At 40.1% G+C, this 72089-nt stretch overlaps 1 long non-coding RNA gene across 1 annotated transcript; it reads right to left on the bottom strand.

The window, feature by feature from the left end:
- Window positions 1-43774: 43774 nt before the first annotated feature.
- On the bottom strand, window positions 43775-62038 carry LOC124776436. Its single transcript, XR_007015619.1, has 4 exons — window positions 61882-62038; window positions 60258-60376; window positions 59982-60085; window positions 43775-44732 (listed from the first exon to the last, which is right to left on the bottom strand). It is a non-coding gene; the product is annotated as an uncharacterized LOC124776436 (long non-coding RNA).
- Between the last annotated feature and the right edge of the window lie 10051 nt (window positions 62039-72089).

Genomic DNA, 72089 nt, shown 5'->3' with positions numbered 1-72089 from the left:
GTACATAAAGTTAAAACGTTGTTATTTACGAGATGCGTGGTTAAATCGGTAGTGTCGGAGTATGGTAACTGTGTGTTCTGTGCATCGTTGGTTATCAGTGTAGTCATTCATTTTCCAATCAGTTCGAATTCTTACACCGTCTGTATACAAAAACTCATCAAATGTATGCTGATTAACTAATCGTCTTTTATGAAAATTCGTCTTCTTGTTTCTAATTGTATATCACATGCAAAATTCCAGATTTCGCTGCAAATGCGAATTCTTAGTAATCGATTTTTTTCGTAAAAGACTGTTGATAAAGAGAATGTGAATTAAGAAAACATTACAAATTAAATTATTAGGACACAAATGAAACGTCAAATAGTCTTTATTTGGACTATGTCCATTTGTTTTATACCACCGGCGTGGTATCATACGAGCCAGAGAGACAAGCGTAGAGAAACAAGGGAAATAGTTTTCATGGCATCGAGTATACCGTGCAAATCTGCATTTTTTACGCTTTCTACACCATCATTGCACTGTGAACTCAATATAACTAATTTGGATCCTAGTTAAGCGATTTATCACGAGAAATAACAAGACATTTAAGCTTCGAGACGTGCTGGAGCTATTGTACGAAGCTTTGCCGCACATCAGTGCCGAATGCTGGCGGGATGCAGAATAGCACATCATTAAAAGAAGAGAGGAAAATTTTGCGCATGAGTGTCTTCGTGGGTTCTGTTGTTGGTCGCCTCGTTATCAGCGTAGCAGATCACCAGTTGAACTACTGAAATGTATTCCTCGGATTTGGATATGGAAGAATTTGAGAGATTACCGATGACTAAATGTAAATGATACTTTCAGTGGCTTAACTAAGAACGAGAGCGTGTTATGTTTCCCATCTGGTCCCCTAAGAAGCTTATTGGCGGACTTTATCATATTTATTTAATTCTGTTCACAAATTAAATGACAATCGAAGCTACATTATTTCTCCGTTCTTGATGACTAGCTTAGCACCCGCTGATTCGTTCTCGTAAACTGTATGATCTGCACAATTATTCTACTGTTTCTCTTTAATCGAATTTTTATGTTGTTCACAAACAGCGACACCTTCTGTACTTTTCACGCATAATAACTTCGTAGAAGCATGATTTTTGTGAATAAACTTCTGACAAAAAAGCGATTCTGGTAGCTGGAGTCCCACGTTTTTGTTGATCATGCCTTTTGCGTTCTTATGGTGGTGTTTCCGTAGAAACTTCATCCCCCAACAAATATTTCTTTGTATCTAACCGACAAATGATTTTCATGGATTTACGTTTAAAAAGTTTTGTAATGTAACGAAATATTTTTTAAAAAATTTTCATCGCCATTTTACCCCCTTAGTGGGAGAATTTTCAAAAATGCTGAAACACGTTTTTTTATTTCTGACTGTGAAACTAAATATTAATTTTTGTAGTTCTAGCTTCAAAATTCCCTTACTAGCGATATAATTTCCAAAAGCCTTTCATCCCCTATTTCAGTCCCTTAGGAGGGTAATTTCGAACAATCCCTTCATAAACGACGCCTGCGGTATAAGATCCATACCCTCTCCAAATTTCAAGTTCATATACCCGGTGGTAACATTGGTTCGCGTCGGATCACCGAAATTAAGCGCCGTCGGGCTGGGCTAGCACTTGGAGGGGTGACCATCCGGTCAGCCGAGCGCTGTTGGCAAGCGGGGTGCACTCAGCCCTTGTGAGGCAAACTGAGGAGCTGCTTGACTGAGAAGTAGCGGCTCCGGTCTCGTAAACTAACATACGGCCGGGAGAGCAGTGTGCTGACTACATACCCCTTCATATCCACATCCAGTGACGCCTGTGGTCTGAGGATGACTCGGCGGCCGATTGGCACCGTTGGGCCTTTCAAGGTCTGTTCGGACGGAGTTAGTTATCCTTAGCGGTTCGGGCAGCGCGATAGTGAGTCAGAGTAATGGCCCTATTACACCCCAGTAGGGCGTGAATTCTCAAAAACAGTGAAACACGTATTTTTTCATTTCTAGCCGAGAAATGGAAATGAGCGTTTGGCGTCATTGGCCGGGAGGCCCCTCGCGGGGCAGGTCCGGCCGCCATATCGCAGGTCTTATTACATTCGGCGCCACATTGGGCGACCTGCACGCCGGATGGGGAGGAAATGATGATGAACACAACACAACACCCGGTCCCTGAGCGGAGAAAATCTCCGACCCAGCCGGGAATCGAACCCGGGCCCAGAGGACGGCAATCCGTCACGCTGACCACTCAGCTACTGGGGCGGACTCTAGCCGAGAAGCCAAATACCAATTGTCATAGAGACAGCTTTAAAATATTTTAACAATGAAATATTTTCATTAAACATTTAACCCCTCTATTTCATCCCCTTATGGGTTGACTATCCAGGAACAGCGATATGCGTTTTTTTTTTTTTTTGAATTTATAACAGAGAAGCCAAATACAAATTCTTGAACGTTTATCTTCAAACATGCTTGCATAATGAAATATTTCCATAAAAACTTTCATCCCTCTGTCGTCCCCATAGCTGTACAGTTTCCAAAAACAGTGAAACACATATGTTTTATTTCTAACCAAGAGTCCAAATTCATATTTTCATAGATTTAACTTTAAAATCCTTTTATAATGAAATATTTCATAAAACACCCTTTTAGGAGTTGAATTTCCAAAGTCAAATACTAATTTTCATATATCTAGCTCTAAAAATACTTTAGTAGATCTTTAATAATGATTTATTTTCAAAAAAACGCTCATCCATTATTTGACCCCCATAGGGGCTAAATTAAAAAAAATCTGAATATGTGTTTCTTTATTTCTGATCGAGAAACCAAATACCGATTTTCGTGTGTTAGTTTCAAAACTGCCTTAAAAGCGATATATTTTCGAAAAAACCTTTTATACCCTGTTTCAATCTCTTCTTGAACGACACCTACAGTATAAAATCAACATCCTCTGCAGATTTCAAGTTTCTATCGTTAGTGGTTTGGGCTGGGCGATTAAAACTCTTGGAACGTATTAATACGATGTTAACAACACTTTAATCGGTTATCCACACACGTATTGCAAGTGTAAATATCAGCTTAGAGAATTTATCAAATATTGATGTATTGAGACACTTCACAGCGTGGCCGTAGCCAGAGGGGAGGGCTTTGGGGGTTCAAATTACTCCCGAAATTTTCATAAAGCTAAAAAATGGGATAAGTAATCTTAGAATCCATTGCAGCGTAATATTTATTTCAATATTACCGCGTTTTCAAACCGTGGTTGTTGCCAGCGTGACACAGATCTTGGGCGGAATGCGGCAGCGATGAGCCAGAGCTGGCAACAAAACTGGCACCAATGTGTGGACTGAGCCTCAGTGAAATGTGGTTTGTCCATAGTCCTGGAATGCAGAGGTACTGCTGTTCTGCACGAGAGCTAACTTAATTGTCATGGCTGCTGAGAGCGGGCGCAGTGAGAAGACCTGATTACACGACAGCAGCTTAGAACAATCGTCGTCATCGTGCTTCGTGCAAACCATTGAAATTATTATCATTATCGTGGTAAGGATTTTAGATGTTTATTTTAAGCGATGTTAAGTAGGAGAGAGAAATGGCTAGCATGCACACTAAAATAATCTCTCTTTTTTTGTTATATTTACATGATACGTGCAATATCTGAGCATTGTCCAGTTTGACACAAAACTGTATAAGAGAAAAGTTATAAAATATCAAAGTGAGCTTACAAAAGTCCGCAAAAGTGACGGAAAACCTAGTTGGTGAGTAAATGTCACCATTTATCAACTTAATAGAAATCGCGTGCATCATGATAATACGAGGTGGAAAAAATTTTCGAGACTGGTGCTGCCGTCTGGAAAGTAGGAGTAGTAGATCTCTGCACCACTAGGTGGTGAGAGCTGCATATCTGACGAGTCAGTGTGCGGAGAGGCATTCAGCTGGGAGGATGTGTTGTGTGTCCACAGTGATTTCTGTAATACTCTGTGTTTGGTGTGTGGTGATTTTACGATGGATCCGCGAACAGAACAGCGCGTTTGTATCAAATTCTGTGCGAATCTCGCCGGCCGAAGTGGCCGTGCGGTTAAAGGCGCTGCAGTCTGGAACCGCAAGACCGCTACGGTCGCAGGTTCGAATCCTGCCTCGGGCATGGATGTTTGTGATGTCCTTAGGTTAGTTAGGTTTAACTAGTTCTAAGTTCTAGGGGACTAATGACCTCAGCAGTTGAGTCCCATAGTGCTCAGAGCCATTTGAACCATTTTTTGTGAGAATCTCGGGAAAAGTGCTACGGAGACCCTTGCAATGATTCAGCAAGTGTTTGAGGGACAGAGCATGAGCTGTATGCGTGTGTTTGAGAGGCATGCTCGGTTCAAGCAAGGCCGTACAGACGTCGAAGATGACGCTCACACTGGAAGGCCCGCTAGCCACACAATACCAGACATTGTTGCCAAACTTCAACAGTTGGTTCGTGCAGATCGACGTCGAACCATTCAAGACCTTGCAGATGAAGTGGGCGTTGGTTATGGGATATGTCAACGAATGTTGACTGATGAGTTGGGCATGCATCGTGTAGCTGCAAAATTTATGCCAAGGTTTTGACTGCTGATCAGAAGGCACAGCATGTTGAAGTGTGCAAGGACCTTCGTCAGACCTTATCTGGTGATCCAACCTTCTTGTCATGGGTTATCACTGGCGACAAGAGCTGGGTTTTCGGTTATGAGCCAGAGACAAAGCAACAATCGTCCGAGTGGAAGTGTCTGGGCTCTCCAAGACCCAAAAAAGCGAGGCAGGTGAAGAGCAAAGTGAAGAGCACGATCATCGTTTTCTTTGATGCCAAGGGAATTGTGCACAAAGAATTCGTACCACCCAACCAAACAGTGAATTCCGCATACTACTGTGACTCAGTGAAAACGTGCGGCGACGATGACCCGAACTTTGGCGTCAAGGGAATTGGCTGCTGCATCACGACAATGCGCCCTATCACACATCCTTGCTCACCAGGACTTTTTGGCAAAAAACAACATGGCGGTTGTACCCCACCCACTGTACTCGGCAGATTTGGCACCTTGCGACTTTGCACTATTCCCAAAACCGAAACTCAGGTTGAAAGGCTGTCGGTTCGACACTGTAGAGAGGATTCCAGAAGCAACGCTGGTGGTATTAAACACACTCAAAGAACAGGACTTCCAGAAAACGTTTGACCAGTGGTAGAAGTGCTGGGACCAGTGTGTATGTGCGGATGGGAACTACTTCGAGGGTGATGGTGACCATTAGTCCAAAGGTAAGATTTTCAACAGATGGCAGCACCAGTCCCGAAAATTTTGGATAACACCTCGTATACTAATCACCACAGATGGCGTGTGCAACGTGCTTTCATTCTGGGCACAAGTTTGGCAAAGAGTTCTAGTGGTAAAGCGTTTCATACTCCCCTCAGTGGGGTTGAAAACAGCTGGATGCTCGTTGCTGCATGTGGACTTGCTGTATTACCCCTCCCCAACGGACACTACACGTACTCGATGAGATTTAAGTGGGAGGAATGGGTCCGCAGCTCGTGGTCGTGCGGTAGCGTTCTCGCTTCCCGCGCCCGGGTTCGATTCCCGGCAGAGTCAGGGATTTTCTCTGCCTCGTGATGACTGGGTGTTGTGTGATGTCCTTAGGTTAGTTAGGTTTAAGTAGTTCTACGTTCTAGGGGACTGATGACCATAGATGTTAAGTCCCATAGTGCTCAGAGCTATTTGAACCATTTCGGAGGAATGGGAAAGCCAGTCCATTCGCCAAATATTTTCTCTCCATCTACTTGTGTATTAGTAACTAGAGTTGTGGCGATTCGTGAATGAATCGTTCATTTGAACGACTCTAAATAAAGAATCGAATCGTGATACCGACGAATCGTCGTTCAAAAGAATCGTAAGAACGATTGCATGTTTCCGAGTCGTGACGATTCCAAGTTCCAACGATTCATCGATTCTTAGTTCGCTATGCTTCGAATGCAACTTCCGAATCATGCCGAGTCGTGCCGAATGATTACGACCGCCAGATGGCAGTCAAGTGGAGGATGCGTGTGAACAAAGGAAGCTCGGAACGAACAAACGAAGTTCTTGGGCCGTAATATTACTCGTGAAAACCAAGCTGACACTTGGCGGTGGCTGACGGGAACGAGCGTGAAGGCATTTCCCATTTACTATCGCTACCATCAGCCACCGCGTCGACGTCAGCTTTCACCAACTAAGGCATTACATGTATGAATCGAGAATCACACTTGTAGCGTAATATGCATGTTTACTCATAAATAAACTATTTCTGGCATATCTTATCATGACACAGTTCGATTCTAACCCCATTGACAAATGTGAAAGGCAGTTCATTGTTGTCTTTAGATTTGAACCGTCTTCTTTTCAAATTACTCCCGAAATTTTCATAAAGCTAAAAAATGGGATAAGTAATCTTAGAATCCATTGCAGCGTAATATTTATTTCAATATTACCGCGTTTTCAAACCGTGGTTGTTGCCAGCGTGACACAGATCTTGGGCGGAATGCGGCAGCGATGAGCCAGAGCTGGCAACAAAACTGGCACCAATGTGTGGACTGAGCCTCAGTGAAATGTGGTTTGTCCATAGTCCTGGAATGCAGAGGTACTGCTGTTCTGCACGAGAGCTAACTTAATTGTCATGGCTGCTGAGAGCGGGCGCAGTGAGAAGACCTGATTACACGACAGCAGCTTAGAACAATCGTCGTCATCGTGCTTCGTGCAAACCATTGAAATTATTATCATTATCGTGGTAAGGATTTTAGATGTTTATTTTAAGCGATGTTAAGTAGGAGAGAGAAATGGCTAGCATGCACACTAAAATAATCTCTCTTTTTTTGTTATATTTACATGATACGTGCAATATCTGAGCATTGTCCAGTTTGACACAAAACTGTATAAGAGAAAAGTTATAAAATATCAAAGTGAGCTTACAAAAGTCCGCAAAAGTGACGGAAAACCTAGTTGGTGAGTAAATGTCACCATTTATCAACTTAATAGAAATCGCGTGCATCATGATAATACGAGGTGGAAAAAATTTTCGAGACTGGTGCTGCCGTCTGGAAAGTAGGAGTAGTAGATCTCTGCACCACCAGGTGGTGAGAGCTGCATATCTGACGAGTCAGTGTGCGGAGAGGCATTCAGCTGGGAGGATGTGTTATGTGTCCACAGTGATTTCTGTAATACTCTGTGTTTGGTGTGTGGTGATTTTACGATGGATCCGCGAACAGAACAGCGCGTTTGTATCAAATTCTGTGCGAATCTCGCCGGCCGAAGTGGCCGTGCGGTTAAAGGCGCTGCAGTCTGGAACCGCAAGACCGCTACGGTCGCAGGTTCGAATCCTGCCTCGGGCATGGATGTTTGTGATGTCCTTAGGTTAGTTAGGTTTAACTAGTTCTAAGTTCTAGGGGACTAATGACCTCAGCAGTTGAGTCCAATAGTGCTCAGAGCCATTTGAACCATTTTTTGTGAGAATCTCGGGAAAAGTGCTACGGAGACCCTTGCAATGATTCAACAAGTGTTTGAGGGACAGAGCATGAGCTGTATGCGTGTGTTTGAGAGGCATGCTCGGTTCAAGCAAGGCCGTACAGACGTCGAAGATGACGCTCACACTGGAAGGCCCGCTAGCCACACAATACCAGACATTGTTGCCAAACTTCAACAGTTGGTTCGTGCAGATCGACGTCGAACCATTCAAGACCTTGCAGATGAAGTGGGCATTGGTTATGGGATATGTCAACGAATGTTGACTGATGAGTTGGGCATGCATCGTGTAGCTGCAAAATTTATGCCAAGGTTTTGACTGCTGATCAGAAGGCACAGCATGTTGAAGTGTGCAAGGACCTTCGTCAGACCTTATCTGGTGATCCAACCTTCTTGTCATGGGTTATCACTGGCGACAAGAGCTGGGTTTTCGGTTATGAGCCAGAGACAAAGCAACAATCGTCCGAGTGGAAGTGTCTGGGCTCTCCAAGACCCAAAAAAGCGAGGCAGGTGAAGAGCAAAGTGAAGAGCACGATCATCGTTTTCTTTGATGCCAAGGGAATTGTGCACAAAGAATTCGTACCACCCAACCAAACAGTGAATTCCGCATACTACTGTGACTCAGTGAAAACGTGCGGCGACGATGACCCGAACTTTGGCGTCAAGGGAATTGGCTGCTGCATCACGACAATGCGCCCTATCACACATCCTTGCTCACCAGGACTTTTTGGCAAAAAACAACATGGCGGTTGTACCCCACCCACTGTACTCGGCAGATTTGGCACCTTGCGACTTTGCACTATTCCCAAAACCGAAACTCAGGTTGAAAGGCTGTCGGTTCGACACTGTAGAGAGGATTCCAGAAGCAACGCTGGTGGTATTAAACACACTCAAAGAACAGGACTTCCAGAAAACGTTTGACCAGTGGCAGAAGTGCTGGGACCAGTGTGTATGTGCGGATGGGAACTACTTCGAGGGTGATGGTGACCATTAGTCCAAAGGTAAGATTTTCAACAGATGGCAGCACCAGTCCCGAAAATTTTGGATAACACCTCGTATACTAATCACCACAGATGGCGTGTGCAACGTGCTTTCATTCTGGGCACAAGTTTGGCAAAGAGTTCTAGTGGTAAAGCGTTTCATACTCCCCCCAGTGGGGTTGAAAACAGCTGGATGCTCGTTGCTGCATGTGGACTTGCTGTATTACCCCTCCCCAACGGACACTACACGTACTCGATGAGATTTAAGTGGGAGGAATGGGTCCGCAGCTCGTGGTCGTGCGGTAGCGTTCTCGCTTCCCGCGCCCGGGTTCGATTCCCGGCAGAGTCAGGGATTTTCTCTGCCTCGTGATGACTGGGTGTTGTGTGATGTCCTTAGGTTAGTTAGGTTTAAGTAGTTCTACGTTCTAGGGGACTGATGACCATAGATGTTAAGTCCCATAGTGCTCAGAGCTATTTGAACCATTTCGGAGGAATGGGAAAGCCAGTCCATTCGCCAAATATTTTCTCTCCATCTACTTGTGTATTAGTAACTAGAGTTGTGGCGATTCGTGAATGAATCGTTCATTTGAACGACTCTAAATAAAGAATCGAATCGTGATACCGACGAATCGTCGTTCAAAAGAATCGTAAGAACGATTGCATGTTTCCGAGTCGTGACGATTCCAAGTTCCAACGATTCATCGATTCTTAGTTCGCTATGCTTCGAATGCAACTTCCGAATCATGCCGAGTCGTGCCGAATGATTACGACCGCCAGATGGCAGTCAAGTGGAGGATGCGTGTGAACAAAGGAAGCTCGGAACGAACAAACGAAGTTCTTGGGCCGTAATATTACTCGTGAAAACCAAGCTGACACTTGGCGGTGGCTGACGGGAACGAGCGTGAAGGCATTTCCCATTTACTATCGCTACCATCAGCCACCGCGTCGACGTCAGCTTTCACCAACTAAGGCATTACATGTATGAATCGAGAATCACACTTGTAGCGTAATATGCATGTTTACTCATAAATAAACTATTTCTGGCATATCTTATCATGACACAGTTCGATTCTAACCCCATTGACAAATGTGAAAGGCAGTTCATTGTTGTCTTTAGATTTGAACCGTCTTCTTTCTTTTCCGGACAACTGGTCACTCTAAGAAGTAATTTCTCTGACTCTGGCTGTCGTGTGCAAGTTTATCCGAGAACATGTCTAAAGTGATGATGTATTTTTCGAACGAATAACAAATCTTCATATAATCTTTAGAACCGCCATCTTTGCTTCGTGTCGGTCGTCGGAAAGTACTGATTATATTTCTTCAGAACGTCTTAGAATGTGAACTGTTATTCATCTTCATTTGGAATGATACCTCATCACCATTTTATCGTTCTACACAACTCTAAACTGCAACATCAGATTTGAAAAACCTTTTCGCTCAGTTACCATGGTCTCTACCTTCAACAAGAGGAAGATCTTCTATGTGCCTTCTGGGAGTTTTACTTGAGTACCCCGGCCATTATTCCATTTTGTCACCATTTGCGTGACAGATCTTGAAAATATCTTTGTAATGTCACAATCAACATAAAAGAAAATCGGATTCTTCACTTCGTTTTATATGTAATCCTGTGATGCGTCTGTCCCACAAAATAAACAATTTCTTTTAAGCTAAAATTTTTGAACCAACGATCGATAAATGTGGGAATCATTTTCCGCTCCTCCGTACTTGTTCTAGCACAAAATTTCCAGCACTTTTTATGAACAACATCTGTGCAGTTCACCAAAATAACATGTTTACCATTTTTTCTCGTCTTAATCCTTCTTAAAGCCGTGCGGTATGGGGCGCCATGTCACGGATTGCGCGCCCCCTCCTGCCGGAGGTTCGAGTCCTCCCTCGGGCATGTGTGTGTGTGTGTGTGTGTGTGTGTGAATTCCTAACGCACCAAACTGCTGAGGTCATCGGTCCCTAGACTTACACACTACTCACTGCTTTAACTTAAACTAACTTATGCTGAGAACAACATATACACACACACACACACACACACACACACACACATACACACACACACACACAGACACCGCCAATAAAAGTTTTGTATACCATTTTCATTAACTGTGTCCGATCAACCCCGTCCAGATGTCACGCTGACTTCCACAGACGAACGTGACTAAACAATGGTCAGTTGACACTGATGCCTCCTCCATTGTCATATTTGATTACGAGGTCCCATACTCCGAGGAGGGTAGGGGACGATGGTTAGCAGTGGTCAATAAAATATCCCGCAGAAAGCACACGTTCTCGACAGCGGAGCAACAAAATACAAGAGAACGATTCACTGAAACAACAAGAGTGAATACAGAAAAAATGGAATAGGAAGTAAAAAATTGACGGTCATTAACCACGCGATTTCCATAAAACTGATAAACGACGATATTTACTGACCAACTAGGTTTTTTGAAACTTTTTTGACTTTTAGAAAACACATTTTAAGGCTCTACAACTTTTCTCCGAGCAATGTTATCGTCAAATAGGTAAGTTCTCAGATGTTGCACGTTTTACGGCGATGAAACAGATGTTTATCGAACGGTGAAGAACTAGCGTTTACTCATGTACTGTTATGAGGAAGGCGTGGAAATAATAATAATAATATTTAGATATGTTCACGTACAAATGTGGTGCTTATTTGAAGTAGGCCTAATTATCCATCGACTGGTAAGGTTGACAGGGACCGCAAGCAGAACTACGACAGGACGATTTCCGACTTTACCGACAAGTACCGGTCAGAAAAATGGGGTGAAACTGCAGCTTGATGTTAAATGTTATGATTTACTCGTTAATGACTCCAATATCTTAAATTTTATACAGTGCCGTTTTGTGTTCTGTTACAAGCCCACTTTATAATGATGACCGTATGTTGAACCCCCCCCCCCCCCCCCCCTTTCTCCACCACGGATATCAAATACTGGATACGCATATGCTTCACAGTAATTACTAGTTTTATTTATACGGAATGTAATGAGTTAAGAAACTGTTGTTCTGTATGTTGTGCTGCGTACCAGACATACTTGATAAATCTGTAAAATGTGGAGATGAAAACTGACAATGCAGAAACAACTGAAGTTTAACAACACCGTTCCGCTGATACGCCTGAAATGACAAAGAGCTTTCGGAAATTATATCGTCCAACAATTTTCTTAAAAATGATTTACACCGTTGAAAATTTTTTGATCAAGAGGATGAATTACGCTATTAGTTCTCGATGGAATCAGAATTATGTTAACGGGCTTATTCGTCGGCCTAAAGACAGAGGTGTCGTTATGACTAGGCCAGGAGTGCAACAAAAGTAATGAACTATTTTCTGCAAATGATAAGAATATGTTTCGGTTATAATATTGAAAATTATTCAATTTTTCCGCATTTTTCTACGTGGATTACAAGATTGTTGCAAGTAAACAATGTTTTTTTTTTTTTTTCCTTGAACTTTGTCCTAGTTTATATCTGTGTTTCTGAACACAGCATTTGCCCACAAAAGGCAAAGGTCTCGAGTTCGAGTCTCGGTCCGCCACACGGTTTTAATTTGTCAGGAAGTTTCATATCAGCGCACACTCAACTGCAGTGTGAAGATTTCATTCTGGAAATATCCCCCAGGCTATGCCTAAGCCAGGTCTCCGCAATATGCTTTCTTTCAAGAGTGCTACTTTTGCTAGTTTCGGAGAATAGCTTCTGTAAAGTTTGGAAGGTAGGAGACGAGATACTGGCAGAACTGAAGCTGTGAGGAGGGGTCGTGAGTCGTGCTTCCATAGCTTAGCCGGCAGCCGGCGCGGTAGCTCAGCGTGTTCTGTCATAGAGCTGGTTGCTGGGTAAGGGTTGAACAACAAGTTTCAAAGAACAATATCGAACAAAATTAAAAAACTCGATAGAGCACTTGCCCGCTAAAGGCAAAGGTCACGAGTTCGAGTCTCGGTCCGGCACACAGTTTTAATCAGCCAGGAAGTTTCATATCAGCATCCACTCCGCTGCAGAGTGAAAATTTCATTCCGCAAGAAGCTTCGTTTTCACCTCAGCTACAAATTTCTCTACCGGTTAATGAAATCTCCTCTACACGTTTACTTGAGGTAAGTTTCGCAATGTTGCGCCTTCCATTTCGTATAATTTCCTGAATCTGTTCAACTAGGTCGCTTGTAATTCATAGTCATACAGATCTCCCTCGGTAACAGTGCACTGACTCTCATGAGCAGTTTTAAATTTTTCAAATAGTTTTTCTCGCACGCTTTTGCGAGTTTAATTCTGGAGCCTATTTCGTACTTCATGTAAATCTATCTTCCATTTATATACAATTCATGCTCAGATTTTGCGAAACGAAACCGGCTTTGCACAGTGCTCAAGTTGAAGCGTTTTCTCACGCCTTCGTTTAACCAAAATTCAGCCTTTTCTTTGTCCGTGAAAGCTATTACTGCATATGTTTCATTTGGGCTATGAAAGTAGTCTGTTTTTCTAGTGGACTTTAATTAGCATAACAATCACTGTTCTAACTATGATTCATGGAATCGTCCGAGTTATTTGGTGTTTCTTCTAATACTCGTATTTCTGCAACTTCTAATGAAATGACGGTATCATTCGAATGATTGTCCAAGAAATTCACTAATAAATAACACATATGCAGGTCTTCAGGAGAAGCAGGTGTTTCCGATTGCGCAAAACGTTCTTCATATTTCATCTGTGCAAGGTTGAAAACAGTAATTGGTTTCCACATGACGGTTAAACTTTAGAACCTGCGAAAAGACAGGTTGTTGTTGTTGTTGTTGTTGTTGTTGTTGTTGTTGTGGTCTTCAGTCCTGAAACTGGTTTGATGCAGTTCTCCGTGCTATTCTATCCTGTGCAAGCTTCTTCATCTCCCAGTGCCTACTGCAGCCTACATCCTTCTGAGTCTGCTTAATGTATTCATCTCTTGGTCTCCCTCTACGATTTTTACCCACCACGCTGCCCTCCAATGCTAAATTTGTGATTCCTTGATGCCTCAGAACATGTCCTACCAACCGGTCCCTTCTTCTTGTCAAGTTGTGCCACAAACTCCTCTTCTCCCCAATTCTACTCAATACCTCCTCATTAGTTATGTGATCTACCCATATAATCTTCAGCATTCTTCTGTAGCACCACACTTCGAAAGCTTCTATTCTCTTCTTGTCCAAATTATTTATCGTCCATGTTTCACTTCCATATATGGCTACACTCCATACAAATACTTTCAGAAATGACTTCCTGACACTTCAATCTATACTCGATGTTAACAAATTTCTCTTCTTCAGAAACGCTTTCCTTGCCATTGCCAGTCTACATTTTATATCCTCTCTACTTCGACCATCATCAGTTATTTTGCTCCCCAAAAAGCAAAACTCCTTTACTACTTTAAGTGTCTCATTTCCCAATCTAATTCCCTCAGCATCATCCGACTTCATTCCATTCTCCTCGTTTTGCTTTTTTTGATGTTCATCTTATATCCTCCTTTCAAGACACTGTCCATTCCATTCAACTGCTCTTCCAAGTCCTTTGCTGTCTCTGAAAGAATTACAATGTCATCGGCGAACCTCAAAGATTTTATTCCTTCTCCATGGATTTTAATATCTACTCCGAATTTTTCTTTTGTTTCCTTTACTGCTTGCTCAATATACAGATTGAATAACATCGGGGACAGGCTACAACCCTGTCTCACTCCCTTCCCAACCACAGCTTCCCTTTCATGCCCCTCAACTCTTACAACTGCCATCTGGTTTCTGTACAAATTGTAAATAGCCTTTCGCTCCCTGTATTTTACCACTGCCACCTTTAGAATTTGAAAGAGAGTATTCCAGTCAACATTGTCATAAGCTTTCTCTAAGTCTACAAATGCTAGAAACGTAGGTTTGCCTTTCCTTAATCTTTCTTCTAAGCCAAGTCGTAGGGTCAGTATTTCCTCACGTGTTCCAATATTCCTACGGAATCCAAACTGATCTTCCCCAAGGTTGGCTTCTACTAGTTTTTCCATTCGTCTGTAAAGAATTCGTGTTAGTATTTTGTAGCTGTGGCTTATTAAACTGATTGTTCGGTAATTTTACATCTGTCAACACCTGCTTTCTTTGGGATTGTAATTATTATATTCTTCTTGAAGTCTGAGGGTATTTCGCCTGTCTCATACATCTTGTTCACCAGATGGTAGAGTTTTGTCAGGACTGGTTCTCTCAAGGCCGTCAGTAGTTCCAATGGAATGTTGTCTAATCCGGGGGCCTTGTTTCGACTAGGTCTTTCAGTGCTCTGTCAAACTCTTCACGCAGTATCGTATCTCCCATTTCATCTTCATCTACATGCTCTTCCATTTCCATAATATTGTCCTCAAGTACATCACCGTTGTATAGACCCTCTATATACTCCTTCCACCTTTCTGCTTTCCCTTCTTTGCTTAGAACTGGGTTTCCATCTGAGCTCTTGATGTTCATACAAGTGGTTCTCTTATCTCCAAAGGTCTCTTTAATTTTCCTGTAGGCAGTATCTATCTTACCCCTAGTGAGATAAGCCTCTACATCCTTACATTTGTCCTCTAGCCATCCCTGCTTAGCCATTTTGCACTTCCTGTCGATCTCATTTTTGAGGCGTTTGTATTCCTGTTTGCCTGCTTCATTTACTGCATTTTTATATTTTCTGCTTTCATCAATTAAATTCAATATTTCTTCCGTTACCCAAAGATTTCTATTAGCTCTCGCCTTTTTACCTACTTAATCCTCTGCTGCCTTCATTACTTCATCCCTCAGAACTACCCATTCTTCTTCTACTGTATTTTCCCTCCCCCCATTTCTGTCAATTGTATCCTTATGCTCTCCCTGAAACTCTGTACAACCTCTGGTTTTATCAGTTTGTCCAGGTCCCATCTGCTTAAATTCCCACCTTTCTGCAGTTTCTTCAGTTTTAATCTACCAATAGATTGTGGTCAGAGTCCACATCTGCCCCTGGAAATGTCTTACAATTTGAAACCTGGTTCCTAAATCTCTGTCTTACCATTATATAATCTATCTGATACCTTCTAGTATTTCCAGGATTCTTCCACGTGTACAACCTTCTTTTATGCGTCAGATAATCTATCAATGGCAACTGAAATTCTCTTCTCAAATTACGATCGCGTATTGCGATGTAATCTGTTTACCGATGTGCTGTCAACGAAGGATGTGTGCCCACCGTGTTGCGCGTGTTCTGTCTGCTACAGCCATGGCAGGGGTATACATTTTTCCAGCCACCTGGCTATCCGCGAATCTGGTAATTTTCAACATTTAAACAAAAAAAAAATTCTTGGGGTGTGTTTTAGCAGCTAAAATTTTGGCCCTGTGTTTCTTTCTGTATATAAAATTTCAGATCACCTTTCGTCATGTCGGACTGGACCGTTCCCTTGAAAGAAATGTTTTTTCATATACAGCAAACCTAAACAAAGCAGGGCACAAGGTCAATGTGAACTTGATAAACACTTGCAGTTACACGAAAACAATAAAAACCACTTTTCAGGCAAAGCAGATGAATTCAAGCAAAATAGTTGTTCCAAGAATGACTGTAAAGCCGCGTACACACCTAGCAACAAAAGTCGCGGAACACGTGTCCGGAGACAGGTCTGTGTTGTTCCGGGACATTTTCTCGTGTAGCGAGACTGTCGATATACAAAAGTCTCGAGTCTCAGGTTCCCCGTCAAAACGGGCTACATTTCCCAGTCTGTACGTGTACTTTGACGTGTGTGTCATTTTGTATCTGGCCACAATAGAGACAACAATGAAAATAACTGAAAATTTTGAAGTTTGCCCTTGTCTTTGGGATGTGACATGTGCGGAATATAGAAACAGAAATATGAGGAGGGATGCTATGGCATCTCTAGCTAAAAAATACCAGATGTCACACCATGAAATGAAGAAAAAAATCCACAATTTAAAATCACAGTTTAGGCGCGAGCATAAAAAGTTATCCGAGTCAAAAAAGGTGGTTCGTCCTCCAAAAAGTGCAACTGGTTTGGGTACAAACCATTACTGTTTTGTTACAAGGAACGGAATCCAGAGGAAGCCGGGACACTGATTGTGATGAAGCGGAAGAAGAAACATATACCGTAGTAAGTGAACTTTATTTACTTTAACAATTTACACAGTCATTTTTTACTCTTACCATAGCTCCAGTTTTTCAAGAAGATTCAAAGCTGTAGTAACTCCACCAGAAAATAAATTCCTCGTCCAGTACCGTTTAGGTTTACGCTTTTTGCTTCTTAACAACATTAAATTATTTAAACAGAGACGAACAGCACAAACAGCTATTTCTTGTGACATCGCGTTCTGATTTCTGTATCGCAACTGGCTTCGTACATGTGGACGCGTGACATTGTTTAGCGACAGTCTCGAGACATTGTATCACGACTGTCCCCATACAAAGTCCCGCGACTTTGTTGCTAGATGTGTACGCGGCTTAAGGCAAACTCAGCGCAGCTATGTACGCGGAAATACTGCCAAAATACATTGTCGTCGAAACTTATTTTACCCTTTTGTTTAACATGTGACTGCAGAACTTGATGTTCGTCTTAAACCACATTAAGACTCTTCCGCCTCACTATGTTTACATGAGACACGTCTGCCGGAATACGAAAACCAAATTTCGGTGTACGTTTTTCGCTGTAGTGTTGACATGTTTAAGGCCTGAAGCGAATTTGCTAGCCAGCCAATGTGCGCCTGGAAAACAGTTGGTCCAGTTTCTGATTTAGTCAGCACGATTGCTATTTCTCTTCAGTTAAATATTAGAGGTGTAGACATCTTCATGCTCAGTCTAATATTTCTACTTCTGCTTCACTGTACAAAAAGTAACTCTATCCATATCAGCCTAAATTTTTTAAAGACGTGACGTAGCCTGACAACCCAAGCACGTTTCAAAAACGATTGTGCGTTTACATGAGAGCGAAACTCGACTGTGGAAGAGGAAAACCGGCAGCTAGAGCTGGATTTCCAGAACTGATTTTGGAGTATTTACGCGAGCACCCAGAAGCGGTATTGGGTAGCTGGTTTATGAAATCCAGTTTTGGGAGCCTCATGCAAACATAGTGCGTGAAAAAGCCAGTAATGACTCTATGGCAAAAGAAAGTCTTAAGGGGCTCCGGAACGCCCTATACTTGCAATGTTAAAATAACGCTTATAAATTACATCTTTCCTCACAAAGTATTTGAGGTAGGAAGTTGAACTTTTTACAGATTATTTATTGGAATATGGGCTACAACTTAACACAGGGATTTTACAAAATTTTCGTTCAGTTATTAAAGATGTTTTTTTTCAATTGTAATGAAAATTCACAACATTTTTTTGCAATTTTTTATTTATATATTCAAAAATATACAGTTTTTTGGAAAAAAGGCTGTGTTAAATTATGCAGAAGGTACTGTGTAACATTTACTGAAAGTTTGAAACAAATATGTTTGGAAGATCCTTAGAAAACATGTAATTAGTATGAGAAAATAAAAGTTTTGGGAATCGAGCGACAAAGATTGGATTAACTTTTTAGTGCATTCCAGGTCCATAGGATGGATTATCTTCATCCTCTGCAAACTCCTCCTCCAGCTTCCTCTTGTTCCTCCTCCTGTTTACTCTTGCTTGTATTTCTAGACTCTTTACAGCCCAGTCTGCAGCCCGAAGGTGTTCCTTGTCTAAAGCAAGCATCGCTCGTACCATGTTAGAACCTATCTTTATTCCTATATTTCTAAATACCTTGCACCTTACAATGTTGCCATCATTGAAAGTCGCAACAGCATCATACACACCAAAGTGAAGTGTTTCTATTCCAACAAATACAGTCTTGGGGATTCTCGACCATATAACACTATTTACACTTTCATTGGGGTTTTGAGTTTTTCCGTGAGTACACTTTTTCAACAGTTCAGGTGCTGCTAAGTCTCTGAAAATAGGTTTTATCACCTCCATTATTGCATGAGGCAGACTATGCTTATGAGTGTACACTTCACCAGTTAGAAATCCTTTGTTATATTTACACCAACTGTCTTCTTCTTTGGGACACAAGCTATGTTAGGGATTTTCATCGGTTGAAGAAGTATGAAAAAAAAAAGAGCCCAAACAGCCTTCTTCATTTCGTCGACACTTTGTGTATTTTGCCTAATAGCCATTCCATAATAGTTCTGTATTTTGTCAATTACACTGTCAGTTAACCTTCCCTTCCCATCCAACCCTTTACCATCACTGAGTTTTTGTTTTTTGTACGAAGCTTTCAGTCGCCGAAGTCTTGTTCCCATTCGCTTCTGTACGTGTTCAATACACTCAAATTTCTGCACTACAACATCATCACCATAGGGCTTCAGTCCTTGAACATGTTTGAAACCAAGGTAATTAACATATCGCACTTTATCACATGCCTCAGAACGCTGGAATATACTTGCAACACCAGCCACTTCCATTCCTCCACTACTGCCACTATAGTTAGCTTTGCAATTATTTTCATGTGTACCTTTATATTTTTGTGGACATCTACAATACTTTGATATTACTGCTACATCTAAAACTTTCCCTGTACACATACTGGTGGCAGATACTACACCATGAAGAGATGTGTGTCCCCGTTTATGCCAGGTACCATCGAATGCTGCAGTCAAATCTCTGTTACCATTATTTTCCATTACTGCCTCTTCCACAGCATTCTTCATAGATTCTATACAGACATCTTCTACTTTAGACCCTATTAATTTATTATAGGTCGTGGGGATTTGGAAGATTCATGATGCCACAGAAAATTGCACCTGCAGTAGCACCCTTACCAACTGAACGCAAGGAATAAACAAATCTAATGTTGTGTTCGTAGATTTTGCTACCATTTTCTTCAGTTGCAGTTACTGCAACACTGTTCCAAAAGGTGGTCATGTATGAACACTTATCACATTTCAGTTGTATTTCACTAGCGAGTCCTACGTGCTTTATTATGGAGAGTTCCAGACCAACTTCACTACAATGAATACATCTTACACAGTTTGAAAAAATTCCTTTGAGAACCGACATATCAAATATTTCATTCACATCCGATTCGCCCATAAAACATTCATAGTTTTCACTCATTGAACCAAGCTTCTTCTGTGAAGTATTTTCTTTCCCACTTTGACTGCTATGAGCAGGTGTACTTGAGAGGTTAGGTTCACTCACTTGGTTATCGTCTTTATTGTTTACAGTAATAACACATACCTTTGGCTTTCCAACATTTCTCCTTTTCTTAAAAGCCTTCAGAGGATTTCTAATAACTTTACTTTTACTCATTATTATACTTCAACAAAACAGAGACTCAAGAAACAGAATTAATTACGAATATTTTCGAGATAACGGCAGAGTAAATAAACATGAAACAATCGACAATCACACCAGCGATATATATTGAACCATCACAGGTTAGCCACAACACATACTTTATCTCACATCACTAAAATGTACCTGATGAACACGGACGATAATAATAACACCATTTGACAGCAGTTTAACAGCGCCACAGTGGGTCACGCCCATGTAGAACACATTTCAAAAAAAATTTAAAAATAGTTGTAGTCTTCGGAAACGAATAAATTATATATCTATTAAAAGGTAATAGTCTGCAGATTCAGAAAATGCAAAAAAGTAAAAATTGAACTTTTCATGATTTTGAGCCTTTCCGGAGCCCCTTAAAAAGACAGAAAAAAAATATTTTTTGATGAAAATATAGGCACAGTATTTCTGAGTGACTATGAAATCTTTACAACAGAAACCTGCTACTGCAATAGAAGGTGTCGATCACAGCGATAAACAGTTCTTCCCAAACCTTTTTATCGTTTTAGCCACACCCCCGAAAGATGTTTCACAACTCTAACGAAGCTAAAAACCTACATTAGAAATAAAATGAAAGGAAGATCTGGTTTAAATACCGCTCGACGACGAGGTCATTAGAAATAAACATGGATCTACCTCCCGTTTGATCACATAACTAACAAATACTTTCCTGGAGTAGCAGTAGGTTATTTGATGTAGTTCTGTGGCAACACTAAGTCCTTTTTTTATTTAGTAATATAGAAATTGTCTAATTCCACATAAAAAAATCTTATAACGAGTCTCGCCATGGTTGTGGGTGTGTAGTTTTGGGTGACTGTGTGTGTGAATTTGTGCACTTTCTCTAGATAAAGAGCACAAGCTCCAAAGCTAGTGCGAATATCATTTCTGTTGTGTGTTGCTTGTTTCTATGTGTCACACGTTGGTCAGCTGTAGCTGAGTGCCTGCCTTTCCTTTATTTTTTTTTATTATTTCCTCCAGGTAATAATAAATTTCCAATAGATATAAAGTTTCAGCTGTTTAAATGTTTTGCATGCCATAGTAGAAGCTCACAAAAATAATTAACTGAATGTATGTAACCCACTGAAACAATTTACTAATGGAAAATCATACAAATGATTTGTATCTACTGAAATTAAATTTTCAAAAATTCCACAGATGCCTTTATTGCGTTGTACAGATCTCTTAAATATCAACATTACATGAGAGAATGGCTGAGAACTTCTAGGTATTTTTATGTGGTTAGTACTGTTGACAATGTGAGCATCTAATTAGTCTCTTGTGTTTAATGAGAAATTTCAACACTTGAAATTGTAAATAAATTTTTTTCGAAGATTTCTTGGTTCCTGCAAATGGACTGTCACTGAAATGAGGTAAAACACAGTGCTTTCATCTCTGTACTGTACAAGGTTTGGCCACAACGTTGATAATAATCCACGAGTTTAAATCAATAAACGAAAGAGAATTCTCTAAATTCTTAGGTGATTATATTGATAAGAACCTGGGCTTGGAGTCACATTTTACAAATAATTTGAAGCATCTAAGCTTTGCATCTTTTATATTACAGATAAAATAAGGTTTTGGAAATGGTAATGTTGAACAGCTGGTTTACTGTTCCTGTGTTTATTCGAAAATGTCTTATGGCATGATATTCCAGGGTAACTCATTACTGAGGAAGAAAGTGTTTGTTGCACAGAACTGTGTAAAATATGTGGTGTCCAACAGTTCGACATACAATGGATTGAGGAGAAATTTTCCTAAATGCTAGAGCATTTCCCTATTAGGCAATCAAGCAGAAAGAACTGTGCAACAAAAAGGCATCAGATAACTTCCCGAAAAAAAATATCAAAAATAATGAAGGGACCTAGCCTTCTTACTGCATTTTTCTCGGACACAAAAGGATGTACAGGAAGTCGCACCATGTTTCAAAAAGAATCCTAAATAAGAAGACTATGCAGAAGTCAAACAATAAAAAACAAAGCAATTTGAAAGATAGTGAAACAGAAAATTGATAGCGTAGAGCCAAAACAGACAAACATAGAAATCAGAAATGGATAGTTTAATAGATAACCCCAAGGACCTACCCAAATTTGTAAACAATTACTTTGATAAAACACCAAATTGCAAGAAAAGCTTCCAAAAATAAGTGATACAGCTACAGATAAAAAGGTACTTTACATAATGCTGCTGCTACACACCACCATAGAGGAGATCAGTAGAACCGTGTATAGATTAAAGGGTAAAATGTCCACAGATCTAGACAACGTTCTAATGTGTCTACTGAAAGACTGCATTAGCACCATAAAAGCAATATTTCCAGACACTATAAATGAGTCCTTCGTCTGGTTGCTTCACTGATTACCTAAAGCATGTGCACATTCTTCCCATCCACAAAACAAATGTTGATACAGAAAATATAGATAACTAGCGAACCTGGCAATGCTTCACAATTGCTAAATATGTATGGGAACTGGATAGAAGTCCCAATTTCCTCCTCCACTCTCTCTCCGTCCATCACCTCCTCACCCCTCTTTCTATCCATCTCCTCATTCTCCTGTCTCTCTCCATCTCCTCCTCGCTCCTCTCTCCGTCCATCTCCTCCTCTGCTCTCTCTATATCCATTACTTTCCCCCTTTATGTCCCTCTCCTCTTCCCCCTCTCTCTGATCTTGAGCCTTGGTTATCGTTATTGCCAACAAATCCTCGATTGGAAATTGGAGTTGCTTAAGAAGAAGGGGTAAATTGGTTGGGATCATTGGTAAATGGGGTATGAGAGATCTCTCTGGTTGCTAGATCTTCGAGGATAGTAGTTCATTACAGTATTTTAATCTGAAAACTGGTAGGATTACAGCGTTTCATATGACTCAGATTCTGTAGTAGGATTCTAATCATACGCTGATAATCCGTAAGTAGAACGTTCCTGTTTTCTCTGAAAACCGACTGCTAGGAAGAAAAGAAAAAAACACATAGTCGTATATAAAATTTTTGATTAAAATTATATATAAGGAGAAATAAACAATTTATCTAATGGTTTAAATGCCCCACTATTGTATTTAAAAGTGACAGCAGGAAAGAAAACGGAATGCACATTTTCACAGCACAGTATGTTCTTTCTGGCAGTCTGTTTTAATTAATTTAGTTTGTATTTGTCTGAATATTTATTAGAGCATTATGTAAAAATTTCATGTAAATAGGTCAAAAATTTTTCAAGATATTGTCTTACAGCTTACAATATTTCCCCTTTACATATTATATGCTCGTATGTTGTGCTCCCCTATAGATGGAATATCTAGATAAGCACAGACTTTATTATGACAAGGCAGATGCCATTAACTGAACTGTCTGTCAGAAATTGCTCACACATGATATCAGTCGACTGCCAGCGACATTGTTTATTGTTGGAGAGTTCCCACCACTGTCTAACTTAGAAGTCGCGACATTCCGTCTCGTTTTTGTTGCCGACAATGATAGCAGCGCCCCAACCAGCAAGCAAGCGCGAATTCTGAATACGGTATTGGATGACGGCGAATACTAACGTTTATACCGATTTGCAACATAGTTTTTACAACAAGGAGACTATGTAGAGCCATAACAATCAACAATAACTAAAAAATGACACCACATTTCTCTACCTTTACTTTCCTAAGCACCCTTGGAGGTATGAAACGGTACATTACAGGGCAGTTTATTTGCGAGTCTCTTGTAATGTACAGAAATTTACTGAAAAGTGTTGCTTTCTTTTAATAACAAGAAAGTGCTAGTAAACTTCAGAAAACCTGGTCCTCTGCATAAATATGCCGTATATCTACCCAAAAAATTGCAGTTTTATTTGCTACACTTTCAGTGAAACCAGTGAACGTTGAACGTAGAAAACCTATATGGAATGTAATACCTATATTATTTAACGTACCATATAAGCCACGACACCTATAGCTTAAGGGAAAATCACACAGATGTGATAATAAATTGTCAAATAAATAAAACTGTTTTCTAATACAGAAGAAACCAATTCAACAATTTTTGGCAATAACGGCAGAAATTAAATTTATAAAAATATGCGGGTATTAGAAAGTCGAATGAAGTGTAAGAAACGGCGAAACATTTCACTCCATAATTTTTTTTTTTAAGTGTGATGATAAGTGCCTGTGATAATAACAGAAATATATGCTTCTCACGCATAAAACGTTTTTACATTCTCTTACTTTCAGCGGAGTAAGCTGCAAATACACATATTCGAAAGAAAGTCTTCATGAATAAGTTGTAGCTTATGTCATCGTGGTTTGGCTGTTTTTCGTATGTATTCAATGCTACTAAATATCTGTTGCAAATAATATAATAAAATGTAATAACTATTTCGTTAATTAAATATAAAATAACTAAAAACAAACATTATGCTTACGACGAATGTGAATGTAAATGTCTGCTTTCTCACCACTTAGAACGTTAGTGTCGCTGTAGCTGTCAAATGGTAGCAACTTTCGCATCACAAGTTACACGGTGGTTCCCAACGATACCCCCCCCCCCCCCCCACCCACCCCCGCGGTTGGTGCATAGCACTGTGAGGGAAGATGCATGGAGTGAAAAGGAGATGAGGCAACACGGAGGGGTAACGCTCGTTTCACAACAGTTCCCGCACACGTAACGATATTTTGACATTACATGCAATATCAACGACCACATGATCAGCTATTGACTTTTGTTAGAGTTCAATACGAGCCCCTCACAACATTTCATGCATGCGTCCCGCCGGAGATTAAAAAAAAAGTCATTGTTGGAATGATTTATCATAATTGCTGCTATAATAAAAAGCGACACAATGATTTATCAACGGTTAATGCCCGCATCGTCTCCTACGCTCCTCGGGGTATGGGACCTCAACATCATCATCATCATCAATGCCCTCATACAAGAGTGCTCTTTCAGGAATGAGTTATTATCGTCAATAATTTACAAATTAAGCATGAAATTTTATAGTTTGTAGCATGCCGTTTCAAGGTAACGGAACATTGAAAATCAATCACAAAAAGTCATCATTATCATTAAATGTCACTTACTGATTAGTCAATGATATAAGCCTTCAAGAGATAATATGATAACCCAGACAGGAGACCGACATTATATGATTAAGCGCTAGTGTAGTTTATAACGATGTGGTTTCTCGAGTCAAAAGTTGTGGGTTTGCATCCTATCACACGCAAATATATATTTTTTTCATGTTAGCCCGATTTCCAAGTATGTGGTTAGGAAGGGACCTAAAAGGACAGTTTAAATTGCTGAGACTGAAACAATCAACAACAAAATTTATGTTCTTCCTTGTCACAAATATTGAGCTGTTTATTTACGAATGTGTGGCGAGTTCTGAGTGTGTGGTTAGGTAGGAACCAATCAGTACAGATTTAAATTCTGCGACTAAAACGAGCTGCAATAAAATTCATATTCTGCCTTTACATAAATATTTGGCTCTGTATTTCATACTATGTGGCTACTTCCGAGTGTGTAATTAGATAGGAACCTAAGAGAACAGTTTAAATTGCTGCGAGTGAATCGAGGAGCAATAACATTCATATTTTTCTTCCTCACAAAGTCGATGTTGCTCGTGACAAATGACGTCACGTGTGTGAGAAGTAATGTGAAACGAGCATTATGCAACATGGAGGCGTAGACAGCATCCGGGTGATGTGTGGACGCGACGGGCATGTTGACATTATGAAAATAAATCCATGGAGATTGTGACTGATATAGACTATGAAGCACCCATGAAAGATCACGAAAACGCAAACTTCATGACGACGAAGGAGCGGACTCTGAAGAAGTTTTTCTGACTGGAAGGGAAAAATTTAGTCGATACATTTCTCCCAGTACTCGACAACTTGCTCGCCGAATTAGTGAGAAGGAAGGAAAGCTACAGAACACTGTTGGACTCCTTCACAGTTTTCAGTAACCTTGGGAACAGTTCCAGTTCACCTGACGATATTGCTGAACGTGCAGCCAAACTCCAAGCGTCATATGACACAGATTTAGAGCCTTCCATAGTGAATGTGTACATTTCGCAGAACGTTTGAAATCTTCTGAGGTTAGTGATATACCAGTCGAAATGAGTAAATTATTTGCGAAAAGAGAGGTTAGAGTCCGCGTTTCCGAGTGTTGAAATTGTTCTTAGAATATTTTTATGTATGGCACTTACAAATTGTTCAGCAGAACGCTCGTTTTCGGCTGTTAAAAGACTGCATGCTACCTACATTCTACGTTGTCTGGGGAGAGATTGAACGCCTTGTCCATTATTCACATCGAAGCCGACCTCCTAAGTGATAACCGTCTGAACTATGAAGATATGATAAACGAGTTTCCTGCCCTCAAAGCCAGACACAAACTATGCTGACTGATGAGTTTGTTTATTTATTCAAATTAGTCTTCAAAATTTAAGATTATAATATGATTTTAATTATAACTTAGAGCACATTCATTGGATTTACAAACAACGTATTACCTATTTATTTTACAACTGACGATGGCAGAACGCGAAACTAAACCTCGTATACGTGCAGACGTGACTGAAGGCGCCCGACAATACTAAACAATACCCCAATGACCCAGGCCGCTCGGCGCTGTACAGTCAAGTCGTACTGATACTGTAGTATATTACAGCTGATGCGTATTCTTGGCGCCCGCTGAAATTTATAGCTATCACGTAAATATACGTTATTGGAGAGTACGCTCAGATGAAAAAGTATTAATAAATGACGTGGTTCAGTTCTGTCAATAAATACGTAAAAGCTTTGTTAATACCGTTAGAAAGAACTATGGTGAGAGCAGTACCTGCAGTACAAAACTGTTCAGCCCTCACATGGATTAAAGGTACTGTGTACACTTATTATGCAGCATCTAGCTACACAGACCCTAATGCTTTACACGTTAACTATTACATTATAAAACAAATATGATTTTTCCACACTAGTCTGTAAAATTATGTAATAGCAAATCCAATTCTGTGTTTGCTCGTCTGTGTTTAGTTATTAGTTCGTGCTCCGAAATCTCTATCTCGTTTTCATCTCTTACGCTTTCCTATAGATTCACGTATTCATACCGAACTTGTTTTTTTATCTTCTACACATTCAAGTTATTAGATCGTGAAACGACAGTTTAATTTTAATTTTGCAAACATATCTGTAGAAGTACTTATTAATTTCTAATGTATGACACGTTTTAGGTCATAATATAACTTCTTTATTTTCATTTTGAACGGTTTCGTGTAAAAGAACATATTAAAAGTGAATGTATAACAAAAATCCGTTGTCTCTTACACGCTCTGTTGAAGAATATGTTAACAAAATGCAGTTCTAAGTTTGTTCTATCCACTGCCGTACGCCAAGTACAGTTCAGGAACCATATTACATTTTGATTGAGCGCAACTAGACCGCTGACGCGTCCTTCAGAACAACGAATAGCAGATTACGGAAACAGCTCACAGCGCTCCCACCCAAAACGGCAATTGTGAAATGATCGGGTAATAGTTATTATTTAAAACATGTTTTTATGGGGGGGGGGCACATATAAAATTACTTTATTACTATATTACTATATCTTCGTCGTTTACCAGCCATGGCTGGACAGACTGCGTCACAAATACAATGTTTATCAACTAACATTTATACAACACCATATACAGAATTTGTATTACAAACAAAAGAAAATATTTATGCAGTGCACAAAAACACATAGAACATAGCGGGAATGAAATATAACTAAACAGGAAAGTAAAACTTCATAGGAGCAAATGAAAATACCATAAAGCAAAATGTTTACAAGTCCATGTAGATCACACACACACAAAGTTTCATTTTGGCAAAATATGTACTTTAAGTAAAACACAAAATTAAATGTGCAGTTAACATAAAAAGAAGATTAAATGTAGGCAAAATTATATATAAAACATAACAATATTTATTATTTTGTCCGTTCACTAGAACCGCTGTTGAAAAACTCTTCCAAGGAATATAGTGGATGTTGTTTCAAGTCCTGAGCAATTTTTTTCCGAAATAATCCAGGTAGCAGGGTTTTCACTTCTGGAGGCAGGTGATTGTACATTTTTATGGCGACTGTTGGAAAGCTGTCTTGTGTACTTGATAGGCGACACCTTGGCACTGCAATGTCCCTCTTACAGCGAGTGTCATGATTATGTATTTCTTGTCTTATGCTAAAATTCCCTTGATTTTCTTTTATATACATGAGGCAGAAAAACACATACTGGCTAAAAACAGTCATTATGCCTAGCCTGGTGAAAATAGGCTTACAGTGGTCCAGTCTTTTGCTAGAGGATATGATCCTGATGGCTTTTTTTTGTAATAGCAACACATCTTTGCTGCCTGAGGAGTGTCCCCACAACAACAGACCATAGCTAATGTGGCTGCGGAAGAGTGCATGGTAGACTATTGTGAGAAACTGGTCAGTTATTACCCTCTTCAGCTTCCTCAGGAGGTATATCACACGAAAAAATTTGGTGCATACATATGCAGTGTGATCATTCATGGAGAGTTTGCTGTCAATCTTGAAGGCCAGTAGTGTGACAGTCTCCATGTTTTCTTGGTCTTCAATGTTGGTTAGACTGCATATCAAATGTTGGGTTTTTTCTTCATTGATCTTCGTTTTGTTTATTACAAACCATTCTTTTATTTCTTCAAACATCAAATTTGATGCACCAAGAGCTTCTGCAGCTGTATGTCCTTTGGCAATAAGGGTAGTGTCATCTGCAAACTGCAACATTTGACTATTACAAGTCATATCATTGACATATATGAGGAATAGGAGAGGTCCTAAGACTGATCCTTGGGTCACTCCATGTTCCAGTCTGAGTTCAAGGGAAGTTGCTCCGTGCACTGATACTACCTGCTTTCGGTTTTCCAAATAAGATTGGAGTGTTGATAGAACAACACCTCCTACATCATAGCATCTTAACTTGGCTATTAGTGTTGTGTGTGAGATGCAGTCAAAGGCTTTGCTTAGGTCACAGAGTGTCAGTGCCACACTCTCTCTCTCTTCAATACTCTGTCCAATTGTGTGGCTGTCACTGTTGATCTCCCTTTGCGGAATCCGTGCTGTGTGTTTTGGAATAAGTTGTTTTCCTCAAAGTAATTCAGTACCTGGTGGTGCATCACAGACTCAGTAACTTTGGCTAGTACTGGTACCACTGAGATTGGTCTGAAGCTGGACACCTCACAAGGATCCCCCTTCTTATATATTGGTATTGTGCGCGCCAGTTTAAGGAAGTCTGGGAAGACACCAGAAGATAGACATTTGTTTATTGCTATGGCTAGTGGCTGAGCTAATTCTGCAATAATTTTCTTTGGCAGTGTGCAGGACATGCCATAGATGTCTACACTTTCTGAGTGTTTGTAGGAGTTCACAATTTTTATCATGTCTTCAGGGTGTACTTCCTTCCAGTTTTGAATACTGCAACTGTCTGCATTTCTTATGTTTGCAGTCGGATCTAGGTCAGAGTGTGGAATTTCACTCACTGTCTTTTCCACTATTCTGACAAAATATTCATTGAAGTCATCAGGGCTACACGAATTTAAGCAGGAGGTAGTCTTCTTTCTGTTCTCATTTACAAGATTCCAGGCAGCTTTACAAGGATTTTGGGCCTCTTTAATGTATGTATCATTATATTTCTTTTTTGCTTCCTCTGCTGCCTTCCTATAAACTTTTATGGCTTTTAGGTAGTTGCGGTGATGTAATTCTTTAGCTGGAATGTCTAAAGCTGATTTCATTCGGTCCTTGCACATTGTTACAATAAAAAATTATTAGTATACCGTAATTGTTACAATATACTTCAATTTATTGAGCTCGGCGGTGTACCATTGTTTCACATTGATAACTTTCTGCCTGCCTTGTGATTTGTCCAGAGGATTCTTCACTGGTCTTACCGGAAACATGTCATCAAATATTGCTTTTAAGGTTTGGAACAGACATAAGAAAGAATAACTGCCTACTAACTCTGCAATTTTCTGCTGCCTAGGGGCGCAAAATTTTTCAATCCGCCACTGCACGCTCCAGACCCTAACCACCCCCACAAGTCACACATGAAAACCTAATCAGGAGTACAGCAGATAAAAGAATATGACGACAAACATCAGGTGTCATTTACAAAGTAAAATCTTGAACTACCTAAGGATGCTTTCAGAAGGCTGAAACCGACAAGAATTACAAGCCAATACGGGACTTTGCGTTTTTCTGTTGGAGACTGCTCTTCTGTCCCTGCAGTTAACTGTGGGAAAGACTAAGGTGCATACATCAAGGATTTACGACTGATTAAGTTTCGTCTGGGCACTGATGAAGGGGAACCTCAGGCTTCAGAAGAAGAAACTGAGGATGCTCAACTGCCACCAGTTGAAAATAACAGTAAAGATGCCTCTCGAATGGAGGACCTTGTTAAATTAGTTTCATATGCTTCTTTTAAAAACTGAATACCATTCTTCATTATTTGAATGCTGTAATTCATGAGTATAATTAGCTGTCACCTCATTTATGTCATTTCATTGTAAGCTAGTCATTTATATTACTGGTTTTGAGGAATTAAAAAAAATCAGTGAAGAAAAGGTGGTCAAGCACACTGACTAGCAATTTGTCGGCTCGTGTTCGATTTCTGCTACCACCAACATTTTTTTCGTTTTATTTTATTCCTTGCAATGTCAAACTATTGATTATAAAATATCAGTATATTTAAACAGTTCAATTTAGTTACGATTACTATCCTTGTAAGACAAGACACAGTAGATGGTGGTAAAAAAGCGAGTGTACGAGCCGAGAAAATTTAGTACGAAAGTCTTTTCTGTAGATAATCTGCGAAAGAGACCCTTTCCACTACATCTCTGGAGAGCAAAGTGAGGTTTAAAGAGTCAGGTAGATCTCTACCAAATATGAATCTGACAACAGAAAGATGTGGGATGAGGCTCACGAATTTGGCTCAATGTATGTGTGTAGAAGCAGGCAGACACACCTTTTAAGTTCCTGGAATACTCCTCCTGAGTGTGCCGCAGGAAAGGGTAAAACACTCTCTAAAGATTTGTGCAAAGAGTGTATGAGATACTTCAGCAGCAGTTCATGAAATGGCACAGTAACCTTGTGGTTAAGTGCACCAACTGGCTACTCGTTGGCTCAGGTTCGATTCCCACTGCTACCAAAATCGTATTTTTTAGTTTTATTTTATTCCTCACAATGTTAAACGATTAATTATAAAATTTAAACATAGTTGAACAGTTCAATTTATATACAGAAATTTAATATATTGAAATTAGTTATGATGCCTACTTTTGTAACTCAAAATGCTATAGGCCACCACGCTGTAGCACTTTGGTAAAATTTTCATGACCCGCCACTGATTCTACCCTCCGAGCGACGCCGTCGATCGCCAACAGAATGTATCGACAGTCATCAGAGATGGGTAGTGGGCCCACGAGATCAATGCATACGTGCTGAAAACGATCATTTGGGAATTCAGAGCGACCCAGGGGTGGTTGAGTGTTGTATCATACGTTCCTCCTTTGGCACAGAACATATGCACGAGTCCAGAGCTTACAACTCTTCACATTACGCCATATGAAACGGTCCGTCACCAGGCGTATAGTCGGGTGTACGCTGGGTCGAAGATGACGCAGCAAAATGGCTGTGGAACAAGCGAGCGTGTGCGTTTTGGGAGACGTCACAAAGAATCGGACGGATCGAACTTGGAGTAGGTCTTGCTCTTGCACTTCTGCAAACTGATCTACATCTACATTTACGTCTGATCAGAGTCAACGGGATGACATGGCGCTGGTGCACGACAGGTAATCTGCTACGACGTTTTCCGCGCTTTTCATATGATGGACCTCAGTAGCGAACAGTGCGATGTAGTCTAAGGGCCACAATACTCGGTGCCAGGTGTCCTTGCGATTGTGTGAGAGAAAAAACAGAGAGGCTCTTGAACACACCCCACATCTTGTGGCAGGACAGTACCAATAACGGAGCTGCTCACATCCTCTGTTATGATTGGCTGAGTGTCGCGGAGGAACTGCACCAAAGTAATGGCTTGGACAAGTTAGTCTTTAATGAGCTCCAAAGTGGACTGCATCCCTAAAGTCCACGTGAGTTTACGTTTGCCGGTAGTGTTCTTACCAATGAGAGGGTGGGTGAGTGGCGCCTGAAGAGAAGCTGACTGTGGAAGGTGTCTGCATTAAAAATCTACCATGCCTAGAAACCAACGTAATTCCTCGTAGTCCTGTGGTGGCAAAAGTTGTTGAATCTCTCCATGCTCTGTGATGTAGGGTTAAATTCTGTGGGCATTAGCCATGTGATTGAGGAAAACAAGCATCCCGTGGTCGTGCGGTAGCGTTCTCGATTCCCACGCCCGGGTTCCCGGGTTCGATTCCCGGCGGGGTCAGGGATTTTCTCTGCCTCGTGATGGCTGGGTGTTGTGCGCTGTCCTTAGGTTAGTTAGGTTTAAGTAGTTCTAAGTTCTAGGGGACTGATGACCATAGATGTTAAGTCCCATAGTGCTCAGAGCCATTTTGAGGAAAACAATATCCTTTTGTTGGAGTTGACATTTTCCTTCGTTGGTCAAAACTCCACTGCCAGAGACTGTGTCGAAATCTTGTTTGAGATACGTGTTATGGGAGGCCTTGCCGCAGTGGATACACCGGTTCCCGTGAGATCACCGAAGTTAAGCGCTGTCGGGCAAGGTCGGCACTTGGATGGGTGACCATCCAGGCCGCCATGCGCTGTTGCCATTTTTCGGGGTGCACTCAGCCTCGTGATGCCAACTGAGGAGCTACTCGACCGAGTAGTAGCGGCTCCTGTCACAGAAAACCATCATAACGACCGGGAGAGCGGTGTGCTGAACCTATGCCCCTCCTATCCGCATCCTCCTCTGAGGAGACGGAGTGGTGGTTATGAGAGTCTTCATATGGCGAGAAACTAAAGATATCGCCAAGGTAAGCAAACGGGATATGGACTTGAAACTTCCTGGCAGATTAAAACTGTGTGCCGGACTGAGACTCGAACTCAGAACCTTTGCCTTCCGCGGGCAAGTGCTCTACTAACTGAGCTACCCAAGCATCACTCACGCCCCATCCTCACAGCTTTACTTCTGCCAGTACCTCGTCTTCCAAACTTAACAGAGGCTCTCCTGCAAACCTAGCAGAACTAGCACTCCTGAAACAAAGGATATTGCGGAGACATGGCTTAGCCACAGCATGGGGGATGTTTCCAGAATGAGATTTTCACTCCGCAGCGGAGTAGAGCAGTTGGTAGAGCACTTGCCCGCAAAAGGCAAAGGTCCCGAGTTCAAGTCTCAGTCCGGCACACAGTTTTAATCTGCCAGGAAGTTTCATGTCAGCACACACTCCGCTGCAGAGTGAAAATCTCATTCTGGAAACATCCCCCAGGCTGTGGCTAAGCCATGTCTCCACAATATCCTTTCTTTCAGTAGTGCTAGTTCTGCTAGGTTCACAGGAGAGCTTCTGTTAAGTTTGGAAGGTAGGAGACGAGGTACTGGCAGAAGTAAAGCTGCGAGGACGGGGCGTGAGTCGTGCTTGGGTAGCTCAGATGGTAGAGCACTTGCCCGCAAAAGGCAAAGGTCCCGAGCTCGAGTCCCGGTCCGGCACACAGTTTTAATCTGCCAGGACGTTTCATATCAGCGCACACTCCACTGCAGAGTGAAAATCTCATTCAGGATATGGACTTGAATAGTATACAGTTAATAAAGTGCTCCCATGTTTGAACGGCTGTCTTAAGCCTGTACAGCATAAACTCATGGAAGTCAAATGGCATGATAATAGATGTTTTGTGAATATCGTCCAGGCATATAGTGATTTGCAGGTATGCTTCCTTGCAGTCAGTTACACTAAACACAGAGGCATCTACCGGATAATGACTGAAGTTCTAAACGTTAGGGACCGGGTAGCTGTGCAGTATTGTATGAGCATTGAGAACTCTGTAGTCATCACACGGTGCTACAGACCCATCGTTTTTGGGGACTAGTTTGATGGGTGAAGTGAAGAACTGCTGGGGGGTCCCAAAATGCCAGCCTGTAGGAGATCATCTACTGCTGCCCTAGCGACTTTGAGTGGATCTGGCCATAGTCTATTTGTTCTGCGTCGGTGGCGCACAGCGGTAGAGGGGCAGGTGTACTGTTGATGTTATGAACCAAGACCCATTGCATCTTTAATGCAGCACTGCACAGATCAGGTCTGCAGGGAAGAGCCTGAAGACACAACAGCGTCGGTGGCGCACAGCGGTAGAGGGGCAGGTGTACTGTTGATGTTATGAACCAAGACCCATTGCATCTTTAATGCAGCACTGCACAGATCAGGTCTGCAGGGAAGAGCCTGAAGACACAACAGCAGGAGAATCTAAAAACATGGTACTGACCTTCGTGTTGACGGATGGTGACCATGCTGCAGGTGTATCCACAGATGGTGAAAGAGTTGTAGATTCAGGTTGGTGTGATGAGACAGAGGGTACACTAGGATTGAGCATAGGCAGTCGACGAAGCTTGTCAAGACGACGCCATGCCACAATGAGTCCTCATCCGCTTCGTTACTTCTGTGCTCGGTGGCATCATTTTCATGTTGCAGATGGATGTTATGTTCATCGCACATGTGTTGAAACAGAGCTGCTGTAGTTTCTGAATGTGATCGATGGCATGAAAGCAGTCCTGAAAGTACTGCTGGTTGATGGGCGTTCTGCTAGGTGGCAGAAGCTCATGCTTAAAGTGGGCGGCTCCGTTGTGCTGAGCCACCGTGGCTGACGAACACCACTCCAGCTGCTAGCAGTGTATTTCAAAATGCCACCATACAGATCAGAAACCAATGAAAGTTTTGAAGGAAGTCTGTGCAGAGTACTGGAAGACACAGTGGATCAATGCAAGTGTGCATCTATTCTCAGGGACTGTGTTCAGGCTTTTGACAGGTCACATTAATGTGACTGTACAGTGTATATGCCAGATGTATTAAAAATGTTGCCTATGACCATCTGAACGTTTATTAGAGTATTGGGTAAAAATTTGAAGTGAGTGGTAAAGAGCTCTTCAAGATTTTTGCTAATAACTTTTCCCTGTTATACAGTACATAGTTATTTCAGACAGAACTTTTATTAGAGTATCATGTACAAATTTGAAGTGAATCAGTCTCAAACTTTTCAAGATTTTTGGTAACAACATTAAACAATGACTAGTCTTTGTTCAGTAGTATAGATTACTGAATTCCCACTACTTTATTTTTCAAAAATATTAGAAACTGTTATAAAAAACACGTATGGATTATCTAAACAAATACCTGCTTCTGTGCACAGAATAGTTTGGTTTCAGTTCTAGAAAGGGAACAGAGGCTGTGTAGCAAAATTTACAAAGGTAATTTTAGAAGCCTTGGATGAAGGAGATCATGTACTAAGGATTTTGCTATTGTAAATAAATAGTTTATGTCTTACCTATGAAACAAAGTGCAGAAGGCAGAGATCTCCCAAAATCCAAGTGGTTCAAAACATATAGTGAAACACCTTTCAGATCCAGAAAATGTGAATCTTGGAGTGACTAAAGGTACTGTGTTAGGTCTAATATAGTTTCTTATATGCATTCCGACTTAACATGCTGGAGTTGGTGGTGATGTGTGCACAAGGTGTGCTTGCTTGTGTGTATCAATAGTGTATGTCTCTCTTTTACTGATGAATGCTGGGCTGAAAGCTTTATGTAAGCGTCTTTTAATTGTGCCTGTGTGCAAGTTAATGTGTCTCCCTTATGGTAAATAGCAATCTGTCTTTTCCTACATTGTTGATACTGCACACTATGGGGCACATATGATGAAATGGTGCTATTTACTGATGACATCAACATAATATTTGCAGACAGGAGACCAAAAATGTTAAGAGTAAAAACTGACAATATACTTATGGTGATTCACAAACAATAAGGTAACTCTTAACATAAAAAACTTCTGTATAAGTATAAAAGATCTAATACAAAATAACTTGAAGTCCACAATGACACTATAGAATTCATAACTAGCACAAAAATTTTGGGTACCTATTGATCAGCAATGAAAATCAGATGAACATATCAGAGTAGCTGGCAAAATAATTAGAACATCATGCTATGCCCTACAAATACTAACCACCATGTGTAATAGCTCACACTGAAGAAAAACATACTTTGCACATATGCATTCTATTATTAGTTAATGGCATAATATTCTGGAGTGCAAAAACTGATAGTATGGAAAATGTGTTCAGACTACAATAATGGACAATCAGAATAGACCAAAAGTCACAAAAGCTATTTAAAAAGTGCTGACAGTTCCATGTGAATACATCTTTCAGGCAACAGTATTTTACCCAGAAAAACATTAAGCAATATGTGGCAAACAGCTGCCACACAGATACAATCGTTGATTGAACATAGACTGAAAGGATAAAGTTAAGAATGAATCGCCATGTTTTAGCAAAGAGTCAAGCTACATAATAAATGAAAGATGTAAACGAATTGAGTAAACATATATGTGGTGTTGCTGCAACTGCATGGACTACCCTAGCTCACTTCTCGTCAGACCCAAATTTTCGACTTGTACCACACACGACTGATAGTGTCCATGCTCAGTAGCCTCATTACTCACAGAATGTTGTTGATTCCCACACAGTTTGCTCAAACAGAATAGACATTACATATACAATTAACATGATGATCCCGTAAGTGCAGATGCACACCAAGCTCATATAGGTTGAGAATTTGAGTCTGATGAGACGTGTGCTAGGGTAGTCCATGCAGTTACAGTGAGCACTCTGTCTGGATAGTGTAATAGTCAGTGTGTATGCCTAATAAGCAGAGGGTACAAATTTTCAACTTGCTCCATTGATATAAATCTATCCTCACTGGCAGCTAATATCTTTAATTCATTCGTGTCTTGAATTGTGTAAATTTAAAACATGTCATAAAGCATATTCACTAAGTTAAATAATAGTTTTTATTCTTTTATAGAGTTTATAGAATAGAAATTGATATTACAAGTGCATAATAAGGCTGACTAATAACCAAGTAATCAAAGAGGATAGAGTGTATTTTTAAGCAACACAGTACACGTCTAGCTTGTAAATGTGCCATATAAACTAAACCCCCAATGTATACTACTAGAGAAGTCTTGTGTTGCAGATCTGTTGGGGAAACTGGGTTCTTTCTGTTTCTTTAATCTTCACTGATGTAATTCAGTGATAAACAGCATTTGTTCTTATTTGTTATTATTTATTTATATGCTGCTTTTACATTATTAATATCTTACATACCAAATCAATGGACTATATTATTCAAGAGGTACAGTAAATCCAGTCATTAGGAACATGAAGTGATACAGAGGACATAACTAGTTGTGCTGGTATCTGAAACCTGCATTTTTTTGCAATAATAGGCAGCTTTTTTTTTACTGATATGCTGAAGGTAACCTAAGACACTCCTGTTTCATTCCACAAAATCTACAAGGAATTCTTTACACAAGTTTCCAGGGACATTAAATCTTTGTTAGCATAAGGATTTGACTACAGTACTTATTGAGAGCAAAAAAGAAACTAACTGTCCAAATACTTGAGAGTTTACAATGGACGACTTCTTTAAGTTGTACTGTATAAATTATAATGCTTTATTTTTAATATCTTGCATATGTAAAATTAATATTACCGTACCTTGTATCTTCACCCGACATTGTGGCAACAGTGTTTCACCTACTAAATAAGCCCCCAAGCCAAAATATGTAGGTATATAAAAGCATTTTACTCTCAGTGTGGTTTGAGGTGCTGCCTGTCACTGAAACTTAGCCAATGAGACTCGCTTCACCTGTTTTGGCGAAACCTATTTCGTTCCGTGTAAAGAGGAGGCAAACACAAAAGGGTAGCGGACTATCAATCATCGGACACTGACCAGAGTACTTAGTATATAGCACTGGGGGCCTAATTTTTTTTGAAGAGGCTATTCCAGCAGCCACTGAGGGAACAGAGTGCAACTGTGAGGTCATACTTGCATCATTTCAGCAGCTGGCAGAGAAGGATGAGTAGACCAGCCTCGTGCATGGAATTTCAATGAAGCTCACAATTTGCAGCATTGTTGCCAGAACTGATCATCACCATTTGATTCTGAGTCAAGTGGAAACAATGAACCAGGGGCTTCGAAGATTCTGTGACACGCTAGGCTGCGACTTTCTGGAATTGCGCCATAGGATTGAGAACTGTAGCATCCCCGTAGCGGGTAAGGTCTGCACTACACATCAAAAGCTACTATTCAGGTAGCAGACTATATGTGGGGGTGCACACAAGGTTTTTTTTGGATCAGGCGACTCTGCACCCAATCCAGATGACAATAGCTGAAGGAAACCCAGAAGTGTCAGTGTAAGATCGAAAGAAATGCCTCCCACATGTGAGAGTATTAAAATCCTAATGGTAAACTGCAGAAGCATTCACAACAAAGTGCAGAGTTTGGAATGCTCATGAAAAGCCGTGCAGCTCACATAATACTAGGTACAGAAAGCTTGTTGTAACCAGAAATTGATAGCAGTGAGATTTTTGGAGGAAATTTAAGTGTATATTGAAAGAATAGGTAAATGGGAAATGGAGGTGGTGTATTTTTTGTAGAAGACAAGAAACGCAAATCTGCTAAGGTAGAAATTGAAGCTGCTTGTAAGAATGTTTGGCCAACGCTCAGTATCAGGGGTGGGCATAAAATGATAATTATATCCTTTTATTGCCCACAAGATTCATGTTTTGATTTAACCGAAAACTTAAGAGGAAACCTCAGTTCACTTGTACGTAAGTTCCTCCATCACACTGTAATCATTGATGGAGACAATTAATTGGGAAAATTACAATTTTGTTTGGTGGTGGGCATAAGAAGACATCCTGTGAAACAATACTAAATGCCTTCTCTGAAAACTACTAAGAACAGATAGTTAGGAATCCCACTCATGACGGAAATATATTTGATCTAATGCCAATGAATGGACCTAGCCTCCTTGAGGATGTCCACATTGAAACTGGTATCAGTGATCATGACATGGTTGTCGCAACAATGATTACCAAAGCACAAAGGACAAGTAAAAGCATATCTTGACAGCTAAATGTGTTTCATTCAGCATCTCTGTATCTATAGCCCTGTGCTTCATTTTACACCTATTACGCAGTAATCTCTGTTTCTTTAGAGTAACTGTATACCATGGAGATTCCTACCAATTATGGACTGTTGTACTAGTACACATCTATGCAGTGCGTGGTCAGCTATTCTTTTAAACTTGAGCCACATATATATATATATATATGAGCTGTAGACATCAATCATGTGAACCCCAACTTGCACTTTTCTCGCATGACATACTGGAAGCTTTGGATCTAGGTAATGAGATAGATGCAGTATTTCTTCAAGCGTTTGACTCAGTACCACACCAACTATTATTGTGAAATATGATCATATGTGGGTAGCAATTTCTGACTGGATTGAGCACTTTTTGGTAGGGAGGACAAAGCATGTCATCTTGGATGGAGAGTCACCGTCAGATGCAGAAGTAAATTCGAGTGTACCTCAGGGAAGTGTGTTGGGACCCTAGTTGTTCATGTTGTATCTTAATGACGCTGCAGAAAATATTAATAGTAACATCAGGCTTTTTGCAAACAGTGCAGTTATCTATAATGAAGTACCATCTGAAAGAAGCTCCATAAATATTCAATCAGATCTTTGAAATCTAATAAAGTGGTGCAAAAAAAAGGCAACCTGCTTTAAATGTTCAGGAATGTAACATTGTGCACGTCACAAAATGAAAAAAATGTGGTATCCCATGACTGTAATATCAATGTGTCACTGTTGGAATCAGCCAACTAGACACTTTAGGGACACAAAATGGAATGATCACACAGACTCAGTTGTGGGTAAAGCATGTTGGTAGAATACTGGGGAAATGCAATCAGCCTACAAAGGGGACTGCTTATAAATCACTCATGTGACAGGTTCTACAATATTGCTCAAGTGTGAGGGACCTGTACCAAACAGGACTAAAAAGGGATATTGAACATGTACAGATAAAAGCAGCATGAATGGTCACAGGTTTATTTGATCCATGGGAGAGGGTCACAGACATACTGAAGGAACTGAACAGGACTCTTGAAGAAAGGCAAACTGTCTCGAGAAAGTCTGTTGACAAAGTTTCAAAAACCGGCTTTAATTGATGACTCTATGATTGTACTACAATCCATTATGTATCGCTACACAAGGATCATGGATCATGAGGTTAAGATTAGAATAATTACAGCACGCACAGAGGGATTCGAACCATCACTCCTTCCTCACTCCATACATGAATGGAATGGGAAGAAATCCTACTAAATGGTACAGTAGGACGTACCCTCTGTCATGCACCTCACAGCAGTTTGCAGAATATAGATGTAGCTGAACAAAGTTGAGGTAGTTAAGGACACAAAAATCCAATTTAATGCACATCATACTTAAAGACGACAGTCAAAGCTTCTATTATTCTATATGTAAAAAAACTTTCCTACTCAAAAAAACCAGTAATATACTGGTGTATAACTCATATATGCAATTGCAATTTACAAAGAACAGCTGCTAGTTGATATAGTGGGAATTAGTGAAGTTCAGTGGCAGGAGGAACAAGACTTTTGGTCAGGCGAATACAGGGTTATAAATACAAAATCAAATAGGGGTAATGCAGGAGTAGGTTTAATAATGAATAAAAAAATTGGAGTATGGGTAAGCTACTACAAACAGCATAGTGACTGCATTATTGTGGCCAAGATAGACACGAAGCCCACGCCTACTACAGTAGTACAAGTTTATATGCCAACTAGCTCTGCAGATGATGAAGAAATGTATGATGAAATAAAAGAAATTATTCAGATAGTGAAGGGAGAGAAAAATTTAATAGTCATGGGTGACTGGAATTCGGTAGTAGGGAAAGGGAGAGAAGGAAACGTAGTAGGTGAATATGGATTGGGGTAAGAAATGAAAAAGGAAGCCATCTGGTAGAATTTTGCACAGAGCATAACTTAATCATAGCTAACACTTGCTTCAAGAATCATAAAAGAAGGTTGTATACATGGAAGAATCCTGGAGATACTAGAAGGTTTCAGATAGATTATATAATGGTAAGACAGAGATTTAGGAACCAGGTTTCAAACTGTAAGACATTTCCAGGGGCACATGTGGACTCTGACCACAATCTATTGGTTATGAACTGTAGATTAAAACTGAAGAAACTGCAAAAAGGTGGGAATTTAAGGAGATGGGACCTGGATAAACTGACTAAACCAGAGGTTGTACAGAGTTTCAGGGAGAGCGTAAGGGAACAAATGGCAGGAATGGGGGAAAGAAATACAGTAGAAGAAGAATGGGCAACTTTGAGGGATGAAGTAGTGAAGGCAGCAGAGGATGAAGTAGGTAAAAAGACGAGGGCTAGTAGAAATCCGTGGGTAACAGAAGAAGTATTGAATTAAACTGATGAAAGAAGAGAATATAAAAATGCAGTAAATGAAGCAGGCAAAAAGGAATACAAACGTCTCAAAAATGAGATCGACAGGAAGTGCAAAATGGCTAAGCAGGGATGGCTAGAGGATAAATGAAAGGATGTAGAGGCACTAGGGGTAAGATAGATACTGCCTACAGGAAAATTAAAGAGACCTTTGGAGAAAAGAGAACCACGTGTATGAACATTAAGAGCTCAGATGGAAACCCAGTTCTAAGCAAAGAAGGGAAAGCAGAAAGGTGGAGGGAGTATATAGGAGTCTATACAAGGGCGATGTACTTGAGGACAGTATTATGGAAATGGAAGAGGATTTAGATGAAGATGAAATGGGAGATATGATACTGCGTGAAGAGTTTGACAGAGCACTGAAAGACCTGAGTCGAAACAAGGCTCCGGGAGCAGACAACATTCAATTAGAACTACTGACGGCCTTGGGAGAGCCAGTCCCGACAAAACTCTACCATCTGGTGAGCAAAATGTATGAGGCAGGCGAAATACCCTCAGACTTCAAGAAGAATTTAATAATTCCAATCCCAAAGAAAGCGGGTGTTGACAGATGTGAAAATTATAGAACTATCAGTTTAATAAGTCACAGCTGCAACATACCAACACGAATTCTTTACAGACAAATGGAAAAACTAGTAGAAGCTGACCTAGGGGGAGATCAGTTTGGATTCCGTAGAAATATTGGAACACGTGAGGCAATAATGACCCTACGACTTATCTTAGAAGCTAGATTAAGGAAAGGCAAACCTATGTTTCTAGCATTTGTAGACTTAGCGAAAGGTTTTGACAATGTTGACTGGAATACTCTCTTTCAAATTCTGAAGGTGACAGGGGTAAAATACAGGGAACGAAGGGCTATTTACAATTTGTACAGAAACCAAATGGCAGTTATAAGAGTTGAGGGGCATGAAAGGGAAGCAGTGGTTGGGAAGGGAGTGAGACAGGGTTGTAGCCTGTCCCCGATGTTATTCAATCTATAAATTGAGCAAGCAGTGAAGGAAACAAAAGAAAAATTCGGAGTAGATATTAAAATCCATGGAGAAGAAATAAAAACTTTGAAGTTCGCCGATGACATTGTAATTGTGTCAGAGACAGCAAAGGACTTGGAAGAGCAATTGAAAGGAATGGACAGTGTCTTGAAAGGAGGATATAAGATGAACATCAACAAAAGCAAAACGAGGATAATGGAATGTAGTCGAATTAAGTTCGGTGATGCTGAGAGAATGAGATTAGGAAATGAGACACTTAAAGTAGAAAAGGAGTTTTGCTATTTGGGGAGCAAAATAACTGATGATGGCCGAAGTAGGGAAGCTATAAAATGTAGACTGGCAATGGGAAGGAAAGCGTTTCTGAAGAAGAGTAATTTGTTAACGAGTATAGATTTAAGTGTCAGGAAGTCGTTTCTGAGAGTATTTGTATGGAGTGTAGCCATGTATGGAATTGAAACATGGGTGATAAATAGTTTAGAGAAGAAGAGAATAGAAGCTTTCGAAATGTGGTGCTACAGAAGAATGCTGAATATTAGATGGGTAGATCACATAACTAATGAGGAAGTACTGAATAGGATTGGGGAGAAGAGAAGTTTGTGGCACAACTTGACTAGAAGAAGGGATCGGTTGGTAGGACATGTTCTGATGCATCAAGGGATCACCAATTTAGTGTTGGAGGGCAGCGTGGAGGGTAAAAATCTTAGATGGAGACCAAGAGATGAATACACCAAGCAGATTCAGAAGGATGTAGGTTGCAGTAGGTACTGGGAGATGAAGCTTGCACAGGATAGAGTAGCATAGAGAGCTGCATCAAACCAGTCTCAGGACTGAAGACAACAACATCCTTTGCTGACTAATCAGTTAAGGGTTAATTTTCTATTGTATGAGGCAAGTGATGAGTCAATTTCATCAGTTTGCATTTTTACAATTTAGACTGGGTAAAGGCTTGATAGGCTCATATTCACAGTGGAAATGTGTCACACAAACTGGCACAGAAAAAAATTCTTCACTACCACAAATACAAAGTTAACACATGGAGAATCGATGTCAGAAGAAGGGGGGGGGGCCAAGAGGGGTGGGGGGAATTTCATTCATTGATAAGGACAGGTCACTCTTGGATTGGTGCAACATGGACAAAGTCTCTAGTCTCACATTACCAATACGAGGCTCGTTGTGATGAGCCTCACAGAACTGTAGCGTTAAAGTGTTTGTGTCTTTCAAAGGCTTTCATGTAACTAGTCTTATCAAACACACTTTTTCATTTCATATTTATGGGATCTCTGAAAACAGAAATCAGGGAAAAAATACTGTATAGAGAGACAGTTTGCTTTTCCCTTTCATTAATGATTAAATGTTCTACCAATGATCATAATAAATCCATTAATTTTATTACAATTTTGTTTTAAAATTATGATCAATAAAATCAAACACATGTTCCATTTTGAAACCCCATGTATTTTATTACTACAACAAACATTACATGAAGTGAAAGATATTGCCCAGCTACAAGTTAAGACTATTTCAATTATTAAAATTTCTTTTTACCAATATGTTCACTTTACATTTCATCTTCTGTATTTATACACAGAAAATTTGAAACACACAAATATATACAACTGTTTTCCAGGCACACTGTGTTATCATGATTTGACAAAATAAAGATACAATGGGGGTTTTTGTGAGGAACTTCCCCAAGCAAGGAGAGTGCTACATGTGCTGTGTAAAGTCTACTTAAGATAGCATCCTCACCCACTGCAGTCCAGTTGACTGGCAGAAAGGGAGGTAAGGTAGTGGGAGTGGGATTGGGAGTGGGAGTAGGAGTAGGAGAACAATAAAATAATTATCGTAAGTGAGAACTGTGAATTCCTTTGTTGTTATGTTTTTACATTAAGAACTGTACTGCAGGAAGTTGGGACAGTTGTCCCCGCCTCATAACAGGTGCAGATGGTTCACACTAAGATCTCTGCTGTGTGACTCATCTGACTGGCCCCTTCCCCCACTTAAGAAGCAAGAGGGCATATAGTTCATTATGTAACAAATTTCTCACATTCAGCTTTAAGAGAGGCACAGTTCTTTCTTCACATATTAGTCTTCTTACACAGTTCTTTTATTCACACAGTTTCCTTCCTAGTCACAGTTCTTTCACAGCACAATTTATGTACAACACATCTACAAATAGATATAGCATATATTTTTATAGCTTATAGTTTTCTTAAATACATTTATCGGGTTGGGGTGCTACCCTAAGAGAGTCAATAGCACAAGAGCTCTCCCCTAGTATGCACACTCAACACTGTTTCATATGTTTATACATCAAACATGGTGAAATATAATTTTGATTTGACAATTTTTTTTATTTTCTACTGGAGCCCACCATCTCAAACCAGTATTCCTGCAAAACAAAAATAAAGCAGCTCTATTAGTTACAATATCAAAAATTACTCTTAATATGTACAAATTTGCTACAAAAGTAAAACTTTGTAGAATTTGCCTGTAGCAGTACTCGGCAAGGTCAAACAATAAAAGAAAGCATATAAAACAAAAAAATTACATTTTTTGAAGATGTTCAACCTTCAATCTATTTTACAATATAAATTGTTTCACGAACATCACTGATTAGATATGTGCTATTATTGAACATCAAAAATTGTGTTACCTATAGTAGCAAATGAGTATGAGCGTGCCTGTGCATATGATTGTTCATAGTGGACTGCATGAGTAATTGCACTTAATGAAGACTATGTCAATGCACTTTATTTTAATACCTTGATATGCACATTTAATCCAGATATAGTGATTAAACAATGCACATCTTCAAGCATAAAAATTTGGAAATTATCTTTTACACTCACAACCTTCCACAGGCTGCACTGCTGCCCAACTGGAATTGCTTTTTCTTGTGTACATTAATGATCTCTCATCAGTTAGACTGCCAGAAGCAGAGTTCGTTTTGTTTGCAGATGACACAAGTATTGCAATAAATAGTATGTCGAGTGTAGTTCTAGAAAGATCTGCTAATGATATTTTCATGGATATTAATAAACGGTTTAAACCCAACTCACTGACATTAAACTTTGAAAAGACTCACTACATGCAATTCAGAACCTGTAAGAGGTTTCCACCCAGCATATGCATAAAGTATGAAGAAGAGCAGATAGAAGCGGTTGACCGTCTTAAATTCCTGGGATTACAACTTGATAATAAATTCAGTTGGGAGGAGCAAACCACAGAACTACAGAAACGCCTTAACAAATCTGTATTTGCAATTCGAGTGTTAGCAGACATAGGCGACATAAAAATTAAAAAGCTTGCATACTTTGCCTACTTTCATTCCATAATGTCATATGGTATAATATTTTGGGGTAACTCTTCAAGTCAAACAAAAGTTTTCAGAGTCCAAAAGGGTGTAATACGTATTATTTGTGGAGTAAATTCATGGACGTCATATAGAAACCTCTTCAAAGAACTGGGTATACTAACCACTGCCTCTCAGTATATTTACTCCTTAATGAAATTTGTCCTAAATAATATATCTCTTTTTCCAACAAACAGCTCAGTTCATACATACAATACCAGGAACAAAAATGATCTGCACAATGACTTAAAAGCACTTACTTTAGTTCAAAAAGGGGTCCACTACTCAGGAACACTCATCTTCAACAATGTGCCAGCAAACATAAAAAATTTAGTTACAAATAAAGATCAATTTAAAAGGAACCTGAAAGACTTACTAGTGGCCAACTCCTTCTACTCCATTGACAAATTTTTTAATAGAAACAAATGATGTATTGTGTATATTCATACTATTAGTATTGTTATTTCAGCAGCTCAGTGAAAAGTACAAAAATTTTGCATGCTTATTTAAGTATTATGTAGTAAGTTAACGTCCGGTATTTCAGTTATGTCCGATTATTACAATTTTTGGAAATTACAAGTGTCATGCATAATTCATATTGAAGTATATCAGCATTTTCAAGTTACAGCTGCTGTGGCATATACTGAAAGTATCATGGGTAATAGTTAATTTTCCCTTTAAAAATGAGTGTATACTTTATGTATTTATCATCATTTTCCGCTAGTTGAGGTTTTTGTTGTACGGACACTATATCATGGCAGTTATAGGTAGGGAGTGTTCTGAACAATGATTGTGTAAGATACAGCTAGAGGTCGGGCTTTAACTACCGCTGCCAGCTGCTGCAAACAATTGCATTGTAGCCACTACCAAATGCTTTGTATACTCCAATTTGCTTTGCATTGTGGATTGCTTAATTTTTTTTCTCATTATGAAATGAGTGTGGAGACTAATCCTGCTGCATAAAGGGATTCAAATGACTCTCACTACTAAAATAGAAATCAACGATCCCTATAACCGTTAAGTCAGTTCTACTTTCGGGGACGCATGGAACATATATGTAGGATGACAGCCATTTGAGAGGGAGGCGGGGCTTATTCCCCCACACCGCTCCTGTCCCCTCAAACAGAACAAGTTCTCACTTGTTTACAGTTGTGGCAGACTGCCACGATATACTGTCCACATAATACATACAGGAATTTTTTTTTTGGTGTGTGGTGGTGGTGGTGTGGGGGGGGGGGGGTTGCAGCCTCGTGAGAGAGAGGGGATGGGGGATGTCCTTAGTAGCTTCAGGGAATCAGTAAATTCTATCACAGGCTTATCTCGAGACAAAACAGAATCGAACTCGGGATCTTTGCCTTTCGCGGGCAAGTGCTCTATCAACTCAGCTACCCAAGCACGACTCACGCCCCGTCCTCACAGCTTTACTTCTGCCAGTACCTTGTCTCCTACCTCCTCCCATGTTCGAGTCTCGGTCCGGCACACAGTTTTAATCTGCCAGGAAGTTTCATGTTGGTCCTGTTTGGACGCATCTGGTAATAATGTCACCGTATTTGCACTTACCACAAGCATGTTGGAAAGACATGAATGCCACACTAATCCTTTGCCAACATTTTGGTGCCTACATTGAAGTTGTGCTATGTTGCATATACATTGCAGCAACACCCTCAAATGGCACCTTTTTGATCACCCCTTACATTTTGTGAAATCCGCATAATCAGCTAACCCATCTCTGTATATGTGACTGTGCCATTTCCACATATACTAACTTCCTTTTCAGGAATCAACAAGAACTTTGCTCTCCACTTCAATCATTATATCCTAAAATTACCTTCTACTTTAGATTTGCTTATATGCGTAACTTATATTTCACTATGCCAAGAGACTTTCTTGTTAAGTCACCACATTCTTAATATACGTGCACAGTTCCATTGCCTAGGCATCACAATCCCTTAAAAAACCTATTCCCGATGCATCCACTTACTCCCAGACAAGGTTCGTGGATTGCTTTGACTTCACTTTAGATCAGCACTTCCCAACCTTTTCAGCTGGCAGACCCCTTCTACAGTCAAAAATACATGGCAGACCCCTAGTCAGTCAAGAGCATAGTAACTTTAAATTTCAGAGCGAAACCCATGGGAACTGAACTGAAAGCTTCTTAATGCAAGTGCCGTGTTTCCAATGACACCCCCCGCCCCCCCCCCCCCCTCCCCCAAAGTATCAATAGTCTTTGGAGCTTCTTGTGATTGTTCTTCCTTTAGTCGTCCTCCCTCCTCATTCATTTCAACTGGAAACTTCCTTTGTTGTGAAGGCGATGGAGAAACCGCACCCTTCTTCAATGATCCCGACTTCAGCCACGGATCCATGTTAGAAGTAATAAACTGGTCAAAAATCGACTTATGAAATAGGTAGTGCACTGACAAAGCAAGTTTAACATTTAACAATGCCTGGGGCTGCATACGTGCCAGCGAGCACTGTGATTGGTCGACAAAGCTTGCTCCGCGCATGCGTAAAAGGTTTCAGCACATCTAGCATCGTGAGCCGGGGCACAAACGACGCCCGTATTGATGCGAAACAGTCTATCAGAGAAGCCGCATTTTCTGGCACTAAACTGTGTATGCGTTTTCACTTAGGAACCGCAAAGGCTGCTTGGGAATACAATCTGAAGTAAAAGTACACGTTTTTCACACACAAAAAAGTGATGAATTCGATTTTCACATCTTTATTCAATAATTTTACTCATTATTTTACACAATTTGTTGAAAGGTGGCCGGGTATCCCCTAGAAAGAGGCGGCGGACCCCTAAGGGGTCCGCAGACCCGAAGTTGAGAAGCCCTGCTTTAGATAATATCTACATTCTACATAATGTCATCATGCTAACTAAGTCTCTCCACATTGAACTATTATCGACAACCCTTGGTGACTGGGAATAAAAATTAGTTGCTTCTACACCCTCCTCTATGGGCAGATAATTCTTAATTATCTTTCATTTACGCTAGTGTCCCTTTAAAAGTCCAATTTGCTTAATATAGTTCAGGTCATTCCTCCCACGAATTCACTTGATGTAGGTGTAGGCCATCCCTTCGATGGGTCTGCCTACCATTTACTCTCCAATATATTCATTATATTGGGTACATCACATCACGAATATTCAACAATACGCAAAGCATCCTACCCTTTTCCCCCTACTCATTTAAATGAAGATGTTGCTCCATAAACTTTTGACTCTTCCTGGTTACTAAACACTTATGTTCCCATACTCTTCCAAATGTGCACTTCCAGCTACACTTCTTATCATTTGGTATCCCAGTGCTGTTATAACATGTAGGTTATTACTTACATTACCATAATTCAGACCACTGATCATTTCAGTAGTGTGCGACGTCTATAAAAACTTCCTCCATACTTTCTATCTTAAAATATCGTTGGTCATATTTTAGTTATGTTAAACTGTGCTAGCTCCGAAAGTACTCTCTTTTTAAAACCCTAAGAAATATTATGAGTCTTAAGGTTCTGCTTCTCTTAATCTCTCATACCTTCACAGTCATGGCTTGTATTATAGAAGCATCCACAACAGGAATTCCTCTGGGAACAGCTCTTCACACACCACTTATGAATAAGTGCACTCTCTTCAGTGATAATACTAGACTTGCCTAATTTCATAACTTCAGCAACAAAAAATTTGCACGTTAAGACTGTATATCAATTAGGTTCCTTTCGGAGTATGCTGATGCATTAGCTTCATACTTAACAATCATATACAACCGTTCGCTCGACGAAAGATCCGTACCCAAAGACTGCAAAGTTGGACAGGTCACACCAATATTCAAGAAAGGTAGTAGGATTAATCCACTAAATTCCAGGCCCATATCGTTAACGTCGATATGCAGCAGGATATTAGAACATATACTGTGTTCGAACATAATGAATTACCTCAAAGAAAACAGTCTATTGACACACAGTCAACATGGGTTTAGGAAACATCGTTCCTGTGGAACACAACTAGCTCTTTATTCACATGAAGTGTTGAGTGCTATTGACAAGGGATTTCAGATTGATTCCGAATTTCTGGATTTCCAGAAGGCTTTTGACACTGTACCACAGAAGCGGCTCTTAGTGAAATTGTGTGCTTATGGAATATCATCTCAGTTATGCGACTGGATTTGTGATTTCCTGTCAGAGAGGTCACAGATCGCAGTAATTGACGGAAAGTCATTGAGTAAAACAGAAGTGATCTCTGGCGTTCCCAAAGGTGGTTTTATAGGCCCTTTGCTGTTCCTTATCTGTATAAACAATTTGGGAGACAATCTGAACAGCCGTCTTCGGTTGTTTGCAGATGACGCAGTCATTTATCGACTACTAAAGTCATCAGAAGATCAAAACAAACTGCAAAACGCTTTTGAAAATATATCTGAATGGGGAGAAAAGTGGCAGTTGATCCCAAATAATGAAAAGTGTGAGGTCATCCACATGAGTGCTAAAAGGAACTCATTAAACTTCGGTTCCACAATAAATCAGTCTAATCTAAAAGCTATAAATTCAACTAAATACCTAGGTATTACAATTACGAACAACTTAAATTGGAAGGAACACACAGATAATGTTCTGGGGAAGGCTAACCAAAGACTATGTTTTATTGGCAGGACACTTAGAAAATGTAACAGACCTACTAAGGAGACTGCCTACATTACACTTGTCTGTCCAATACTGGCGCACAGTGTGGGATCCTTACCAGATAGGACTGACTGAGTACATCGAAAAAGTTCAAAGAAAGGCAGCACATTTTGTATTATCGCAAAATATTGGAGAGAGTCACAGAAATGATACAGGATTTGGGCTGGACATCTTTAAAAGAAAGTTTTGTTGCGATGGAATCTTCCCACGAAATTCCAATCAACAACTTTCTCCTCAGAATGCGAAAATATTTTGTAGGCACCGACCAACACAGGGAGGAATGATCACCACGATAAAATAAGGGAAATCAGAGCTCGTATGGAAAGATATAGGTGTTCATTCTTCCCCCGTGCAAGCTACATGAGATTGGAATAATAGAGAATTGTGAAGGTGGTTTGATGAACCCTCTGCCAGGCACTTAAATGTGATTTGCAGAGTATCCATGTAGATGTAGATGAAGCTATTTCTTCTCATTTACATGTTAGCATGTCACAGCCTCCTTTATACACTGTGTGCAGGTGGGGAACATCTTGCACTCATCACATTAAGGTGGTACAGCAAGTGAGCGCCTCCACCTGCTGGGAGTGCGGTGATGTCACGGTTTGAATGTTTGGACGACAAGGAGAAAAAGAGAAGACCATGGCTGCAATGAATGCTTTGAAAACAGGAATGACTTGCTGAACTGGACTGAGCAGAGGAAACTTCTTGTCTTTATCTTAGCTAAGCTCGATCAGTTTTAAAAATGTGTGTCAACCTGCATCTTACAAAAAACTATATTCAGACATGATGGTTTTACAGGACAAAGTGTTAATACAGAAGATTTAAAGTTCAGTTGCTTACGTCAGTCAAGTAACTTGGAAGGCAATTAACGCTCTCTTACAGCACCCACCCAAGCACAAAGAGACTAAGTACTATGAAGACTGCAACAACAATGTTAGGTGGAACTACACAGCAGTGCCAACTCAGGAAACATCAACAATGGCAAACATGAGAAATTTTACTGAGTGGATCTATTGACACAGAACACACAGAAAATGTAACATTGATACCTCACAAAAAACCATCTATGTTGAATTTCTGTTTACAGCATCCTGTACAAACTGGCTCCCAGTCTCATGGAGTCCAAACAGGAAGGGGAGAGAAGAACAGAACTGTCAGTTTCATTCAACATGAATTCACGAAAATTGCCTTTTAAAATCAGACTACTAATATGTAAGATTCTCTGTTTTCTGGTACCTCTTTGTGGCCTGCTGTTACCTTGTTTCTACATAAATGCATATGCATTTTATAAACCAGGAATTTGTGTATTGTTTGTACCATACTTAAATGCTTGATTACAAATTTCTATTTAGTCATAGCATGACTTGGGCATATAGTCTATTTCACTTACCTTGTGTGGCAAGAGCATATTTATGTAATCAACAAGTGGTACACATTTTGTAATAGTTTGAAAGTCTAACCAGTCACACAGAGGACAAGTAATTGTATTAAGTCTATGAAACAATTTTTGTGACTGTTCATTCTGCGGCATACACAATAATCGCAGAAAAGGATTGAATCTTCCAGAAGATCATCATTTAATATAAGGCTTGCATGATTCACCAGCCCTAGCTATACAGACTGCATCAAATTTACAATACTAGTAAATTACAATACAAATAATAAGAGCCATAACTTATTTAAACAAATCAAACATTTTACTATAAAATACATTTCTGGTCAACTTATATTTTATGAATTTATTTACTAAGTTTGGAGAAAGTCATCAGTCAAATAATTCCTACATTGTGTATATACTTAGTGCACATCCTTTAGGGCTCCCGTAGTGCCTACTTAAATTGTCAAATATATCAGTGCAAATATCATGTGAATGAGACTCAATGCTTTTCCACAGCCCCCCACCCAGACTGCCAACTTTGAATGTTACCTAATTGTTGTTTACAGTGGAATAAATATTTGCTAGCCTGTTATCAATTTCTCCCTTACAGAAGAAATACCAATAACTGTAACTCAGGATTCACATGCATTGGCCATGAAGTCTGGGGCTGTGTTGGAGGCTAAAGGCGGCCTGAACTAGGTCAGGTGTTGTGCCTTTGTTACCACTCTTTTACTGTATCTCATTTATTAAGCTTTACAGGTCTTAAACTACAATGTGATTCCAAACTGGTAGATTTTTCTTAACCTCTATTCACTGAATTTCACACCAATAAACTAACAACTTCTTACTTAAGTGTTCAAACTACATCAGTGGGACCCTGTCAAATATCAGAAATACCCCACTTTCAGGAGGAATGTTTCCAAACCAGCAAAAACTTGCTAAAATTATACTTCTCTACAAGAAGGGAGAGAAATCTGACATAGCAAACTATAGACCAATTGCTATACTACCAGCTTTCTCAAAAATCTTTGAATACTGTGTGTCATATATTCTCATCTTCCCTATAGGGATTTCACAAAAATGTGTCTACCACATATGCTTTGTATGCATTTTTATGAAAAATATTATTTAAAGGCAAGAAAACATTTTATTAGCTTTGTAATTACACCCTGGATACGAAAAAAAAACACATTTACTGTAAGAAAATACACAGAAGTTACACACAAGCCAAGAATAAAGATATTGACAGCAGAGTCATGGAGCAGCACATAAATATAGACGTCAAGGAATTTTTTCTTTTCTTTTAACACTTCCTCCAAAAGAAAAAAATCATGAAATTATTGCTTTGTCTCTTGCATGCCAATTTCTGAACATAGAAAATTAAATCGAACTCGTTCAAGAGGTTTCGTCAAAATATCTGCCAACTGATTGTGTCCATCATGTGTTCCAAGAAAATCTCACCGTTCAGATATCTTTCACGAACATAGAAATGTCGGACCTCTATATGTTTAGAACGTCGATGATATTCTGGATTTTTTGCCAACTTCAATGCACTAGCATTGTCAATGTAAAGAACTGGAGGCTGCCCCGACATTTCCACTAATTCTGATAGCAGACGACGTAACCAAACTAACTCTTTTGCTCCTTCACTAGCTGCAATTATTTCCGCCTCGGTTGTGGATGTGGCCACTACTTTCTGCAAGTGACTTGTCTATGACACTGCACCACCTGAGTACTTTGCAAGAATTACAGTTGTTGAGCGCCTTGTCCGGTTATCACCTGCGAAATCTGCATCAGCGTAAATCTTTAACTCTTCTTTTTTATTATATACAATTCCAAAATTTAAGGTCCCTTTCAAATACCGGAAAATGCGCTTTACTCTATTCCAGTCTTCAGTGGTTGGTTCTCCATAGCTCGAGCAGCTTTATTGACTGCAAAAGTGATGTCTGGACGAGTTACTGTTGAAAGGTACATGAGACAACCAATTGCTTCACGGTAGGGTACAGATGACGAAACTTCTTCGTTTTGATTATTGTCCTCACGTCCAATAGGAGTTGAGATTGTATTGCATTCTGCCATTCGAAATCTTTGCAGAATTTCTTCTGTGTATTTCTCTTGACTTATCATTATTGCTCCATCTTCATATTGCTTTATTTTTATGCCAAGAAAATTGTCAAGACTGCCAGTTGTTATTTCGAATTCATGTTGTAAAACATCCATAAAAACAGCAATTTCTTTCTTGTTACTGACGACAATCAGGCCATCATCAACGTAGATTGCCACATAAAGGCTATTTCCATTTTGTCTACGATAAAATCGGCATGGGTCTGCATCACTGTTTGAAAAACCAGCTTTCTTCATGAACTCAACAAAACGTTTGTTCCAGCGACGTGGCGCTTGCTTCAACCCATAAAGACCTTTTTTTAAGAAACATACTCGGCATGTACCATCTTCGAAACCTTCTGGTTGTTCCATATATACTTCATCTTCAAGTATTCCATTCAAAAAAGCTGTCTTTACATCGAATTGTTCTAGCAGCATTTTCTTTGAAGCAGCTACAGCCAACAGAGTTCGTATGGTGTCATAACGTGCCACAGGGCTAAAGGCGTCGTCATAATCAATTCCTGCTTTCTGAATACAGCCTTTTGCAACCAATCTGGCTTTAAAGCGAGTACCTCCATTGACTGCGACCTTTCGCCGTAGAACCCAGCGGTTTTGCAATACTTTGGCATTCTTCGGACGGTCAACCAGCACCCAGGTATTGTTTTCCTTAAGTGATTGAAGTTCTTCACTAATAGCTTGCATCCATTCTTCCTTCTCATTTGACTGCAATATTTCTGAAAAACAGTTTGGATCTTTGTATCCGAGTGCATCAACTTTTGTTGCCATACAAAATTCACCACTTTCCATCCAGGTTGGTTTTCTTCGTTGTCTTTTATTCTTCTGTTTCTCTTCATTAGAAGATTCAGCAGCTTCTGCTTTTAGAAATTCTGTTAATTCTTTATTTTCTTCAGATTCACTCGACTCTTAACTTTCTCTAGAATCGAGAGTGCCAATTTTTTCTTGAGTTTGGCTTCCTCCAGAAGTGCACATCCTAGGAGATTTACATTGGTCATCTTTAGATGAATTCGGATCATTAAATTCTTCCCGAGGGACTTCAAATTCAACATGATCACTATGTAAATCACAAACAATTTCTGGCTTAAATTTTACATCGTGACTCAACACCACTTTTCTTTTAGATGGAATCCAAACTCTGAACCCATCTTTGTCATTAACATATCCAACAAGTCGTCCAAAAACTGCCTTATCATCAAACTTGGAACGGAATTGTTTGTTAATGTGAACATAGCAGCCTGTACCAAAAATTCTGAGATGATCAAGTCGTCCTACTGGTCGATTAAACCATAGTTCATAAGGGGTTTTATTTTCAACTGAAGATTTTCCAGTACGATTTATTAGGTAGACTGCTGTGTTACATGCCTCTGCCCACAACCCTTTAGATAATTTACTCGGATTTAGCATTGACCGGGCAGCTTCAACAATGGTCCTATTTTCCCGTTCAGCCACACCATTTTGTTCAGGAGTGTAAGGAGGAGGAATCAGTAGCTCTATTCCCCTGTCTGCAAGCAGTTCACTGACATTCTTATTGTTAAATTCTTTGCCACCATCACATCTAAATTGTTTGACAACGTGTCCATTAGTTCGTGCTTCATTTAAAAACTGCTTAAGCACAGTACACACTTCACTTTTGTGTCTTAAAAAGAAAATTCGACGAAATTTACTAAAATCGTCTTTGAAACATACATAATAATGCTTGCCTCCAAAAGATTTCGTGCTCATTGGTCCATTTACATCCGAGTGGATTAATTCACCAGTACTGGTAGCGCGTATTGTTCGTGTTTTGAATGGCAGCCTATGCATCTTTCCAACCGCACAGCCGTCACAAAATTCACTCTTGGCATCTTCCACATTAATGTTCATTCCTTTTAAAATATTCTTCACATGTTGTTTATTCTGATGACCAAACCTTTCATGGTACACTTGCAATGTTTCTGGTGAAGTCATCAAGTTCATACGATTCATTTTTCCATTTCTAACAACACGTATGTTCAACACATTAAGTCCATTTTTCACATAACCTGTCATAACAATATTGCCACTGACTTGATTTCGAACACAGACATTATTATAACTAAAATTAGTACTGTAGCCTCTGCAGGCAATGGCTCTCACAGAGAACAGATTAGCACTTGCATCAGGGACGTATAAAACATTGTCCATTCTAGCATTGTACCATTTATTGTTTCGTCGGATTTGGATGTAAACTGTTCCTTGACCGTAAGCACACATTTTCACATCTTGTTTTCCCAATGAAGTTACTTGAGGAACATCAAATTCACTATACGAAACAAAATACTGTTTGTTGGGAGTGATATGATTTGTAGCGCCACTGTCGCAATACCATTTATTTGGGTCACTGTGATTACTGGTACACACACCCATAGCGTATGAAGTAAATGCAGCGTGTTCACTGTCTCGCTTCTTCTCTTTTCTTTTATTGCTTTCACGAGTGTTCTGTGGACACTCTGCTGCCCAGTTACCTAATTGTTTGCATTTATTACACGGAAACTTCTGTTTTAATTGTGACTTCGTCATCTTTACTTACTGATTACTTGTTTGCCGTTTTCTTGTTTTAGAAACGACAAAAGCTGCACTTCCATTAACGTCTTGTTCACGCAGTTCAATAGTACAGAGTTTTTCAATCAATAAATTCAAGCTTTGCTTTTCTGTCGGTATCGTATCCCAGAGATCCTTAAAATTGTCGTAGTCTTTTTTTTCCCAGTGTAGACAAAATTCGACCATTTAAGATTCTTTCAGATAGCGTATTTTCTTTATGTTTTGATAATTCATCGTTCAGGTCCACAAATAACTTTTGCAGTTTGGCCACATGTGCACTAATATCTTCCGATTCATCACGTTTAACACGGAAAAATGTTTCAATCAACATATTCAAACGCTGAGTACTGCTACGTTCAAATCGGGCGTGTAATTTGTCCCAGATTTCTTTAGCATTCTTGCACGTTAAGACGAGTTCTGCAACACGTTTACTTAGCGCACTTGCTATAAGACTTGTTGCCTTTGCGTCGTCCTTGAGCCATTCCACATACGCTTCTTTTTGTTCACTTGTCGAATCTTGCGGCAACTCTACACGTTCACGTGTACCGTTAATAATATCTTCTAGTCCATATGAACGTAGCACCATAGAAATATGCCATTTCCATTTGGCCCAGTCGTCAGGTCCTTCAAGCTTATCAATGCTGACCTTATAATCGCCGCTAGCAGTCATGTTTCTTTACAGACATACGCTCATTTCAAATATTGTTTTAATTAAACTGTGTTGTTTGCCTTTACACGTGTACTGGGCCCATAACCTGATGAAAAATATTATTTAAAGGCAAGAAAACATTTTACTAGCTTTGTAATTACACCCTGGATACGAAAAAAAAACACATTTACTGTAAGAAAATACACAGAAGTTACACACAAGCCAAGAATAAAGATATTGACAGCAGAGTCATGGAGCAGCACATTAATATAGACGTCAAGGAATTTTTTCTTTTCTTTTAACACTCAAAAATCTTTGAATACTGTGTGCCATATATTTTCATCTTCCCTATAGGGATTTCACAAAAATAGGTCTACCAGATATGCTTTGTATGCATTTTTGAAAACGTGCTCACGCTTTGTTGACCATAAACAACCTGTTATATTTATTTATCAGTCCAGGGCATTTGACATGGTCAACCACAAGCTACTCCTTATGAAACTCCGTAAGTATGGAATTTGATGTGTGGCTCACAACTGGTTCTGTAGCTACCTCAGTGGGGGGCAAAAAAAAGTAGAAATAAGAAATTCTAAGACATCCAGGTATTGCAGATCAGATACACTACATACAAAAAATTGTGTCCCTCAGATCTCTTCTTGGCCCTGTTCTTTCTAAATTTTTCATCAATGACCTACTAGAACACACATCAAATGCGAGTGCTTTTTTGGACACCAATGACACAAAATTTTGATAATCAGTAGAGGTGATATACTGCAAGATACAATCAATGAAACTACCTGTCAATTACAACCTTGGTTTGAAGCAAATAGACTACTCATAAATACACAGAAAACTTTAAGTATGAACTTCCACATAAGACAAAAATCTTACCCCTCCAATGCAATTATAGTTATTGGCAAAGACAACATTACAAATAGACAGGACACCAAATTTTTTGGACTTACCATTACCAACACTACATTTGAAACTACATATTGAGGCATTGGTCACGAAAGTTTAACAAAATCTGTTGTTTATTAAGATCACTAAAATGCAGAGCCAGTGTACATAATTGGAAGCTGGTGTACCATACCTGTTTGAGTCTGTCTTGAGCTGTGGCCTGATTGTGTGACCAAATAGCTCTCCATTTTCAAACACCAAAAATAAATAGTGAAAATAATGATTATATAAAGAAGTGAGTTCTGTAAACCATAGTTTAAAAAGTTAAAAACCCTGTCACTGCCATGCCTGTATATAATGGAATTTGCTTGTTTTACTGTAAAGCACTTTAAATCCCTACACAGCAATATAGGTCACCAAACACAATGTAGGTCACCAAACACGACACCAGAAACAAAACAATTACAAATTATAGCTCACAACACAAAATTATACGCTAATGGGTTTTAGTGCATGACATTAAACATAAAACCACCTCCCATCAAACACCAAAACAAGCAAAAATCCAAAAATAACTAGAATTAAGTTAAAGGAATTATTACCAAGTCAGTGTTTCTATTCTGTGAGCAAATTTCTTGAAACTAAATTTTAATTCCTTGTAATAAGCTGCACTCTGTTTTGCCTATAATGTACGGCACATAATTTTTATCTGTGTGTGCATCATGTGAACAAAATTTGGTAACACTAATCTCCATCTGGGACCCATCTGTATGGAATATTCTTGATAGTGATAACTATGCACAACATGCAGATTATTTCTTAGTAATCTTATTCACTTTTATCTATCTTTGCTTAGTAAGATCATATAAAACTATTCTATCTTATAGACAGAGCTTTATTTTCCTGTCTACATCTCTTACGTGTATTCTCCTATGCGAAGTATGTACCAACACTACCATCCTACCATAATTTTTAAGTGAGTTCCCTATACCATGAGCTACAGGACTAATAATAAACAAATAAAAATAAATAAAATTGGCCTGGTAAGACTTAGGAGGGGGGGGGGAGTATTTTAGCAATTAATCCCCAGTAGAGTTCTTACCAAAAGCACTTCAAAAGGAAGAATGAGGGGTGCCACATCTGACTACTTTGCAGCTGGTTCACAGTATAAAACAATTCATAACAGCTGGCTTCAGGATTCACTGCCAAAACAACATACAGCTGCAATTCACTGTGTAATGTTACTGCAAAACCCATTAACAACAAAATTTGATTATCTCACTTAGTAGTCTGGCCTCAGTGGCCAGAGAGCCAGAGACACTGTTCATGTGTGTGAGAGTTGCGTTTGTGTGAGTGTGTGCGTGCATGTTGTTTTTACCTGATGAGGACCTTTTTGGCAAAAGCTTACTGGCTGTCAGTCTGTTTTTTGTGCTTGTCTGCAACTCGGGATCTCCACTATACGGTGAGTAGCAACTATAATTTCCCTAATATTGTCAATTAGTATTAAATTCTTCAGCAATGAAAGATGATAGGTATTGTTAGCTTGAACTCTTCACAGGAAACAATTCAAAATGTGGACGGAAGGCTTGTTACAAAGCTGCAGCACATGTGACAGCTGCTGCACATGTAGCTACACACCTTCCATCCGATGAAACACTGGAAGGATTGGTAATTAATTATTCATTATAATGAACACCTGGCTTCAAACACTCCACATTTTCTGGCCACCTAGCTGCGCTTATTTTCCATATCATTTACCCCTGAGTAATATTGATAGGAACACACAAAATAATTTTTTTTATTTATTCTTTGGGCAGCTTATCAGTGTTTCCTTGTCTTCTTCCGGGGGCTGTATTTTACATGAGTATGACATGCAACACATGCCTTCCAAGAATGTTTCTGTGCCATTTCTGGATACTAAATGGAACAACATACAATTAAGAAAAATAAAATCTAAGTTTAATGTTGGAAGACTGTACAATATAATGCAGAAGTTATGTTTCCATACCTGGAGAAAACAGTTGATTCAGTCTTTGTTACCAAGATGAACTGTAAAGATGATATTTGCAATACCACGTGACTGCCTGGCACATGTCATTCATGACCTTAATACTGAAAAGCAGAAATATTCAGTCATAAAGATCTAATTTATGAGAAAGCCATATGACATATTGCAGCTATATTAATGGAACACACACACACACACACACACACACACACACACACACACACACACACACACACACACACACAAAACTGCATTTTTTATGCTGCATATTCCCACCTGAAGTCTGGTGTTGGCAAAATTTTAAAATTTCACATTGAACATTAACACATCCTGGGGTTGGTAGAGATGTGTAGGTGGTGATGTGAACATGGCATGTCATCTCACTTCATGTAATGCTGGAAAAAAATAAATAAAAAAACCACCATGTATCATCACAAATGGTCTATTACTTAAAAAACAAACAACTTTTTGGGTACCGGTATTAACAACAACAAAGTTAGGCCTATTGAAAAAGTTAGTGGAATCCGAACTAAAACAATATACATATTACAGAGAGACAATTAGGTATTCCAATCATCATTAAAGAGATTAGGTAAAGACTATACTAGTAAGAGTTTTCTTTATTATTTCACATGGGCTACAGCATTTTATTCTAAATGAATTTCATTGTCAAAAGAAGTGGAATTTTATAATTTAAATTTACCAATTGTATTCCTGTGGCCGTGAATTTTTGACAAAAAATACATTTACAAAATACACTGACTGTGCTATTCGACAACGTAAGCACACATCTAATAAAATATTACGAAATGCTCGAAACAGCAATCGTGTCGAATGTTCTTAATTGTTATGTGGATTTAATGTCTGTCTACTGTCGGATGGCTTGTTCTTTATCCCTGAATAAAACAAATTTCACGGAAAACAACACCCACCGAGTTATTTTTTGGCCTCCCATTAGATTAGTTTGTTTTCGTACTAAACACCCAAAAAATGATATGATTCTCGTGAATGTGGAACATTTCAGAATACTTTCAAACATGAAACAGTTGAAATAAGTGATATCGGTGTTGGATCCTCCTGCATTTTTCGTGATTTATATACACGCTTAAAAACATTTGTGGACGACGGTTCAAACATCCGCCTAGCCAGCCTGATTTAGTTTTCCATGATTTCCCTAAATTGATTACGGCAAATGCCGGGATGGTTCTTTCGAAAGGGCACGGTCGTTTTCCTTCTCTATCCTTCCCTAATCCGAGCTTGTGCTCTGTGTCTATGTCCTCGTTGTCGAGGAGGCACTAATCTCCTCTTACTCCTCAAAATATTCGTTCGAGACTTTTCTATTAAGTACCGCAGACATAGAAGTTATCTCGCAGCTTTAGCTTTTATAAGGAAAAGTGTGTTACATTTGAGAGACTGTTTGTATTAGGCTACCGCGCGCTACGTAGCAATCTGTTAAAACGATTCACATCCACATGTGGTAGCTTCGCCTCCTTGCCTAATCTAGAAGTCGAGCTGTGCTGCAGATCACGCTGTCATATCCAAGATTCGCGGAGTGAAATTGCTAATTTAACACCAATCTAGTAGAATGAATAAAACTTTCCCCTTATTTTGTTGTAAAAATAGGCCTCCAAAGTTTGACAAATACCGCCAGTCTTAACAGGCAAAGAAGGGTTAATTAATGACCATTGAAAGCAATTTAAATTCTTTGCCATTTGCAACTCATTCTACAGCAGGGATAATGCTGTAATATACCGGCAAGTCATGGAAAATCGACAGGACCTACAAAAATTATTAGAGTTCTTAGGAATACCTATTAGTGTACGGTCTCACGATGCAATACTTATGATCCTGGTTCGTCTAACCTACAGAACTATGACAACATACTAGATCTATCACTTACTTTGCTGTGGCTTTCCACGCATCGCACTCCTTCTTATCCATCCATTCTCGACAGGAAAGCGGCGTGTTCTGCTGTACCTGGTCTTATATAGCTTGCTGCGCGTGTCAGCAGTGAAGTGGGGGAACTACCGACCTCGAGCAAATACTCACGCTGTACGCCTAGTTCACACTCGTAGACGTGTTGCACGATTTTAGTTTTACAGACACGCAGAGTGTATTGCTTATAGACATTTTACAGCTTAAGACGGGCCACTAGTTCACATTTCTTTGGTGAATCAAAAATGGTGATCGGTATCGGTTCGGAATGGCGGACAAGGAGCAACTGTAAACTATTGCGAAAAAGATAATAGTGTGGACGTTTTGTGTGACGACACGCCAGTCTCTCTTGCGCTTCCATATCCTTCGGCATTTCATTCGCAACTTTCTCTATTTTTAATTCCTTGTTTTTGACTGAAAATGGGATCGAATATGAAAGTGTTTCAGTTTCCTGGATTTGAATGTTATGAAGCAGTTGTTAATCTGTGGGGCGCGAAGAGTTCCGACTAGAAGTACCTTATTAAAGTAAAATCACGCTCCAGTCATTAGCTTCAAACCTGTGACAGAAATAGTCGAAAACATGAAAATTTCATTTAACTGAAACCGCAATATTTATAGAAGTAAGCAGTAAGCTGGCGAATAGCAGCTCTCCTAAAGAGTTCACTTGGGATACGTACGATTAATTCCTATTTCACCTATCAGCATACGAATAAAAGGTCTGTCGAAGCTGATAAGTGCCGGCCGGAGTGGCCGAGCGGTTCTAGGTGCTTCAGTCTGGAGCCGCGTGACTGCTAAGGTCGCAGGTTCGAATCCTGCCTCGGGCATGGATCTGTGTGATGCCTTAGGTTAGTTAGGTTTAAGTAGTTCTAAAATTCTAGGGGACTGATGACCTAAGAAGTTAAGTCCCATAGTGCTCAGAGCCATTTGAACCATTTTTTTGAAGCTGATAAATACATAGAGTGTATGTGTGTGTGTGTGTGTGTGTGTGTGTGTGTGTGTGTGTGTGTGTGTGTGTAGCCGCACTCTGCATAGTGCCAGTCGAAGAGAGGCTGCAATAGTTTCCCTCAACTTTTTATCTTGCTCCATGGTCCGTCCCGTCATCATCTGAAGCAACACCTCAGTATCAGTTGACGTCAGTCTGTGGAAATTCGGAAAATTTCTAGTACTTTCCAACCTTAATTTCACTAATAACGAACTGCAGAACCCAGGTAGCAATAATGTGAACACAACATGCGTTTATCAAGATGTTTTATTACGTCCCATTGTATCAGTTATTACTGTTTTTTCCCGTCCCATTCATGTATGGAGCGCGGGAAAACTGATTGCTTAAATGACTCTGTGCATGCTGCAATAAACCTAATCCTTTCTTCAAGATTTCTACGGCAGTGACAGGTGGGGGGTTGTAGTATATTACTATAGCCATCATTTAAAGTCAACTCTTGAAACTGTGTAAGAAGGCTTTCTCGGGATAATTTACGTCTATCTTCAAGAGTCTGCCAGTTCGGTTTCTTCAGAATCTCCGTTACACTCTCCCATTGGTCAAACACACCTGTAACCATTAGTACTACCCTTTTCTGTATACGTTCGATATCCCCTGTTAGTACTATTTGCTACGGGTCCCACACACTTGAGCAATATTGTCCGATAGGCTGCATGAGTGATTTTAAGCAGTCTTATTTGTAGAGTGACTGCTTTTCCCCATATTCTGCCAATAAATCTGTTTGCCACCTGCTTTACCCAAAACTGAGCCTACGCCGTCTTTCTATTTATAAACCTACAAAGATTTACACCCAGGTATTTGTATGTGTTGATGGTTCAAATGGCTCTGAGCACTATGGGACTTAACATCTATGGTCATCAGTCCCCTAGAACTCAGAACTACTTAAACCTAACTAACCTAAGGACATCACACAACACCCAGCCATCACGAGGCAGAGAAAATCCCTGACCCCGCCGGGAATCGAACCCGGGAACCCGGGCGTGGGAAGCGAGAACGCTACCGCACGACCATGAGATGCGGGCAGTGTATGTGTTGATCTATTCCAAGTGTGACTCACCGATATTATAGGATACTACATTTTTTTGTTTATTAAGTGAACAGTTTTAGATCCCTGAAGACTTAAAGCAAGTTGCCAGTCTTTGCTCAACTTTGAAGTCTTATAAAGATCTGACTGAGTATTTATGCAGCTTGTTGCAGACAGCACTTCGTTAGAGATCAACGCCTCATTTGTGAAAAGTCTAAGGTTACCATTAATATTGTCCTCGATGTCATTAATAGATAACATGAACAGCAAGTGCCCCAGCACATTTCCCTGGAACACACCCGAAGTTACTTCTACATCTGTCGCTGACTCTCCATCCAAGATAACTTACGCGTCCTCACTACCAAAAAATCCTCAGTCCACTCTCGAATTTCGCTTGATACACCATACAATCGTACTTTTGATAACAAGTGTAGATGTGGTACTGATTTAAATGCTTTTTGGACGTCTAGAAATACTGCATCCACTTGACTGCCTTGATCCAAAGCTTTCAGTATGTCTGTCATATGTGAAAAGTGCGAGTTGAGTTTCACATGTGTGATGTATTCGAAATCCATGCTGGTTGGTTTGAAGCAGGTCATTCCGTTGGAGATACTTCATCATGTTTGAGCTCAAAATATGTTCTAAGATTCTGCAGCAAATTGATGTCAGGGATATTGGGACAGTAGTTTTGGGGATCACTTTTGCTGTCCACCATGTAGATGGGTGTGACCTGTGCTTTCTTCCAACTATTGAGCACAGTTTTTCGAGGTGTTGAAATAGATCAGAGTTAGAAGAGGTGCTAAGTCAACCGCAGATTCAGTGCAGAATCTGATAGCGATTCCAGCAGGTCCTGGAACTTAGTGCAGTTTTTAACAGTTTCAGCTTTTTCTCAACATCACTGACACCAATACTTATTCACATTTCTCTCATCTTTTCAATGCTACGAGAATTATATTGAGGCTATTCTCGTTTTTACTTTGTAAAGGAACATTTGGGATGAAGTTCAGCATTGCTGCTTTTGATTTGCTACCCTTAATTTCAGTTCCTGCTTCATCTGAAAGTCACTGGACGCCAACTTTTGTGTTCCTGACAGCCTTTACATATGACCAGAATTTCTTTGGGATTTTTGAAACGTCATTTGGCAATACTCCGCTGCAGTAGTCACTGAAGGCTTTACACATTGCTCTTATCAAATGCATTTCCTTCAGCATCTCTCTATTTGTAGTCCTATGCTTTGTTTTACACCTATTGTACAGTAGTCTCTGTTTCTTCAGAAATTTCCTTACAGTGACTGTACACCATGGAGAGCCCCACCCACCACGAACCGTTCTGTATTATCCAGTGTGTGGTCAACTATTATCTTTTTTTTTTTTTTTCAACTTGATCCATAGTTCCTCTACGTATTCATGTCATATGCTAAAGGTTTCACGTCTCTCATTGCGCTATGACACTACTGCTCTTTTGTCTAGTTTACTGAACATATAAATCCTTCTACTTGTTTTAGTTGCCATCTGTACTTGGCTAATCATCGTAGCTACAACTGCCTCACGGTCACTGATGCCTGTTTCGTTGCAGACGTCCTCAAAGACTCATGTCTCTTTCTTGTCATTAGATCGAATAGATTTTCATCATGAGTGGGGCTCTGAACTATCTGTTCTAAGTAGTTTTCGGAGAAAACGTTCTAGTACTGTTTCACAGGATGTCTTGTCACCCCCACCACGATCAAAACTGTGTTAATACGAGTTGATTGTGAATGATTAAAGTCTCCACCCAAGATTACTTTATGACTAGGGACCTTATGTACAAGCAAACTGAGGAGGAGGAGGAGGAGGAGATTAGTGTTTAACGTCCCGTCGACAACGAGGTCATTAGAGACGGAGCGCAAGCTCGGGTGAGGGAAGGATGGGGAAGGAAATCGGCCGTGCCCTTTCAAAGGAACCATCCCGGCATTTGCCTGAAGCGATTTAGGGAAATCACGGAAAACCTAAATCAGGATGGCCGGAGACGGGATTGAACCGTCGTCCTCCCGAATGCGAGTCCAGTGTGCTAACCACTGCGCCACCTCGCTCGGTAGCAAACTGAGGTTTTCTCTAAAGTTTTCGGTTACATCATGAGATGTGTCTGGTGGTCGATAGAAGGATCCAATTGAAATTTTATCCCCATCCCAGTGGTGAGTCTTATCGCCAGCCGGAGAGCCCGCGCGGTTCTAGGCGCTACAGTCTGGAGCCGCGCGACCGCTACGGTCGCAGGTTCGAATCCTGGCTCGGGCATGGATGTGTGTGATGTCCTTAGGTTAGTTAGGTTTAAGTAGTGCTAAGTTCTAGGGGACTGATGACCTCAGAAGTTAAGTCCCATAGTGCTCAGAGCCATTTGAACCATTTTTGAATTTTATCCAAACAACCTTCCATGCAGCTTCAGTCTCTATTTTAGTGGATTTAAGTCTATTGCTACGAATATACCACTTCCATTTATTATCAGCCTATTCTCTCGATAAGCGAATTCAAAGCAAAGCTGACCAATAGAAGCTGAAAGATGCGAGAATGAGAGTAAGGAGAGCGATGCGAAAAGCTCCATATATGTTATATTAATAATGTGTTTGACGTACGCTGCTTTTTTTTAAATTTTCGATCGTGTCTTCTGGTATGAGAGACCAACACCTTCTATGCTATCTGGGGGCAACACAAATGTGTTAAGCCTTTGGTGCTCTGCAGTTTGCAAAAGTTGCAAATATGTCATTAATAATATAACATACTCGCATTTTCTCCAAACTGAAGAGCACAAGATGTCGAAGACAATGAGAGAAGCTTTCAAAAAATCTTAAAATAAAATTTCGCCGCTCTACAAGTTCTTTAATGCCACTATGGAAATGGAAATGAGCGTTTGGCGTCAGTGGCCGGGAGGCCCCTCGCGGGGCAGGTCCGGCCGCCATATCGCAGGTCTTATTACATTCGGCGCCACATTGGGCGACCTGCACGCCGGATGGGGATGAAATGATGATGAACACAACACAACACCCAGTCCCTGAGCGGAGAAAATCTCCGACCCAGCCGGGAATCGAACCCGGGCCCAGAGGACGGCAATCCGTCACGCTGACCACTCAGCTACTGGGGCGGACAATGCCACTATAGCGACTTGCGAGTGAATGGGGATGAAATAATGATGAAAGACACACAACATCCACTCATCTCGAGGCAGAGAAAATCCGTGACCCCGCCGGGAATCGAACCCAGGACCCCGTACGCGAGAGGCGAGTACGCTACCGCAAGACCACAAGCCGCGGAAATTTCAGCTCCTGATCTTGCAGTACTGGCTATCCACAATTAAGTCCAAGTTCCAAAGTGCTGTAGAAAGAGAACCACTGCTCAAAATGACGTTAGTTTTATGCAACACATTATTGACGCTGAAGGAAACGTCATGGAACACAATAAAGTTTGACGGATAGATGGCGCTGTAAGCGTCAGAATATGCACAACAGAGCAGTGGCATGCAGCTGTTCCTCAGTTTACATCCGATATGCCCGACACGACCGTCTCCTCGAAGGATCGCGCGATTCTGGTGAAGTTCTTTTACAAGAACGGCAACGTGCGCCAATAGACCAGCAGAAGTTCCGGACACTCAAGGGTATGAAAAAAGGCACTGGTCCGATGTGTGCTAAGGAAATGGTGAAAATTATCACACAATTCGGAATGAAAGCTTCTTTTGAAGTGCCGTGTGGCAGAGGGAGGAAAGCAGTTGATCCGATGTCTGTCGAAGATATGGCCACAACATTGCAGGAGGGGTCGAGCGGTGGTGTGCAAACTCGCAGTGTAGGGGGCATTGCCCAAACGTTGAACATGCCTGCGAGCGCTGTGGACAAAATTCAACAAAACATTCTGCATTGCTACCCATACAAAATCACCCATCTTCAGGAGCTGCTTTCTACTGACCTGCCAGCAAGACGTTCGTTCACTTTGCAATTTGTTGCTCGCATAGAAGTGGACAATGAATGGCGATGGTACATTCTGTGGAGAGACGAAGCCCACATCCATCTCCGTGGACACCCGAATGCAGAGTTGCAGAATGTGGGAAACAGAAAATCCGGACGCACATCAACCGGTACCACTTCGTTGAGCAAAGGTGACTGAGCATTGCAGTTTGACGGCGTTGTTTATCTTAGGACCGTATTTCTTTCTAGAAGATGAATCTTGTACCGTCACTGGTATACACTATGAAAGTCTTTTGTACACCAATGCCGTTCCAGTCCTTCAACGTCTTGGATCTGTGGGTGGGACCATTTTTATGCAAGGTGGTGGCCTTCCGCACATCGCGCAACCATGTGAAGCGGCTGCTGCAGGGTAATTTCGCAAATGCTAGAATTATCAACCGTCATTTCCCTATAGCCTGGCCGTCCAGATCACCTGATTTTAATCCGTGTGACTTTTGGCTGTGGGATTATCTCAAAGATGTCGTGTTCAGTAGTCCAGTTAAGAGCGCAGCTGAACTGAAGGCACGCAGTGCGCAAAGCATTCTGAACGTGGGCTTCGAGACACTCGGATCTGTTGTGGTACGTGCTGTTTCTCGATTTCAACTTGCTGCCGAAAGCGGTGGACAGCATATGAAAATGTCTTGCACCAGTCTCATGACAATTATTTTTATACGGTTTTTGGCTTTAGGATGATTAAAAACCGATGTTTCACATCCAATCTCGCACGACCTTGACATGCTGGATGGGCTTACGTAACAACAATTGTAGACTGCTGAACTTGTGCTGTCATGCACACTGAACAGTATGGATGGCGTAATGTACAACTCAAACCACAGCCGTCGTATTGCGATTTATCTGTAATTTGTAGCCGACCCATTTACGTTAAGATACTTACAGCAACATGTATTGGTAAAATTTTCGTTAATTTTTTTTTTGTTCCATGACGTTTTCCCTGCGTCAATAATATGCTGTTGATATTTGACAGGCCGGCCGCGGTGGCCGTGCGGTTCGGGCGCTGCAGTCCGGAACCGCGAGGCTGCTACGATCGCAGGTTCGAATCCTGCCTCGGGCATGGGTGTGTGTGATGTCCTTAGGTTAGTTAGGTTTAAGTAGTTCTAAGTTCTAGGGGACTTATGACCTAAGATGTTGAGTCCCATAGTGCTCAGAGCCATTTGAACCATTTTTTGATATTTGACATTATTCTAAGCAGTGGTTCTCTGTCTACAGCGTATGGAATCTGGAACTTTAATTATGGACAACCTGTACACGGAATACAGGCGAATGAACTGATATTATCCTCGCCTGCCCTATCTTGTGGCACATAGCTAATCAGTAAATTAATTCTTTTGCATGTTACTGCAATAAAAGATAATCTCTGGTAATGGATAAGGCGGTAGGTTTGAGCACTGACTTCTCGTCTCGTGTAATTGACGTTCCAGGTAAGGTCTGATACCCCACATATTACGTCTCTATACATTAAGACTGAAATCTCATTAAAAACATCACTTCTTTAAATTGACACGTTTTCTGAACTGGAAGGAATGCATTAAGAACATTAATTATTTTTATTACAGCAAAGCAAACAAATACGTTTTTATTATGACGACTGTACTCGACCAGTAACTAAGAATGAGTGGGGTTTTAAAACGGATGCAGTTAACCGTTATACTATTGCGTAGTGACCAGCGAGTCATGTCAGTGTTGGGAAGGTTTCATATTTCGCACCATCCATTCCTCTGCACCGTTACGTAATCTCTAACCAAAACCAGAGGTAATGCAAATTTTCTAGTATTCCGTAAGATATATGTCACAATGTGACTGAAAACCTGAAGAAGTTTTGACAATAATCTAAAGTCAGTAAGTGGATTAATATCATATATTCGTTAGCTCAGTAACCATACGGGCACGTAAACTGAGGCCGACAGTGTTAAAGATCGAAATACTGAATTCGGTTTTCCGAAACCGTTTCACCATGGAAGATCCATACGGTTCCTGGTTTCAATTATAGCTTGAAGTCCGAAATGGCAGGTGTCGAAATAGAAAATCAATTACAACTGTTTCATACAGGAAAGGCATCTCAGTCAAATGGGTTTACCAGCAAGATTCTACGGGGTTACGTGAAAGAACTTCCTCTCCCTCTAGCAGCAGTTCATCGTAAGTCGCTGAAACAACGAAAGATACCTAATCACAGGGAAAGAAAGGTCGTTCTCGTTTTCAAGGGAGGCCGAAAGACAGGTGCACACAATTATAAACCTATATCGCTAAAGTCAATTTGTTGTAGAATTATGGAATCTATTTTATGCTGATGTATCATAATGTTTCTGGAGAACGAATGTCTCCCCTATAAAAATAAACATGTTTCTCGCAAACAGAGATCCTGCTAAACTCAGCTCGCTGTGTTTGTTCATTACATCCAGAGCGCCCCACGTTCCTTTATTCTAGGAAAGCATTTATCATGACATTGCACTGTCGCTTTGTGACAAAAAAAAAAAAAAAAAAAAAAAAAAAAAAAAAAAAAAAAAAACAAGGGTTTACCGATAATGGGACAAGCTTTGTGACTGGATTGAGGACTTCCTTACAGTTAGAAGGCAACACATTGCCCTTAACAGAATAAAATCGACAGATTTTTAGAGTACTGCAAGAAAGTGTGATAGGACCTTTCCTGGATAACGTCAGAAGTTTCATGAGGCTATTCACAGATGATGCGGTTGTGTATAAGGAGGTACAGGGTGACAATTATTGAACTATACGAAATAAAATCGTCATAACGTCTGAACGATTTGCTGTATGACGTTCAAACTGCACGATTGGCTGCGGGGCATGATGGGAATTAGTATGTGCATGTATTGTTTGGTTTAGCGACGAAGCCCAGTTTCATTTGGATGGGTTCATCAATAAGTAAAATTGGTCCTTTTGGGGGACTCAGAATCCTCATTTCGCGATCGAGAAGACTCTTCACCCTCAATGGGTGACTGTGTGGTTTGCAATATCCAGTCACGGAAATATCGGTGCGATATTCCTCGATGGCACAGTGACTACCGAAAGGTACATGAAGGTTTTGGAAGATGATTTCAACCCCATTATCCAAAGTGACTGATTTCGATAAGATGTGGTTCATTCAAGACGGAGCTCATCTCCATCGAAGCAGGAGAGGGTTTGATGTCCTGCAGGAGCAGTTTTGGGACCACATTCTGGCTCTTGAATACCCAGAGGCCACTGGCATAGGCCTCGATTGGCCGTCATATTCTCCGGATCAGAACACACGCGACTCCTTTTTGTGGGGCTGTATTAAAAACAAGGTGTACAGCAATAACTCCAAAACCATTTCCGAACTGAAAACAGCCATTCAGGGGATAATCGGCAGCATCAGTGTTCCGACACTTCAGCGGGCCATACAGAATTTCGCTATTCGTCTGCGTCACAACATCGCCAATTATGCTGGGCATATCTGAAACGCCCTGCTTAAATCCGCAGGACAGAACAGGTAGTTGGAATTGTGGAAAGGGGACAAAAGGGGGCTGTCAGTTACACTCTAACACATATAACTTTATTTAGTTGTCCAAACAATACAGCAAAAATTTTTGAACTTTGTTATCGGCGTAGGGAGATAGTATGACTGTGGTTCGATAAACCCTCTGCCAAGCACTTAAATGTGAATTGCAGAGTAATCATGTAGATGTAGATGTAGATGAATAGGCCACACTATCTTATGCCCTAAGGGCACAACCACTTAAATTTAAAAACGGCTGAAAGCCATTAAATTAAAATTCAGACTCAAAACAGAATATTTAGAAGGCAGAAGGCCTCAAGTAAGTAACGTGTATAACTTGGCTGAAAGCCCAACAAATCTAACACTTGAAAAGCAAACAAGTTTAATTTAAAGACGGCTGAAGGCCCATGATTTAAGACTGCAGGTAAAACTAATTAAAAAAAAAAAAAAAACACAAGGCAGAAGGCCTTATCTTCAATTAGACTGAAGGCCCCACACAGTCTGATTCTTGAAAGACAAGAAATTTAATTTAAAGATGGCTGAAGGCCGATTACTTAAAACAACTGAAATAATTTTTAGTAGGCAGAAGGCCCAAAGCTTTATCTTTAAACAATATTTTACACAGTCTGAAGGCCCAAACAATCTAAGATTTAACAAGTAAGGAATTTAAATTTTAAAGTGGATGAAAGCCCATT

Source organism: Schistocerca piceifrons, chromosome 2 (assembly GCF_021461385.2).
Source record: "Schistocerca piceifrons isolate TAMUIC-IGC-003096 chromosome 2, iqSchPice1.1, whole genome shotgun sequence".
Taxonomy (NCBI): Eukaryota; Metazoa; Arthropoda; class Insecta; order Orthoptera; family Acrididae; genus Schistocerca; species Schistocerca piceifrons.
Note: the sequence above shows the minus strand (reverse complement) of the source record. Positions and strands in the feature narration are given on the sequence as shown.